This window comes from Rhamphochromis sp. 'chilingali', assembly GCF_963969265.1.
Source record: "Rhamphochromis sp. 'chilingali' genome assembly, chromosome: 17".
Taxonomy (NCBI): Eukaryota; Metazoa; Chordata; class Actinopteri; order Cichliformes; family Cichlidae; genus Rhamphochromis; species Rhamphochromis sp. 'chilingali'.
Genome location: NC_137944.1, coordinates 36,216,595 through 36,284,222, shown reverse-complemented (window position 1 = coordinate 36,284,222; position 67,628 = coordinate 36,216,595). Strand labels below are relative to the sequence as shown.

Here is a 67,628-nt window from a genome sequence, read left to right as displayed (position 1 = left end):
GGCCTGTTTAGGACGAGTGGATGATGTCGGCCATGTTGGAGGTCTGTGAGCTGATCCTGGCTATGATCCTTCCAGACTTTCACCAGCTCAGACGGCTCTGACTCACTGATTACACGATGACGATGACGAGGGTGGGTGTAGTGTTTAGCTGCTCAACACAGACGTTGCCAGGAGATTTGTTTTCTTCTTCTGCTGTTTGCTCGGCAGCGTCTCAGGGTTACGTAATGAAGCTGTGAAGCCACTGAGCGTGCTCAGTTTGTAAACCTTACATCAGCTCAGATTCAAATTCAAATTCAAATTTTATTTGTCACACACACACAACCATACACAGTATGACATGGGGGTGAAATGCTTGTAGCTGTACAATGCCCGACCATTAAATGACAGAAGAAAAGTTTTACAATATTTACAATTTACTACAAAAATTTACAATTTTCTGCACTTTGATTGGATCTCTGACGTTTCAGAAACATAAAGAAAAAGCTTTGATTACAAGTTTTTAGAGTCATGGAAATAACCTGAGGCAGAGAGGAAGGGTGTGTGCAGGAGAGCCCTCCACACAAGGGAAAGACCACAACACTGTCACAGAGACACACACTGGTGTCTGGGACTGAAGTGAGCGTGTCTGCACTGCTGTTTGAAGGTCAGGTCATGTGACAGGAGTTAAAACAGGCAAACTCACATCTCTGTCACAGACTTTGGATCTTATTAAAAACATGTGTGACCCTGTAAACAAATGCAACGTACCTACAACCCTGCAGAAGGAGCACAGACACACAACACAGACGTGTGTTTAAGTCTGTGGGAGACGCCAAAGACACCACTGCAAACATGGCTGGTCGCTGCTCACGCACAGAAGGCCCACGTAACAAACACATGAAAAGACAAAGGAAAAAACTGAATTGCACAAACTGCTGTGTGTAATTTATTTTATTTTATAAACCAAAAGGAAACCTGAACAACGGAGACACAAGAATCCTGTAAAACGGACAATTTAATAAAGGGCTGTTCTGTTCTAATGGCAGCAGCACGTACTGGAGTGAATGTGGGTCCCCTGGTGTGGAGCAGGATGTAGGAGGGACCCCGGTGCGCCTCGCACTGATTGGATGATTGACGGGTGTTATTTTAACCTCCCGCTGAGTCAAGCGTGACTCGTCCAGTTTGTCAACCGAGCAGTTGTTTTATTCCTGACGTTGCCATGACGACCGCCACCCCCGCGGAGGAGGCGGCGCGCAAGCCGAGCGGCGACGATTCACGTTCAGAGGGGGCAGCGTGGCCGAGCGGGACCCGCGTCTGTTTACACCTGTGTGTGTGTGTGCACACGTGTGTGTGTGTGTGCGTGTGTGTGTGTGTGCGTGCGTGTGTGTGTGTGTGTGTGCACACCTGTGTGTGTGTGTGTGTGTGTGTGTGTGTGCGTGCGTGCGTGTGTGTGTGTGTGCCTGCACACCTGTGTGTGTGTGTGTGTGCGTGCGTGTGTGTGCCTGCACACCTGTGTGTGTGTGTGTGTGCGTGCGTGTGTGTGCCTGCACACCTGTGTGTGTGTGCGTGCGTGCGTGCGTGCGTGTGTGTGTGTGTATGCACACGTGTGTGTGTGTGTGTGTGTGCGTGCACGTGTGCGTGCACACCTGTGTGTGCGTGTGTGTGCGTGCACACCTGTGTGTGTGCACACCTGTGTGTGTGTGTGTGTGTGTGCGTGCGTGTGTGTGCGTGCGTGCGTGTGTGTGTGTGTGTGCCTGCACACCTGTGTGTGTGTGTGTGTGTGTGTGTGTGTGTGTGTGTGTGTGCGTGCGTGTGTGTGTGCACGCGTGTGTGTGTGTGTGTGTGTGTGCGTGCACACCTGTGTGTGTGTGCGTGCGTGTGTGTGCGTGTGCGTGCGTGCACACCTGTGTGTGTGTGTGTGTGCGTGTGCGTGCGTGCACACCTGTGTGTGTGTGTGTGTGTGTGCGTGCGTGCACACCTGTGTGCGTGCGCGTGTGTGTGTGCGTGTGCGTGCGTGCACACCTGTGTGTGTGTGTGTGTGTGTGTGTGTGTGTGTGTGCGCGCGTGCACACCTGTGTGTGTGTGCGTGCGTGTGTGTGTGTGTGTGTGTGTGCCTGCACACCTGTGTGTGTGTGTGTGCCTGCACACCTGTGTGTGTGTGCGTGCGTGCGTGTGTGTGTGTGTGTGTGTGTGTGTGTGTGTGTGCACACGTGTGTGTGTGTGTGTGTGTGTGCGTGCGTGCGTGCGTGCACACCTGTGTGTGTGTGTGTGTGTGTGCGCGTGTGTGTGCGTGCGTGCACACCTGTGTGCGTGCGCGTGTGTGTGTGCGTGTGCGTGTGCGTGCGTGCACACCTGTGTGTGTGTGTGCGTGTGTGTGTGCGTGTGTGTGCGCGCGTGCACACCTGTGTGTGTGTGTGTGTGTGCGCGTGTACACCTGTGTGTGTGTGTGTGTGTGTGTGTGTGCGCGTGTGTGTGCGTGCGTGCACACCTGTGTGCGTGCGCGTGTGTGTGCGTGTGCGTGCGTGCACACCTGTGTGTGTGTGCGTGTGTGTGTGCGTGTGTGTGTGCGCGTGCACACCTGTGTGTGTGTGTGTGCGCGTGTACACCTGTGTGTGTGTGTGTGTGTGTGTGTGCGCGTGTGTGTGCGTGCGTGCACACCTGTGTGCGTGTGTGTGTGTGTGCGTGTGTGTGTGTGTGTGTGCGCGCGTGCACACCTGCGTGTGCGTGTGTGTGTGTGTGTGTGTGTGTGTGTGTGTGTGTGTGTGTGTGTGCAAATAATCAGTTTATCAAATCATCTGAATCTCTAATTCTGGTGTTTCTTTCTTGGATTTCAAATCGATTCAGTGATTCGATTCGGGGCACGGTTATTCCGGGTTTATTTCAGTGTTTTATTTGTTCCTGAGTAAACCGGTTTGGCTGTGATTAAAGTTAAGCTTCATAACATATTACTCACAGTGAAATTAAGAGGCTCCAGAGCTGTGACATCAAGTACGCTGGTGTTCCAATTGTACAAATCGCGAGTCCGTGCTCGCCAAGTACACGAGTAAGGGTGTCATCTGCATAGCAGTGAAAATGTTTCCTGTGGAGCTCCATGATCAGCTGTTTATGAAGGACAAACACACATCAGAGACTCTAATGTGTGTCTATATGATCATAGAAGAAGAAGAGGAGGAAGATTGATCGCAGCATGATCGGAGAACCGACTAACTTCATCCACCTCACACACATCGGCTCTGGAGAGATGGCAGAAGGCCTGCAGCCGGTCAGTAACAATCCTGTCTACCTGTTTACTCACCATGCAGCCGTGTGTGTGTGTGTGTGTGTGTGTGTGTGTGTGTGTGTGTGTGTGCACATCACAAATCAGCGCATAAAAAATGGGTAAGTAACAACAGGGACGTTTGAGAACAAAGTAAAATACTGAGCAGAACAATGACGTGTGTGAAACCATCACTCTGAACAGAAACCAGTTACAGGTATGATGGAAGCTGTCGCACTTCAGTCGTAACTTGAACCGTAGCGTGTTCGAGTTTTACCGCGGGTCGCCCGTCGACCCCAGACTGGGATTGTGCCTCTACTGGAACTGAACCAGCAGCCTCTACTGGTGTAAACCCCTACAGTTTGGAGCAACAGCATTTTAATATATACTCTGTGTTATAGATGAGAACACCCACATACAGTTCAGTGTTACACCTGTTTAAACCTTTGACGGATTTATTGGTTATAAAGAAGGTGTGACTGTGTCATTTTAGTTCATCATGATTGTTGTCTTCTGTGTTTGATGCATGTGAGTGTGCTATGTAAAGAAGTGTTGTTGTGTTTTACAGTCTGGGTCGGTCCAGGAGCAGATGAGGTCCAAAGGCCCAAACATGAACGGCAGGAACAGCCTGTTATAGCCGGTAAACCAGCTCAGCTTCTCTTTTCATTTCAGCTCATTTAGCATCACAGGCGAAGATGTTCCAGCAGCCGCTGTTAAAAATCACTTTTTAGAAAAGATGAGTAAAGGACTGATTATTTAGTCGGGTCCAGGACTGTATGGTTTCCTGTACCGTGGTATGCAGATCTTCTGTACCTATAACGAAACAGGAAGTAACCCTGAGTAGGTTAAAAACAGAATAGACAGCTGGCAGCCTTAGCTCAGTGTGGTTGAGCCCGAGCTTCCTGTTAGCGATCGAAGCAGCGATGAACCCTGCCTTCCCGTTAAACCTGAGTGTGCACCTTGCACCTGTTTGATCTCCATGGGTCACTTTATCGCAGAACACAACCTGATGAAACAGAACTACAGTTTTTTGTATTGTCGGTAATGTCCTTAGAAAAACAAAAACCAGCTGTGGTGCTGAGCCGGTCCGACGGATTCCGTCCACCCACCCTGACACCCCTCCTGCACACTCTGACCCTGTCACCACCCCCCCGCACTTTGTCACCATTCATTTGACCAGTAGAGGGCACTTGCCCATAAACTGTAACTATTACATAATTGTTTATGCTGCAGCACACCTCCAGCATCGGTCAGTTCACTGTTCCTCCACGTGTTTAGAGTTTGTGGAAGTGTACAGATGTTTATCCTGATCCCCAGAGGATGAACCCTTTGGATTGAAGGATGTTCTGCCTGTAGGGGGCGCTGACTGCCACATTTTTACACTAGTCAGCACCGTTTGACGTTTCCTGTCTTTCATCTTCTAGGAGTGTATGACATCGACCCAGACCAGCTGACCGAACTCTTTCTTCTCCACACTGAGCCTCGCCTCTAGCACTTGACTGCCAGCCAGGTGCTTTGACTCCCTCCTCCACCCTACTGAAGTGCCCTTGTGCAAAGCGCTGAACCCCTAACACCTACAGGAGGCACTAGCCTGACCAGATATAACTGTGGATTTTTTTTACTCACAAAGACTGATAATCAGTTCCCACCTTTGAAGAAACCAGAATAAAACTAATATTTTTGGTCACTACAGGTTTCCCTGTCAGTATTAACGTCATTAGACTCCATTTCCCAGCATCCATTTCAATTTTTTCAGTATCAAACAAATGACAGGATGTCTGTATTTATGAAAGAAAAAGTTTTCTGGCTCCAAAGTGTTCGATTTAAGATTTCACGTGGACGTTTTTTGTGGAGTGTTTTTTACTGGACTTCATTTCGAGGATGGCCCGTTGTTTAGTATTCAGCTCCTGAAGGATCATTACACCTTCTGGGGCTTCGTCAGCAGATTCTGAACCGTGCGTATGTTCAGGGATCACGTGTCCAAAGTGATTACATCACTGGATGCCGTCTCCCAGGACGCTGCTGGTGCTGAATTTGAAAGGACTCTTGTTTTAGGAGACGGGAAAGTCCCATGAATCCCTGCTACACTGGACTGCACTGTGTGTGCTTGTGCTCTTACATGTCTATCTTTGTGGAGACCTGTGTGATTGTTGGATCATGTGAGGACATGCCTGCAGATTGAGATTTGTTGTTCAGGTTGTGTCATGGAGGGTCCTCACAACGATAGAAATCCAGACATGCAGGACTGGACCCACAGTCCTAAACCTCCACTAGAAAAACACCAAAAATTATCATCATTATTATTATTATTATTCAGAAAGTTCTTTGTTTTTATTTTTAACGCTTTTTAAATTCTTCATCCAATTACTGTGTTACTCAAACTGTGGTTCAGGGACCCCAAACGGGGCTTCAGATGAGATATTTTAGCTCCCTGTTTTTAGCGCACTGCTTGAAAGGCCTGTTGTAAGCTAAGGTGTCACAGTTATTACTGCTTTAAACGTGTGTAATCTTCTGCTGTTCCTGATTGGCTGTCTCACATCTGCTCAGCTGTTATCCAGATGTTCAGGTTGATCTCAGCTCACAAACCAAATGTGTTTAATGTTGTCTTGAAAAAGATCATTTTGTAGTTTTTGAAACATCTGCTGATAAAAACTGCTTCGTGTAAGTTTCACTGCAGCTCTTCTGTCACAGCTGAAGATTCGTCCACGTTGTATTTATTTTTGCAAATCACACTAACGTACAGGTTGGTCCAGCTGTTCCCAGCTCTGTGTGCACCAGCCAATCCTGTTTCACATCCAGTTATTAAATGTGTTTGCCAGTAAGAGCCAGCACTGATTGTTTCTCCAAACACGCACACAAACGCAGCACAGTCAGGACAGTGAGCCACATCTGATTGGTCTGTTTATTCGAGTCGCGCCGTTCATGAACGCCATCCTGTGCCCGGATGCTCTAACAGCAGCACTGACTCGTCAGGGAAAACTGTCTGACTGGTTACCGCGGAAACCACAGAGTGACATGGCAGCTGGGCACTTGCTCCACATCGACAATGGCGACGACGGGAACGTAAGTGCCCGAGCTTCTGGTGCATTGGTGAACTGTGCAGAGCGTGGGAGGAGTTATTGTATTTGACTCGGCTCGTTCCAGCTTCCCACTGAAAACGTTTGTGTTCACAAACTGAGACATGCGGCATTAACGCTGCCGTTAAACCAGCTTCAGGAACGCCTCTGACCGTGTCAACACTCGACTTGAAACCTGAACGTGTTGTACTTTGGTTCAAAGACACGGGGACTGTTTTAATGGACACAAAGGAAGGATAGGTCTCTGATTCCAACACTTTCACCCGGGACAAACTGTTTTCCTGTGGAGCATCGTTGTTTTGGATCATTTTAGCTCCAGAAACTGTTACTCTCATTCTAGACTCATGCTGGGAACCTGAACGTCTCCTCCACCGAGGCCTGAAGAAGATCAGGATGTTTTCTTAAGATCAAGATGTTCAGCCTGAGATTTTTTCCCAGACTAGTTGAAACTCGCATCTTCTTCCTTTTTTGTGTCATATCAGACGTATTTAATCCTCCTGAGAGAAAATGTTCAGGCTGCTCTGAACGCTCAGCTTCCAACAGCTCGTTCTACTTTTATAACGCATCTCTGCCCACCGACTAACTGCAGGTTTCCAGACACTGACCAATGAGAAAACAGTGGGATTTAGGGAGGGCTGTCTTAAAGAGACGGGAGCATACGAGGGATTGTTTGGATGTGGGAGTCGTGCACAGATAATGATTTGATTACAAAAATCTGACCACGTCAGAAACCGTCCCGACTGCGGTGACTTTACAAAGCGTGTAGGTGGAGACGAGGACGTCCAGGCTGGAGTCGACGTTGTGGCTCATTCTCGCTCTTGGATTCTGGGAAATGAAGCCTCTTCCTGTCGACAGTCCTTTCCCTTCAGGTGGAAACAGAGTGCTTTTGTGTCACACTATGCTTTTATTTTGTGATAGACGCTGATTCTATTGGTGCATATGATTGTTGCACTGAGAGTGCTGATCACAGAGCTTCTCTGGAAGAGCCTCGGTGGGAACGCTGTCCAAAACCACACAGTCTTCATCAGATTAACTTTTCCTTTTGCAGCTGTTTGTCATCTGACACTGATAAACTCTGATGTCAGCCAATCAGCAGCCCCCCCGCAGCTGCGCTGGGATTAAAGTGAATGCAAATGATTGGGCAGAAGGGTTTTAATGGATTTCTTCTGAGCTGTGTTCACGTTTGATTGGCTGAGGAAACTGTCAGTCAGCGAGCTGTGGGGGTTTTGGTTTTAAAGCTGTGAGCGTGAAACATGACACTTCCTGCTGGTCCAATGATGGTCTGCCCACCCGGCGAGATCTGAGGAACGAGCTGAAGTCGGCAGCGAAGCTGCTTCCTGCATCCGTTACTGTGCAGATGACTGATGTGAAACGTTGAACTCTTCTGTGCACTGAGTAATAAACTGGATCACACATTAGACACACACGCACACACAGGTGTGTGGATATTTGTTCAAAGATCTGGAAGGTTTTAACTTTGCATGCAGGAAAAGTCACGTTAATGAAACCTGCAGCAGCTGCATCCTTGTGTTTACAAAACCTGAGTTTGTCACATCATCATCATCAGGTTTGTGTGGCGTCTTGTGTTGTGTAAGCGGCTCCTCCTGCAGAGGCACAAAAACACCTTTATTCTTCTTATGTAATGCGTGTCTCATGATGGCTGAATAAATCTGTCTCACCAAACCTGTGTTTGTGGCTTAGTGTGACAAGAGTGGAAGTTTATTCTAAGAGTAGTACAAACATAACACTTTGATCAGTCCTAAAGTACTGAAACGTGGATGGGAACGCCTTTGAGGGTCGATGGTTCAGTTTCGTTTTGTTCCCAGTAAATCACAGCAAACATGTTCAGCTGTCGTCATGGAGACGGGGTTTCATCTCGTAGGCCTGGATGTCTTACAAATGTTTGAATTCAGGTCAGGGGTTGGTCAGTCCACATCACCGCTGCAGACAGGACGGGGCTCCACCCACCTGTCACTCACACCTCACCACTGTCTCTCTGCCATTCCTGACTTCCTCTCTGGCAGCCAATCGTCTGCTTTCTCTGATCCACGAAGACACCGAAGCTGCTTTTGTCCTTCTCCGTCAGCACTCTCAGAGCAACCATCACATGTGTGGTTGTCTTTCTCCGCAGCACCATCCTGCAGAGTAGCCACATTCTCTGCTAGCAGCACCTTACAGTGTCCATACATACAGACTGCAGTGGCTGTAGTGCACCTGTGTATGTCTCACTCGTGTACATGACCCTGTGTTTCTCCCTCTCACCTGTCCTTCTGCAGTCCTCTCCTCAGCACCACCCAGCACCCTCTCCCACTGGGACACTCCTTCTCTCTCCTCTAACTGACCTCTGAGCTGTGGGGCAAACACTTTGACAACATCACCGATTTAATGTCCACTTTCAAATGCATGATCCTGTCTGACGCTCTCTTCACCCACAACACTGTTCACATCAGGATGCCCCACAGCTTGAACCCACCTCCACTGCTCCTGGCCCTGCTTCCTTTCCAACTGCTCTCCATCATCGCAGCAGCGCTCCCGGTGGCAGTGCCTACATTTAGATTACTGATGTTGTTCCTCTCTTCAAGCACAGTCTCCACCAGCACGCTGTTGGCCAACAGCACTGAGGTCTTAAATGCACTACATGGACAAAAGCATTGGACCAAACCACTTAATCTTTAAATGCAGGTGTTTTCAGGCACAGGTGTATAAACTCACTCGCGCAGGCTGGGCCGTTCCTCCGAGCTCACCGAATCAGACTCAGCCTGGCTAGTGTTAGCACAGGAACAGCTCCTGTAGCTTAATGTGCAGGACTGACGGGGACCAGAGGTGCTCTGACAGAAACTATGAATGAGCTCAAACAGGTCTAATGAAGGCCGCAGCATCGCTTTCTCGTGAAGCGTGAGTCTGTGCACAGGCTAATGAGAAACACTGAGAGTCAGGGCAGACGTGTGTTTCTACACGTATGACCCCGTTCACAGGCTGCGTTCACATTTTATTACATGCAGCTGTGCACAGACCGCAGAGCTATAATGATGATGGTTAAACTAGGTGTTTCTATGGAAACGCCAGCCGAGCACTGAGGAGGAAGCAGGACGAGTGGAAACACGGAGGCGGTCAGAGCTGGTTTGTTACAGGCTGAGCGTGTGTGGGAAGCGCGTGTGTGATGTCATAAATGTTCCACGCTTTCAAAGAGAAACAGCGCAGAAAAGCTCCGGCTCCACGTTCCTGCCCCGAGCCGCAGAAACGCTTTTATTATGTTTGTGTGTTTTATATCTGAACTCTGGTATACAGCAGCAAACGTCCACAGCAGGGTGTTTGTGGCTTTGAAGGAAAACGGTGTCCATCTGCAGTCACGAGCAGCACATGTTTATACAGACAGATTGAGACTACAGAGGCTTTTATTTTGTAGGATCACAGAAATGCTTCTGGCAATAATTTTACCTTTATGTTGAAAATCAGTTCTTGACATGTTCTTCTTCAATTATAGTGATAATAAACCCCCCTCATTCAGCCATGGGTGAAAAACCTGAAGTCAAAAATGTGTTTTTATTATTTATGAGGCTCAGTAAGAGTTCTTAGCCTTGGAAAAGCTCCCCGAGCTTTTTCCAGACGGTCGATGCCCTTCATGGACAAACCCCTCGCCTCATGGAAACGCTGCATCGAGAGTGCTGAAGCGAATATCTGATCAACAATAAGCTGGAGCTGCTCTTTCTTGAGCTAATGTTCGGAACTTTGATTTCTGTTTTGGGGTTTGTGGGTCCTTTTTTGATCAGCTGTAAAACAGCCTGTTTGTTGTTTCCAAGAAAAGCTGTTTTGTCTCACTTTTGATCGGGACTGTGTGTCCTCGCAGTTCATTGTTCATTTAGAAGACACTCTCTTGAAGAGCTCTCGCGATCTTAAGATAAGATAACCTTTATTAGTCCCACACGTGGGAAATTATTGTTAAAGCAGTGGACAGTTGCATAGACAAATTAGAGAAAAACACTGGAATAAGATGTCAATAAGACTGTACACAATAGAATAGAATAAAATACTATAGACAATCAAATAAAATAGAATACAAATGCTATATATAATATGAGTATAATACAACGATGCCAGAAAAGAGTATTGCACTTAGTGTTATTGCACATGTGTGGATGTGTTTGATCAGCTGAAGTCTTTGTTGTGGAGTCTGACAGCCGTGGGGAGACCTGTGAAATCTCTCCGTCCCACACCGTGGGTGCAGCAGCCACTGAAGCAGCTGCTCAGTGCTGTCAGAGTCTCCTGCATGGGCTGGGAGATGTTGTCCAACAGGGGTGACAGCTTAGCCACCGTTCTCCTGTCAAAGCTTGGCTGAATTGTGTTAAATCGTTAGAGATGTATCTAAACAGAGACATGTCTGTCATATCTGTGCTCCGTCACCCTCAGCAGCTCGGTGATTATCTGATAATCATTCGATTATCAGCACCTGGCTGCTAGCGTTGACTTTGTCAGCTCACCCAGTGTGGACATATGTGTCTGTATGTGTGGCTCCCCTGAAGTCACTGAGGGCGGTGAAAAGATCGATTTGAATTCTGATTAATTTGTAAAATGCAGCCAATTATCTTCTGTCTTTGTGTTAAATATTGCACTAAGCTGTGAAGTGTAATGGGTCGTACGCTGCATGCGCTGCTGCGTCGCCGCTGTTCAGGGCTGGATGGTCTCATTTATGTGCAGTGACAAGCACAACATACAGCAAGTATAAGGTGTTAAAACTGTGTTTGAATAAATCTGTTGTTACTGTCCTCCCAGCTGACAGTCTTTTTGAGTGTTCAGTCTTTGACAGATGGAGAAAAAGCAGAAAAACACATTTCGGTTGGCTTGAGACTCGCACACAGTCGGCTCTGTGTTCCTGTTTATGGAGTTTCCTCAGCAGTGACCTCACTTCCTTCCTGTCAGCCTTCATTTCCTGACCAGCGGCTGGTTTCATACAGACCACTTACACACACAGCAATGTTTCCATCACTTCAGAGCAAATCTCAGTGAAGTACTAACTGTAACTGTCATGATTTACGTTACAGGGACCTAAAGGTTCTGGGCCCAGGCAGACCAGAACCCACAAGGTGACTGTGTGTCCCCATAAAGCAGTGAAACAGGAACAGTCACACACCCACAGACATGTTTTCCTTTTCTTTATAAATGCTCTCTGTGTTCAAGTGTCCACACAAACTCTGCCGTTTCAGTGATGCGAGTCACCGAGACAAACCAGCGCGGCTCTCAGGTTTTCTTTTTTCCTGGGTGGGGAGTCGGGATCAGGCGTGGGGTGGTGACACACTACAAAAGACATTTACTTCAGCAGCAAACATACCTTACATCAGGCTCTGCTAACAGATGGGTTGCAGTTGTAGATTATCCCTCGTGTCATACACATTCAGGTAACTAACATGTGATGAACACACAGAAAGTGAGCCAGTTATATCCAGTTGTTTATCATTATAATTATATCGGTGTTCCACTTATCCTCGATAAAGAGGATGTGACAGATGTTACAAAGCAGAAGAGGATTCTGGGATATCGAGCCGTTTGCATCACCAGCAGTGAGTCAGACTCGTTCTCAGTGACTGTGCACACTATTCGCTGTTTTCAGGATCACAGCCCAGCAGCTGAGAATCAGCACCATGTCTATAATAACATTATTTATAATAGCATCATTTTGAAGTGTGAATCTTGCAAAGTAGGAAGCGGGAGGTTCAAACACAAAGCCCAGATTGTGGAACTATTGGGAGTTTATTTAGCAGCACAGAACATTTCACTGTAAGGCGAACCCTGACTGCAGACAGGGTTGAAGGTTCAACTCTGACAGAAAACACTGAAAGTTGGAGGAAATGTGTTACAAACCTTAAAAACGCATTTCTAAAATAAAACCCTTTGATTCAAAATATCCACCGTTGAAATCTCTGACAGTTCTGGCTCACAAACACTTTTTTGTATCAAACTTGAATGTTTGCGTGTCGTTCTGAGGACGCACAGAACCTGCTGTTCATTTTACATCATTGTGCTTTTGTCCTAATACTCTTAATTTTAAGTTCTACAAACCAGGTTGTAACTGTGGGAAATGTTTCAGTTAAAATCACAAATGAAGTCATGTATCTGAGGGGACACTTGTTCTTTCCTGGCTCATACTGCAACAGCCCTCAGTTTAAACTGAAAGCATAAAGATGTTGGACCCATTAACACTGTTCACCACACAAACTGTCAATAAAGTTAGAAGTCTTGAAGTGCCGGCGATTCACTCAGGAAGCCCAAATGCTGACACAGTGCATAAGATCCTGCTGGATGTCAGAGAAACACGTACGTGACTCTGCAGCGCCACCTGGAGTCTCACCTGGACAGGCTGTCATCATACCTGCGGGGAAATCAATATGTCTCAATATTTCTTGTGTTCAGCTGAGGTTGTTCCTGTTTTTAATTCATTTATAAGGAAATGTGTTTTAAAACATACGTCTAATCTGTCAGCTTTGAACAAATAAGTAATGATGTCACTCACTGCTTGACACAGTCTGGGATCTGAACATGCTCAGTGGGGATGACGTTAGAAAGTTCCTTTAAGCTGCTGATGAACTGAAGTTTCCTGCTGAACTTGGTGCTGAGGATGAAATAAAAAGACAGTTTGAGTTTTAGTCATTCAGATATGACCACTTCCTGTCCAAGAAAACAGCATGATGGGGTTTATAAGCTTTTACTAGCAAAACAATGATCTGTGTCTGTATCAGACGGGTGGTGATGAAGAAAAGATTGTGCACCTGATGAAGGGCTTGATGATGGTGATGAGAGCTTTAATGTACCAGGTGGGATGAACCACATAGAAACCCTTCAAGTTCTTCCTCAACCTGCAGGCAGAAAATCACCAAAATCATAAAGAAACACCGAATTAGGGACTTGGAATAAACCAGCGGTCTCCAACCTTTTTTGCGCCACGGACCGGTTTATGCCCGACAATATTTTCACGGACCGGCCTTTAAGATGTCGCGGATAAATACAACAAAATAAAACTAGTACCGGTACCGAAAAAAACGAAGATTTATTCATAACACACGTGAAAAGACCCAGGAAAACCGAGTTAACGATCAAAACGATAACAAAATAACGCTGAAAACCGATAAAACCCCTGAAAACCACACATTTCACACCTGAGCCTCAACTCTCGAGGTCCGGTACCGGTCCGAGGCCCGGGGGTTGGGGACCGCTGGAATAAACCAACCATCCAACCAACATCCAATCATCCATCCAGCCATGGTCTCCCATTTATCCATTTCTGGGTCATGGATGTTAGGGCCTATGTCAGGGTTAAGGGTCAAACAATGAAATACAATTTGTGAAGTAAAAGACAAAAAAAAAGTTAAAAGACTGAAAACAGGTGAATGAAGGAGGAAATAGATTAAAAATTATGCCTGGCACACCTGAAAATCACCTGAAAATCAGTTCATGACATGAAGACGATGTCCTCCAGATATTCATAATAATAATAAACCCCTCTCCTTCAGCCACGAGTGAAAAAACTGGATCTAAAACTGTGTTTTTATTATTTATTAGGCTGAGTAAGCATTCTTAGCAATGAAAAAGATCCCTGAGCTTTGGACACATCAGTGAAATAAAGCTTGAATATGTGCCCATTGATAAAGTCCTGATCAAAAGTTTAAGACCACGTGAAAAATGGCAAAAACTCCTATTTTGCATCGTTGGATCTTAACAAGGTTCCAAGTAGAGCTTCAACATGCAACAAGAAGAAATGGGAGTGAGACAAAACACGCAACAGAAACTGGGAAGTGTAAAGGATGAATAGCAGCTCGCCCTGCCACCACCACGACCCGGCTTTGGATAAGCAGACGATAACAGATGGACGGATGGATGTTCGGACCTGCTTTTTCTTACCTGCGGTCGATGGTGGTGTAGCATTCTCTGAGCCAACTGATTCCTGGCAGTTTGTCCTTCTGACCTCCAGCACAGAGATACACGATCACATAGTTTTCCGCCACCATCAGCTCCAGAGTGCCCACTACGAACCTGATACATACAGAGAGGCAGTGGTGAGGCGGTCGATCGCAAAAGCTCTGAACTGATCTGCCGCATTGCCACTGGTCAATTATCTGACAGCTGAACCAGAGCCAGTTCCCCTTCAGCACCATCACATCCACATAGACTCTTACTGGTTTTACACTGGAACCCGTAGTGGGTCTGTGCACTAAGACAAATTCAGCCTTTTGATCCGTCTTTTTCTTCGCCACGACTTTGAGTCTGATTCTCACTGTGGGGTAGGTAAGAGCAGTGACTCAGAGGTGAAGGTCAGGGGTCAGAGGCCAATGTGTGTTCATTACCTGAACAGATTATCCATCACATACTGGTAGTTCTCCAGACAGTTTTCTGGCAGGTAACAGGAGGAAAACACGATGATGTCATTCATACCATCTCCATAGTAACCTGGATTGCCAACAGGTGTTAAAAGTGTGAGGGGGCATAAGATACAACAACAACAACAACAATCTTTATTTATAGAGCACATTTAAAAGCCTTGGGCATACCAAAGTGCTTTACATAAAACAATAAAAAATAAAACAGTTCACACATTAACATCAAATACATAAAGGTAACGAATTATGTTCACAGATAAAAGCCACCAATAAGAGTAAACTGCAGCACATAGGTTATAGCAAGGTAAGACTGTACCACCATGATAAAAGACACCAGTAATGGAAAGATAGCAGAGAATTTAATACAATAGGTCAATAGGTCACTGCAAGCAAGCCAGCATTTAACTGGTAGAAAAGGCAAGTTTAAAAAGATATGTTTTTAGCCGTGATCTAAAAGAATGAATAGAATCAGATGCCCGGATGCCAATCGGGAGATTGTTCCACAGCTCTGGTGCAACTAGAGCAAACGATCGATCACCTCTAGATTTCAGTCGAGATCTGGGCTGAACCAGCAGTAACTGTGAGGATGACCTTAAAGCCCTAGCAGGAGCATATGGGTTTAAAAGTTCCTTAAGATAGCTTGGTGCAGTGTTATTGGTAATTTTAAAAGTAAACAACAAAATTTTAAATTGAATACGATATTTGACAGGCAACCAGTGCAGATCAGCAAGGACAGGAGTAATGTGGGCAAACTTCTTGGTTTTAGTTAGAATGCGTGCTGCAGCATTCTGAACTGTCTGTAATCTATGTAAAAGGGAAGAGTGGAGACCACAGTAAAGTGAATTACAGTAATCTAGCCTTGACGTTACAAAGGCGTGGATGAGCTTTTCTAGGTCTTTATACGGGATATAGTGCCTGGCCTGCCTGTGGTGTGCTGTGGTGTGCTGGGGGAGCAGCACAGCAAAGAGGGACTCATCCAGGCTGGAGAAACTGATCAGGAAGGCTAGCTCTGTGGTCGGCATGAAGCTGGACACTCTGGTGACAGTGGCAGAGAAAAGGACATTAAAGAAACTGATGGACATTATGGACAATGCTGGGCATCCTCTGCACACGGCCATTAACAACCAGAAGAGTCTGTTCAGTGACAGGTTGCTTCTCCCCAAGACAAGAACTAACAGACTTAAAAACTCCTTTGTCCCACACGCCATCAAACTGTTTAACTCCTCTCTGGAGGGGAGAGGGAGGGGAGACAGGAGGACAAAGGAGGGGGGAACAACTAAGCTGTAGTGCCTCTTCACCTCACTGTGCAATACCTTGCGCAATACTTTTGTAAATAGTCAACAGTGCAATAGACTCAATATTTGAAATGTGCAATTCACTTGTATTTTTATTTTTATTCCTATTTATCCCCTTCGTATATTTTATTTATATTGTCTCTGTATTTATATATGTGTGTGTGTGTGTGTGTGTGTGTGTGTGTGTGTGTGTGTGTGTGTGTGTGTGTGTGTGTGTGTGTGTGTGTGTGTGTGTGTGTGTATATATATAATATTCTGTAACTCTGTAACTTCTGTCGTTGCTGTGCTTTTTTGGAAATCGAATTTCCCAGAGGAACCCACCCGAGGGATTAATAAAGTTCTATCTTATCTTATCTTATCTTAAATAAGGCGAAGCTGGTAAAAACTAGATCTGACAACAGCAGACACTTGTTTATCAAGTTTAAATGAGCTGTCAAATAAGACACCCAGATTCCTAACAGTGTCAGAGAAAGAACTAGTGAGAAAACCAAAGGCATCCCGAAGTTTGGCACGAAGGGCATTACTACCAAAAATCATAATTTCGGTTTTCTTATCATTAAGGATAAGAGTATTTGCCAAAAGCCATTTCTTGACCTCACACATGCATTCTCGGAAGCTATTCAAAGACAGATAAAACAGGTAAATCAGTGCACAGGTAGCTAGCAGTACCTCCATGAGACAGCACCCTGAGGAACGGCTCCAGGACGCTCATATTGACCCGGCTCTCCTGCGGAGGGTCACCTGTAGTGAAACAACGCCACCTGGTGCCATGGCTGTCCACCACATCCTCCCTTTCCAGAAAACCCAGTCCGCTCTGGTCTGTTTCCATCAGGCAACCAGTTTGTGGGTCAGACCTGGAGCTGTGACCTCTGTGGTGGCTGGAGGCAACACCAAGACGCCGCAGGTCATCTGAGAAACAATCAGGTAAGAAGATAAACAGCTGTTCGCAAACCTTGGCCTGTATGACCTCTCTATGACCGCTCACCTTCCAGGTCCAGGTCGTACATTGGGAAGGGCAGCGATTCGCTGTCTGAGGGTGTCTCTATAGCATCTAGATCAAAGTCAAGTGCTTGGTCGTCTTCATCTTCAGGGGAGGGGGAAAGGAAGACAGAAGGCAGGTCATCAGAGACCATGGACCCGCTGCGACCTGCAACCCAACACCAAAGAGCTGAAACGAAATGAAACGAAAACTGTGGAGTTTTAAAGAGAATTCCCAGCTATTGTTTCGTTACCTAATGACAGGCTGAGAGTCGGAGCCACCAGGACTTTTTTCTTTGCTTGCGGCGGGCTGGTCAAAGCTAGAGTGCTGGGAGGAGCTGCAGAAAGAGAGAACACGGTATGTCAACAGTGACATACCTGCTGAATGTTTCTGTTTACCAATGACAGCCACCCGACAATGAGGGCCTGTTTGGATTTTTATTTTCATTTTTTTAAAGCAAGTAAGCGCAAACATTAGTTTTTGAAGGAAAAAAAGCCTAAAAGCTGCAGATTCTGCCTGCCTCGACTCAGCCACATGAGATCACAGAGCAGCACATGCTGAGGTACATAGTGTACAGTGATTCCCAACTTTTTGCAGAGTCAAGCCCAACAGACCTCCAAAGTTCACGTGGCCTTCGGATTAGCTCAAGAACAGCACGTAGAGAGCTTCATCAAAAAGGGTTTCCAAGGATGAACAGCTGCATCCGAGTCTTACATCAGCAAGCACCATCTAAAGCCTCGGATGCAGGGGTGTAAAGGATGCTACCACTGGACTGTAAAGGAGTGGAGGCGTGCTCTCTGGAGTGACCAATCACGTTTCTCCATCTGGGACTGTGATGCATGAATCTGACTGCACTGTGCCAAGTGTAAAGTTTGGTGGGGGCGGGGGGAATCAGACAGCATCACTGTCTGAGCTCACAAATCCGCTTCTGAAAGATGTGGTCAAAGGCTACGTTCACACTGCAGGCGAAAGCTCATCAAATCCGACTTTTCTGACCATGTGCGACCCATCTATCCGATCATGGTGTGACAGTGTGAACGGCGCAAATCCGATCTGGGTCACTTTCATATGTGGTCCTGAATCCGATACATATCCGATGTTTCAGAAAGCGACTGCTGTTTGATGGTCAGGTCGCATTAAATACGTCTCTTAAGTCTGACACAAGAAGACGCCAATTATCAGCGCCGGAGAAGACATCACGAACGCTTCCTGTCCATCCAGTGAAACTGTTGGGAACAACGTTGGAGAAACGTGAACATTTTATTTGTACTGCAGCTATCCTTTGAAGCACCGCTCCTCTAAAACAGCAATAAGTTTGCTCTGGGTCTAAACGGAGCGCGTTGTGTGTGACGTCTTCTTTTGCGCATGCGGCCGCTTTGAGGGTTCACAAAAGAGTGCGTTTGCTGTCGCATTTTGTTTGTAGTGTGAACACGCAGACAAAAAAATCGGATGTGATCAAAAATCGGAGTTGAGCATTAAGACCTGCAGAGTGAACGTAGCCTGAAACTTCCAGAAACACTCTGAAGCTGTTACAGCTGCAAAGGGGGCCGACGTTGTATTACAGCCCATGGACTGCGAGTTTCACTCAGGTTCACACGCATCTGTGAATATATACATAGATAACAAAATAATGTCTTTATTATTAATTATTATTATTTTGTATATAATTTAATATGTATTTTAAATTTTCATTCGTCTTTTTAAAGGATTACTTTACAAATATAAATTGATCTTAATTTGCCTTTCTTTTTTTCGAGGCAGCGATTGAGCAGGAACAGGACCCGTCCTTCGGTAGTAACTGTTGCTCGTACTCAGCCACAGTAGTTTTTTCACCCCGCGGGGTGATAAGCTACTGTAAATGTCTGCCACAAAAGCTGCTTGGCCATGACTGTTTGCACAGCTCAGCATAGCTCAAAGTCAAACCATGAGCTGTAGCTGGCTACGTTTCACTGCCTTGAGCCTCATGTTTGCTTCCTTCTCCTATTTTTGCTCCTTGCTCTCTTCCTTGCATCCCTTATCTACTTATTGCTCTTTCCTGTCATGCTTAGTAGGACTACCTAAGGGAGGATGAGTCCCGGTGACAGCTTGATGGGTGATATGGGCAGCCTTTCTTTGTTCTGTGGTTAGAGGATGGTGTTTAAGGAGGGAGAGAATAGGAGCTCCAAACAGAGGAACCAGGTACCAGGCAGCAACAAGGCCAAAGTGTCGGGGCCTGGGTCTAGGCGCCCAGGGCTCATGTATCTTTGTATACATGTATATTTTTCTGTGTGTGGTGTTTTGTTTTCTCTGATTTTTCCCTTCGTCTCTCCGTGTGTGCTCCCGGATGATTTGGGTCGCCTGAGGGATCGCATCCCCGGAAGTGTTTGTGCGCTAGAGGCAGCCACAGCAGCTGCAGCAGATCGTCAAGGGAGCTGTATTTAAGAGTGTGGCTGAGCTCTGGTCGGCGCTGGATCCTTGAGTCAAAACTCATTAGTCCAGCCGTGGACTTTTGTATGAGAAAACCGTCACGACTGTAGATATCCCGCTAACCTGAGTGTGTTTGTGTGTTACCAGGAATCGGGGTGTTTTTGGAGTCTAGGTGTGGGAACGGGAGTTTTGGGGGTTGCCCCTTTTCTCACCTTGCATGGACTTGTGCACTGTGTGGGATTCAGGGAGAATCGCCAAGTTGTGTTTTTCCTACTTTTACTGCTACTCCACAGTCTGCCATCGCAGCCCGTGACACAGAGTTCTGCAGCTTTTCTTCACACTCTGCTATCGAGTTAAATGACACGGATATAAAACACAGAATAACTGGCAGGAACTGAAAAGTTATTTGGAGCTGTGCATGGTTAAGAGAAAAAGGCTGAAAGCTGTGTTAAACCAGCATTGTTACCAAAACATGTACATGCTTAACATTCAAAGACCAGTGAAAACGCTTGTTATACTGGGAGGAAGTGATTGGCCCGTAAGTCTTAGAGCTGTATGGTTTGTAGACTTTGAACTTGGGTTTCTATTAATCAGTGGAATTCATTGTATGGAGGTTTGCCTTCAGTGTATAGAAAAACGAAACGACTGCAAAGCATTTGCTCATTTTCTGTGTAGTTAGATATTTTATTCCTATTCCAAAAAAAAAAAAAAAAAGATATTTTATTCCTGCCAACTGTTGAACAGGCGCGACAGGCAGCTACGCGAGTCAGCGGCGTCCTCTCCACACTCCAGGCCAGCTGGGGGCAGTAATGCACTAGTGATGGTAAATTTGATTCTTTTTACTGAATCGATTTTAATGAGTCACTCACCAAAGTGAATCGCATTTTTTGAGTCATTTGATTCACTGAGTCAGTTGGGCTTGTGAATCATGATTCATGAGTCAGTAAAGTGATTCTCGAGTACTGAACGATTCGTTCATGATTCGCGCATCACTATAATGCACCACCAAAAAACACAAAGAAGAAGTTATGCGGTCCTGCAGCGGCTAAGTTACCGTCTTTGGAGCTCGCTCTTGCTAACAGTGATGACTTGGTGGTGCACAGGGGAGCAGATTCCAGTCCAGCTCTGGTCTGGTTCTGATCTTTTTACTGGGCACGTCGGGGCATTGCTTTGGTTTATGAACAATATCGTATCCTGTGTGATTGTTGTTGGTTGCCCGCTCCCTCCACCCATGTGGTGGAGTAGATGGGCGCAGCTCTGTCCAGCACAGCTGTCGTTGGTGTCTCTGGTTGTTTTGATATTTTGTCTCTGCTCTAGATTTCAGTCTGTGGACGGCTAACCTGGCCATAGGTGTGAACGGTTGTTGGTGGCACAGTGTGTGGGTGCACGCCGCCTCCGGTCGCTGGGAAGTGGAATTATTTGCAGATTTGTATTTGAATCACAAAATTATTGTAAAGGTTTGAGATGAAAATGTTTATTTTAATTTAATTACAGCTGAAAATGTATGAAGCCATTTCAAAATATTATTGTTTTAAAGGCTTTGTTATTTTTTATTTTATTATATTGTTTTATTTTTCATTTCCTGTATGTATTTACAGTAACATACTGCTATTTATGGTTTATTTTAGATTTCAATATTTTTGATGGCTTCCTTAATGAGTTTGATGTTTTTTTCATTATTAATATTTTATTATTGCTTTCCTCCTGTGCGCAGCTTTAAGCTATGACTTTGTAATACACATGTATTTATTTTGAATCACCGTATTTGCTTTCGTATATTTTTCTTTCTTGTGGCATCAAAAGAGCAGAGAAAAGTTCATCGTCTCAGAAACAACAAACTGTCTGCGTACCCGGTCTCTGTCTCGTGGCTGTCAGTGATTTATCCTCCGAGTCGCCACCGCCTGACAGAACACAGGAAACAATCAGAGAGGAACCTCCGAAGAAGAAGAAAATAAAGGAATAAAGGAGCAGCTGTCAGAGTTACCTGGCTGGACATCAGACACCTGCTGCAGTTCATCTGCTGGAAAATTGTGAATATGTTGAGAAGAGAAAATGTCATCTGAAGGAAAAACAACTGGATGAGTCTTCCTTACCCTCCTTGTCTTCCTCATCCTCCTTACACGCATTGCCTTGTTCAGCCTCCTCATTTCCAACAGATATTTGCCCCCCACATTCTTCCTCCTCCTCATCTTTAAAACCAAAAACACCACAGAGTTCATGACAGGGACTGGCCTGAGACCAGGACGTACCGTTTGTTCTCCATACCCTCTGACCGCTCTGTGCGTGGCGTGGAGATGAGTGGTTTGTCACCCGTTTCCTCGTCGTCTGCAGAGAAATGCAGATTCAGGTTTGAGTTTTCCTAAAGCGATAGTGCTCCTTCAGTAATAGACACAGCAGTGTGATTTGGTGATATGATTAATTTCACTGATGATGTTCATTTGTTTGAATGAACTCTACATATTGGATCTCAGTGGGTCAGCATGAATGAACGTGAGTGTATTTGAATACATGAATAGTGTCTGACATGCCTGACGGCTCTGTCAGTACCTGATCGACCGTCTGCAGCAGACGTTGCGCTCACAGCTGTCGCAGTGCTAGTAGAGGTCGTATCATCTGTTAAGCTGTTGGCTGCTTGGATGCTCTCGGTAGCTTTGGCTTTCAGAAATGATCTGCACACAGAAGCACACTGAGCGATACTTTACTTCTGTTTATTCTTTTTTCTCTCGTCCAGTAATGCTGCCTAAATTTCACTCTTACCCACTGTGGCATGACCCGGCCACAGAGTTACACACTGACACACTTTCCTGTTTCTCTAACACTGCAGCTTTACAGCAGCACACAGCAACAACAACAGCAACCAGCTCAGGCCCAGAGTGTGCTGTCTGTGATCAATAGCAGTCTTCAGTCTGCTCCAAAACTGTGGAACAAAGTGCCCTTCACATCTCCACCTCCCTGACATCACACATGTTTCAAACCTGTCTGAAACACACTGTTACTCTCTGCGTTTTACATCAGGATGACCTCTGACTGCTTCGATTGTCTGATTTCTCACTAGGCTTTTCTTATTTTCTTAAATTGTTGTTATGTGTTTGATTATTTTATATGTACGTCCCAGCTGTTGTTTTTAAAGGTGACTCAGACTGTGACTGAAGCTAGCTCTATCGTCTCTTTAGGGCCCCTCCCCTCGCTAAAAGCCCTTGTTCTTCTGATTGGCTGCAGAGGAGCAGGAGCCCTGGCCATAACGACGCTACAGCTGGACGTATCTGTTTGTTAAATGATTTTGTTTGATTACATTTCAAACTGAAGGAAATCAAAAGGCTGAAATGAACTCTGACCTCTGTGTTTCCTCATCAGGCTCCTCCTCTCGTGACTCCATGTTGTTACTGCTGCTGAGGATCAGTGAGACCGCGTTAGTCCAGAGCCTGCTGCCAGATCAAGACTAAACGAGCTAACATTTCTGGTGTTTAGCATGGAATTCATGAAAACATTATTCTGTAACATTATAACCGTCAGCACACTGTGAATCAGCTGAAACGTTGCTGCATTAAGATCTGAGAAAACACTCTGGGCTCAGGTCAATAATCTTTATTGACACAACTGTTATCTAACAAAAACAGTGCAAAGGAAAGACAAAGAACACATTACAAAATAAAAGTCTAAGCAGAAAAAGACTTCCTGTGATAAAGAAAAGTTTGAGAGTCAGAAAAGACTTACAGCGAGTCCTCAGAAAGACGACGGCCAGGTGAAGTCAGACAGGTGAGACGGGTTCAAGGTAAATAGCCGAGATCACCTGAGAGTCAGTGTGTGTGTCTGAAGGCTCACCTGATGACATCACACCTGCCTTTAGTGAGTTTATGAGTGAACTCTGATACCTGAGCCCCTCCCTCACCCGTCTCTCGCTGTACTTTTAGCCAACAGGACAACAGAGGTGTGGCGGGTTTGATTTGTTGGTGCAACAAGAGGCCCGCCCCGTTACCACAGCAACTATGACTGTACAAGTAGACATGCAGGTGTGGAAACTGCAGCATGCAGGTCGCTACCTGCTGCATGTGTGTCACTGTGGTTCAGGTATTACTGTTTCATGAGAACATTAAAAGATCCCAGGGAAGGAGGAGCATGTGTGAGTCTGTTGCACCAGTGCTTTGGTTAGGACTGCTGGCAGGGGCTCAGAATGAAAAGCTTCAAATATTTACAGGATACTTTGGTGGCTTATCATTAATGAATAATTCTGAGAATTTTGGAGTTGCTTTATAAATGAGCAGAACATATAAATGCTGTAGTTATATACACTGTAACCCTGCCCTCCAGGATCAGGGACTTCCTGTCCAGGTGGTTAACATTGGCACCGCCTGCTCCTCCACCCTGACCCGAGGCTAAGTCTTCGTGTCTACGCCCTGCACACTCATGATCGCACACCTCCCTTCCCCTCTAACACCATCAGTAAACTTGGTGACGACAGAACGGCCATTGACGAGATTGCGTACGGGGAAGAGGTTAAACACTGTCGAGATGTCGTGCTGACTACAACCTTCTGCTCAACACCATCAAAACGGAGGAGACTGTAACTGACGTCATAGGGAAACACATTCCCCTAACTGTGTTCGGCGAGCGTCCTCCTTGAGACTCCTGGGGGATCTTAGAGAACGTGCTCACCTTCTGCATCGTGGCCTGATATGCCAGTTGCTCAGTGTCAGACACTAAAAACCTGCAGAGGGTCATTAACACAGCACAAAAGATCTTCGGCTGTCTCTGGAGGACGTGGTCAGCGCTTGGTGTCTCGTTGCCCCTGCGTGACCTCGTGCCCTCTGGGATCAGGTGCAGGTGTCTGAAAGGCAGGACGGCGAGGCCATCGGAGCGCTGAGCCCGCTGAATGGACCTAGTGATGAATGCACGAGTGAATGTTTGTATGGTGGTGTGCTGAGATGAAAGCCTAGCAACAACACAGTAATAGTTATGTTGTCTCTATCCTGTAGTGCATTTTGTGCATCAGACGATAGTTTCAATAATATACAAGTGGAACATTTCTAAATAACAACTTGATGTACTTCAGTATTTCCAGTACTTTGATCATTTCTTTCTTTATTTAGTGCCACTCGAACATTTTCACTGCACTGTCTCCCTCAGGAAGATTTCTTTGCAGATTTTTCCATAAGAATCATGGAACAAGCTGATTGGTTATAAATGCAAACAGTCATTAAAACTCAGAGCTGAACTGAAATGAATGTATTGCATCTGATAACTGAAAATGAATCTTATAAATGTAAAATATGAATAAACAAGAGAAGATTTTTCTTCCTCCCTTTGAGCTCATCATCCAGGCTCGTCTCATCCTGTGCAGCTGCAACACCGCCCAGTTCAGCCTCTTCATTCCTCCGTCTCAGCTCCCTGTCTCTTTACAACAATATTTCATTGCAGTAATTTATGCGTCCTTCACTGATCCATCACAAACAACAAAAGCACTTTGTGGACGGGGCGCTCCGATTTCTCCTCTTTGCTGCTGCAGAAAGCTGCTCGACTGGAATCTTCACATTCCCGGTGCCTCTTCTCTGGAGCTTGTTTTTCTTTCTGTTTGCTGGGGAAGCGACGAGCCACCTGTCACCATTATAGATCCACTCTGGACAAAGCCAGCCCTTAAAACGACACTTACTCAAGGAAGATGAGGAGCTTTTTGATCCTCGTGTTCGGTAAGATAGTGTGGGCAGCTGTGGGTTATCTCTGACTCTTGCTGTCTCAGCAGCAGCTTTGGATCACAGCGGTCTCAGACAGACTTTTATCAGGAATCAACGCACGGTTTGTGGTCCTAAAGCTCCTAACCTGCACTGTTCAGCTCTATTTTTGTTCAGTCTACTTTCAGTTTTTTCTCTCGCTTATTTACCCCCTAATGGGGTTATTCTCACTTCATTCCTGAGTTTTAAGTCTTAAGTGCACTTCCTGTTTTATTTTGGTAGATTCTGTCTCTCTCCCAAACAGTGACAGCAAAGTTAAAAAACACTGTTGTGCGTGTGTCCCAGTTTCCCAGCATGCCTTGGCTGCAAAAGTGGAAGTGTACGAGGGGGCGGAGTCTGTGCTTCTGCCCTGCCGGGTAGGTTTTTTACTAGAGGACACCACAGTGACATGGACCCGCCCTGACCTCGATCCCAGCGCCATCCACAGGCGGCACGAAGACCGAGACGAGCCGGATGGTCAGAACATGCGTTACCGTGGGCGCACGGCAATGAGGGCGAACGAGGCGGACCCCAGAGACCTGAGCCTCACTCTGAGCAAACCCGAGCTGTCTGACACCGGAAGTTACGACTGCATCATCAGCAAGCAGAAAGACGTGCTAAAGCTGACCGACGTAGAGCTCCAGGTCAAAGGTCAGCACCGGACTCTGCTCTCTTTGAAGTCAAAGTAGCTCAGGCACGTAAGATTTAACAGTTTAGACCACTCTGCTTTACCTCACTCAGTGCAGCAGGTCAACAGGACTAATTAAAAAGTTGATGGTTCAATTCCCTGGTTGCATCAACCCATGCATCCATCACAGTGTGAACGTTAGACAGAAAGCACTTCAACACAGAAAAGATGTCTGTGAATGACAACCTGTCCATTTAACATATGGTCACTGTAGCACACAGAAGCCCCGCCCACCAGCTTTCAGTTTTTGAGGATGACACAAATTTTTAATTATTCGGTCCTCGAGAACAAGTAAGAGTAGCATGACTTCAGATCAGGAACCACATGCTATGTTTTTCTCAGCTGCTCCGAGTCCTGGGATCAGATAAAGAAAGATGATCTTGAACTGGCTCTCAAGCAAAGCTGCTCTAGGGTCCAAGAATAACAACATGGAGCAGCTGGTTAAATCTGTGCTGAACTGACAAAACAAAACTAAATGTTGAACAAACTCATGGACATAATGATAGTTTGTGATGAAGTCGTTTGAAAAAGGCCGACATCCCCTCACACTAACCTGACCCTGACCGTCATGCACACCTTTTCTTTTACCCTCTCAGTCGGCATGTTGGAGGTGGAGGTGACAGAAGGGGAGTTCATCCAACTGCCCTGCCAAACGACATCTCCGCTGCCTGCCGACACCACCGTGGAGTGGAGCCGCTCCGAGCCCATCCCCATGATTGTCCACGTGTTCCCAAACAGCAGCGCAGAGCTGCCGAAGAAACAGGACGAATTCTTCTGCGGACGCACGCGCATGCGTGAGGACTCGCTGAAAACGGGAGACCTGAGTCTGACCCTGAAGTACCCCTCAGAGCGAGACAACGGTCACTACGTCTGCACCATCAACACGGGCACGGACACGCTGAGGCAGAAAGTAGCCCTGCAGCACGTCAAAAGTGAGTGGAAGGGGACACGGGTGAGAGGGAGGGATGCGGTTCACACGCTCACATTTGGGCCTCTTTCTCTGACCAACAGAACCGTTTCCCACCTGGGCCACGGCTTTCCTGAGCGTCATGGCCATCAGTCTGGTTGCTGGCGGAGGTTTTGTAGCATATTTCTGGTATTATTTTAAGATGGGTATGCTTTCCATTTGTTTTACGTTTTGGTTCTGTGTATCTTGTGGTTTAGGTTCAGCTTCCATATTTAATGTTTTGGTTTTGGTTCTTCTCAGTCTCCACCACGGAGGTGGATGAAGGGGGGGAGTCTGTTCACCTGCAATTTAAAACCACACCTAACCTGCCAGTCGGTGCTACGGTGGTGTGGAGGCGCTCCAGGCTTGGCTTCAAACTGATCACAGTTCATGAGTACTCAAACGGCGAAAGCAAACCAGGTGCGAAATACATGGACCGTACAGAGATGGTCGAGGACCCGCTGACATCAGGAGATCTCAGTCTGACCCTGAGGCGACCGCGAAGACGAGACAGCGGGATCTACCTCTGCACCCTCTGCAGGGGCAAAGTCGTGCTGGATGAGAAACGACTGAGGCTGGAAGTCAGAGGTAAGAACCTCGCTCCAGGGCTGAAGCTCGTACCTGCAGTCCCCTTAGACCAGTGGTTCCCAAGCTTTTTTTGCTGGGCCCCCCTTTGTTTTACAAGAAAGATGTTCGCGCCCCCCGCGTGCACGCGCACACTCATCCTCCAACCACACACGCCCATATTTTGCTCCATATTTCACACCTCAAACATTTAGTAAACAATTAAGCAAATACAAGTAAACTGCAATAAATTACAGGTAGTAATAAAATAAACTACTAACTCTTTTAGGCTACCTCCACACCTACACGGGTATTTCTGAAAACACAGCTGTTTCGTCCACGTAAACGGCGTTTGGAATCACCGAAAACTGAGACTTTTTTAAAACTCCTTTTTTTGCGTTTACGTGTGGACGAGGAATACAGAGTTGGTCACGCAGCGTCAAAGGTATGTGCCTTTATTCACGTCACGCTGTGGCCATGTTATTGTTTACATGAGATGAACTGCAGAATGGCAGATAGAGACAAAATGCTGTTAATCTGACTGTCTGCAGGTTTTACACGCTGTCCCTCCATTACAAAGGCAGAGGCGTCACGGTGTCATTATTTTACATGTAGTTGTTTTTTCCTGTGTAATAATGTTCGACATTGCATCAATACATTTTTCAAAAATTGCCTCTCTGTGCAAAATGGGTTTAAAAACATAAACAGCTGTGGGATCCTGTTTGTCCGTGATTTGAACCGAGGGAACAAATCGTGGCAGGATCAGCCTGATGTTATTTGTATCCTGCTGTAACTTTACTGTATAAAGAGCAAACATCTCCAACATGTCAGGAGCAGTTAGTCATTACAACAAGTGTTTGTGAACTAAAGATCAAGAATGTGGGATCCTGTTTATCTGTGATTTAAACAGCCCAGCGCTGCTCCCGACGCAGGGAAAACCAACCCTGCAGGGAGACCTACCTCCGCACCTGTGCAGGTGAAGCCAAAGGGCAGATTTGCTTCACCATGTTTTGTAGTCTTTGGCTTAGAATGAAGTTGGTTTGGAAACATTCAGCGATGCTTCATCTCCTGCTTTGTGTTTCTGTAGGCGCCGTGCTAGCAGTGTCCAAGCGTTTTGTTTGTTTCTCCCCCTTTCATCCCGCGCCCCCCCTGCCATGGCTCTGCGCCCCTCCTAGGGGGCGGGCCCCACACTTTGGGAAGGTCTGCCTTAGACTCCCATGTGGAAACATGTTTACAGCCTGATACAGAAACAATTTAGATAGTTTTCCCCTTTGGACCTCCTGTACATCTGTGTGTACACTTGAATATTTGACATGATGTCAGCGTCATATAAAGATAGTGCAGGTAGCCTGCAGCTTTAAGAGGAAACAGAAAAAGAGAAAGTGGAGGACGTCCCAGAGGCTGTACTCACAGTCACGGAGCTCCTCGGGGTTCTGTTATCAACACTTTGTATTTACTTATGAAACTTCTGCTCATTTTTGGCTCCAAAATTACAAAACATGGAGTCAACAAACAACTGGGTGACATCACGGTGGATATGTATATTTTTTTATATACAGTCTGTGATCAAATGTCTGGTCTGATGCTTTGATCGGCTGTCCTTTCAGTCCCTCAGGTGAAGGTGTCAGAGGGGGTCGATGTTGTGCTGCCCTGGAAAACCTGGATTCCTCCACCAGAAAAAGCCACTGTGGAGTGGAGCCGTCATGAGCCGTGGCCCATGATTGTCCATGTCTATCAAAGCGGCTCGAACTGTCTGGAGAAGCAGACCTGGTTGTACCGTGGCCGCACAAAGATGGAGGACGAAGATCCTCGTAAGAACAGAAACCTCAGTCTGGTCCTGCGCGAGCCCACGGTGCTCGACAGTGGCGAGTATACGTGCACCATCAAAGAGGAAGAACGAGTCGTGAGGGCAAAGTGTCTGAGGCTCCACGTCAGAGGTCAGAGGAGGAGCTTGTTTCCTGTTTCTGTTGTTTTCGTCTCTTCCTGCTGTCTGACCATCTGTCTGCTCCTTCTGCAGATTTCAATCACATCTCTGATGATGAAGAAAATGGAGAAAAGACTCCTTTGATCAGATATCGTGGGCCCCAGTCTGTCTGATCTCTGGCTCCCCCTCAGGTCCTCTCGGTGAACTGCGCTCAGTATCAAGCAGTAAAGAAAGATTTTAAAAGTCCAAACAAAGGAAAGGAAGAAATAAGACGGCGGGATTCAAAGGTTTTTAAACATCATCCATTTTTAAAGTATTTCAGACGACAGAACATGTACTGTTTGTTTCTCAGGATCCACATGATAAAAAGCGTTTAGCTGACATTAACACTGTGGCAGGCGTTGGTTTGTGGCACGTCTGCGGGGGAGACCGACACACCGCAGCTCCATCATTGTTAGGTTTTGTATTGTTGATTGTCATTTATGCTTAGAAATATTTAACCATTTAAGCTTAGAAGTATATAATCATTTGTAGATTGAAAGAATGTCTCATCCTAGGTCTGTAACAACTCTGTGTAAGCATGAAGAGGGGGGGAGTGCGTTCACTCCTCTACAGAGTGTTCTGGCATAGATCACACACCTCCTCCTAGGAGAGGTTGTATTTTCTCTTTCTGATATATGTACACACGTATATCTCTTTAAGTATAAGAGCCTTTTGTTCAGATGGAGCCCTAGACTCCTGGCACCAGCTATCTTGGAGACACACACACACACACACACACACACACACACACACACACACACACACACACACACACACACACACACACACACACACACACACACACACACACACACACACAGTATTCTTTGTTCACATGTATACCTATGTAAGATGTTACATGTTAATGACCCTATGCATATTCATGTAACCACAATAAAAGGAGTGCTATGGGGAGCCTGGCTGAGAGTCTGATGGGGGTCAAGTGGTGGGACGACACTTGGCTCCAGCCGGATCTCCCTCATGCATGAGTAAACCAGAGAACTTTGCCTACTTCGTGTCTTGCTTGCTGTGTAATTATATTGCCTTCAACGTTCCAGCGAATAGGTTCAAGCTACAAACCTATCAATCATGTATACGAAGAATGAAAAGGGTCCTGAGTTGTTGTTGTTCTGCACGTGTTGCTAAAAGCTGCAGCCCAGGGGTGTTGTATCAGCAACCGTGTGTCAAGTGCAAATATGTGGTTGGGTCTGTGCTTACCGCCACAAACAACTGTAGGACATCGGACCCAGTTAGGGAGATCGTCCACTTCCACAGACTGTGACAATCTCCCTAACTTCTGAATGTGGGAGTGAGAAGGAGCACCCAGGTGCAGACACGCCAGGAGACGGAGCTGAGTTTACACAAAAGGCGAAGCGTTTATGAGGCTGAAGACATGAAGACAAAAACAAAGCAGGGGGAGAGAACTACAACTAAAAGCTAAACTGTGACGACTACGACAAAGTGACACGAACATGATTCTGAACAGGTGCACGCGAGGAAACATGAACACGCCCTGAACAGAATCATGAAAGACTTTAAACCTGAGGTAACGTGGAGGGAGGAAGACTGACAGACTGAATGAAAACGCACAGGCTAAATACACACAGGAAGTGATCAGGTGAAGGGGAAACAGCTGACAGGAATAAACATAATGACACCACAGGGGAAGTAAAACTTAACCCGTTAAACATGGGCTGTATCCCAATTCAGGCTCTGCAGCCTCAACGATCCTCAAGGGCCGCGTACTGAAAGACCGCTAAGGCCGGAAGTGCGAGGCTTGTGTAATGGGACGGTCTAGCCTCCGTTGCGCTGATACTGTTGTTTGTCAATAAAGTTTAAAAAAAAAGCCTCCGTTGTGCTGCCCAGGTTGCCAAGCAACCATGATACTAACAGCTGGAAACGTGTCATACAGCTGTGTTTGACAGAGATGAAGGAGAAAATCTTTTGTTCATTTGTTTCTTTCTACATGAGCTTTGATCATTCTCTGTGAGATTAAGCTCAGCTATTGAACGGCGTATATTTTAAAGTAAAGGCTTTAAAACCAAGTTAGTACAAACGTCACTGATGTCACATAACTTTGCCGACATGTGGCCAACAGTAATGTTTTAATGTTCTTCGTTATTAAACATTTGCACATAAATAAGTGACATAATATTCAGTACTTAAAGTTTACTCTTCGGCCGCCCCTCATCCGCCGTTTTTTTCTGCAAATTTATCCACACCCACCGCCGCGCTATGCATTCTGGGATATGTTGGGCCACGAAGTCTACACTGCCACATCCTTAAAATTCAGGGAAATGAAGGACGCATTTCAGGGCCGCATTTCGAGCAGCCTTTGAATCGGGACAGCCTTCGGCGCGCCGCTGTGACGTAATCGGCCTTGAAATGCGTACTTTAAGGCTGCAGAGCCTGAATTGGGATACAGCCATGGAAACACCAGACTCTTCAAAATAAAACAGGAAACAGCAGGTCAAACTAGATCATTAGAACACACACAATTAGACACAAACACACGTACAACTGAAAGTAAAACACTGAGGACAAGACAGACCACAGGACAGGAAAAGACTCATAACTAAGGAGACGAAGAAGAACATATACTAGACTAGAACTGAAGACAAACAAATGATAATATGTTGCACACTTGGATTAAGACGAGTTGAAACTAGTGTAGCTTTGTGAGTTTGCCTTTACTGTAAATGCAAATGTATAGACATAGCACATCGTTACACCTTTGTACAGTCTCACACAGCTCTTATCAGGTGCACTGCATTATGGTTAGTGGCCAGGCTTATTTACTCCACTGCAGCGCTCTCTCTCTTAGGGCAAGGCTAGTTCAGTAGGTAGAGTGGTTGCCCCATGGTTGGAAGGTCGGGGGTTCGACTCCACTGAACGACTACCCTGAGGAACTCCTGAGCAAAGTACCGTCCCTGCACACTGCTTCACTGGGTGAATGGGAAAATGCAGAGGAGTAATTTCCCTACGGTGACTAACACATACACACACATAATTTTATTAATATAAAGAGACACCTGCAACCTTATTCACAGCTCTGCTGCAGGTTAAAGCATTAGGCCATATAAAGCCATCAGCACTTCTGAGGTGTGTCCTCCATCCTGTGACCAGAATCAGCCTCAGAGCTCCATGTGGAAGGAGGTCTCAGCAGGAGCTCCAGTGGAGGATCCACAAACGACACAGAGAACAAAGGATTTTTGTTGAGCTCATTGACTTATTCTCAGTCGGACTCGTGTTTGAGATGTTCATGATTCCTTGAAGTCATCACAGGACTAAACATGAGCACAAAAACCTCAACAATCCTACATCAACTTTTTATCATGTGATCAGGTTTCATCAGCTTTAAGACATAAAAGCAGTCAGAATGAGCAGCCTGTGTCACTCTGGCCGCACCTGTGAAACCAAGTGGGCACAAAGTGAGAGATTCTGTGCAGGAGTTCTGTGTACTGAGAAAAAATGGAAATGAATAAAAGCATCCTGTCAGTGTGTGCCTGAACTCTCTCTTTGATTTCTTTAAACGACAGTTTCATTACACAAACAAAAGCAGATAAATCAGCAGCATCACGTAGGCTGAGATCCAGAGCCGGCTCACTATGGTATCCACTTTGGTCCTTTGATGGATTTCAAAGTGAGATCATGGATATCAGAACATCCGTGGGGAAGAAATGTCAAGGGAAAAAGTCCTGTGAAGGTTCGAGGTGTTTCAGTGTGGTCTATAAATTGGAATAAAAGCATTTATCCATGCAACATTCATCCATCCACCCACCGATCATCCATCTGTCCATCCTTCCATCCATCCATTCGACTGTTCACCCATCCATCATCCATCCTTCTAAATGTCCTTCTGTCCAACGGTCCATCCATCGACGTCGATGTCGTGGGCATGCTTAGCAACAGTGTTTTGCTTAAACCACGAGTTGGGATGTTGTGGGGGATTCTTATCACAATGTTCCCCAGCCTTAAGCTGCTTGTCACACTCTTTCCCTGATAACGCCACTAAGCTTTCTTAAGGTGGGAGATTACTGAGGGGAAGAGCGCTTTTGTGGGCCAAAGCATTTTTCACTTTTCATCCTATTGCTTCCTCCCGATATGATGCTTTCTTCAATGACCTGAAAAAGACTTTTGCTTATCCAGTATCTGAGAGCAGTTCTTCCAAGAAATGATTGACATTTGCATTAGAGCGTTACCGCAGAGACCAGTGATGGAGTGTTTGTGCTGAGTTTGGACATGTGCCAGTAAAGCTGTGTTGAATCTGTGTGCAGCCTCTGATGAGGGAGGTGGTGGAGAACAAGGTGGAGATCACCAAACAGGAGGCACGGGAGCTGGTGGAGCGGTGCCTCAAGGTGTTGTACTACAGAGATGCTCGCTCCTACAACAGAGTAAGTCGCACCGCCGCGCACACTCAGGTGTACTGGACGCCATCCGGAGAAAGTAACAATTTTATTTCTGTTTCATTTCAGCACGAGATCGCTATCGTCACCGAAGAGGGCGTGGAGATCCTCGGACCCCTGTCTTCTGAAACCAACTGGGACATAGCCCACATGGTCAGGTAGGGTCAAAGGTCAGAAGACGAGGAAGAGTTAGGGATTTTTCCTCCAAGTTTAAAAACTGTTTCTGAGAGTAACCACCACCAATATGTCGATAGCATAACCAAGCAGAACACCTGACTTCACTGTAATGAAAATGTTGATCAGATACAAACAAAGCTTTATTTACAATCTGTAGATGTGACTGACATTTTTCTTCATGTTTCTCTGCAGCGGGTTTGAATGAAGAGAAGTGGCAGCGGTCTCAGCATCACTAACAAACCCTTCTCCTCCTGTTTGCTCCAGTTTACTCTGTACTTTCTCTTTTGTATGATGGAAAATAAATGTAAGAAATAAAGAGAGCTGTTTTCCTTGGTTTATTTGTCATCTGCAGATTATTGAAGATTATCTTCAGATGAAACAGTTAAATTTGTCCTCAGTAAAAGTAGAATCACTGATTTATATCAACTGTTCCACAGATTTTTACTACTGCACGTTGGTTTAAAGAGTTTAATTTATTTTAACCTCCTAAGACCCGAACTCTTCCACAGCAGCATTTTTAATTTCTCTTTGAAATTTGGGCTGATTGGGACCCGATGAATGTAAATACAAAGAATTACCAGATTTTTTTAAAACCTAATTTTTGTTTCTAAGAAAAATGAGAGCCACATATGAGGATATTTGTTTAAAATGTTGATACACTGTTAACCTTTGCTGTATTTTTCACAGTAAAATACCACAAAATGCCCAGTAACTTACCTGAAAACATTTCTACAGTTAATTACTGTAATTTGCTTTGCATTATGGGTATATTAAGGTTTTTTACATTTACTTACTGTATTTTTTAAAATTGCGGTAGTAGTTATACCTACCGTTAACACATTAGCAGTAGTGCTACTGTATTATGTGATTTGAATGGTTCATCATACTGTTTGTGTATTTTTTCTCTTTCAGTGGTTGGTTGCAATAGTGCATTACATTTTAACTCTTTCACTGCCAACCATTTCCAGATTTTCCTCCAACCTATGCCATTTGTCAGTATGATACCAGTGAAAGTATTATGGTTTTGACTTTTTAGGGGACTTGCCTGTGTGTAAGGTTCAAGAATTCTGATCATCTAATCTGCTGCATGCAGTTGTATGCACATGCACAGCTGCTGCAAATGTGTGCTTGCCACTGCGTTGCCAAAGGCGAACTTCAGTCAGTGGAGAATATTGTAATAATTTGGCGGAGGCTTCTCAGTCGAGCAGTAACTGAATTGCTCATTTACTGAACGTGCAACATGTACAGAACTCTTCTGGGAACTAGTCAACCCAACTTAGTGAAACACACACTGAATGCATGCTGGCCCCGCCCACCCACCTACCTACCTACCTCCCTACCTACCTACCTCTACCAACCACCTACCTACCTCTACCAACCACCACTCCATATCCTGACTGACATGACCTGTGATCCAGTGATTGACAGGAGAGGAAAGACAGTCCAACTTTGTTAACTCTTCATTATGATATGCTCGAGAGGACAAAAGATTTTGCACCTCGTTATTGTTGGACCTCTGTGTGGAAACTGCAAACGGGACGTCATAAGGTAATGCAAAGGACTCTCCTACCTAACATACTCGTTTATTAATTTTTAAGAGCATATATATTTTTTGTGTGTGTGTGGGGGGAGGGGGGGCTTAAATTCGGTGTTAGCTTGGTCGAAATAGCACATTAGCTGAATTATTCTGGAAAAAATAGGTTGTTTGTGTTTTTTTCTTTTCTTATTTAAATATATATTTAGATATATATTTTCCACGGGGAGGGGCGAAGAACACAGGCGCAACCACAGTCTTTGTCTTTTTCCCGCCGAGTATGGTGCATTGTCCTCCTGCGCTTCTGTTCTATTACTATTGAGAAGCTGGCCATGCTAACAGTGGGACATTTAGCTTCAGCTAAAGCAGCAGGTAAAAATACACATTTAATGAGAATAAAGTAAGACAACTTTTTTTTTTGGAAATTTAGAGACTGCTAAAACAATCTTATCCAGTTTTGAGCTTGCTCATGTAGGTTAGCCTGCTTTATTTAATTTTGTGTGAGCTGCAGTACACAACAACAAAAAGTTAATATAACGTTAGGTTGGTGGCGCGAGGAACTCCAACCTAAGTTTAATATTTATTATTTTTTTAAGTGGGAAGGGGAGCATGTTTTTTTTCCTTTAATACAACGTCATCCAGGGTCTTTTTCATATGAAAACCATGTAACGTCTGTGTTAGGTTGGTCAAAAGGGAATTAGTTGAATTATTCTGGAAAAGATGGGTTGTGTGTTTTTTTTCTTTTATTTACTTATGTAAATATATTTTTCAAGGGTTAAATAAATGCAACGTTAAATTAACAGTTTTCTCTCTGTCTTTTCCCGCCCAGTGTGGTGCATTGCTGTCCTCCTGCCCTTGCTGGCCGCGCTGACAGTGGGATGTAGCCTCAGTTCTTTGACAGACAAGACAAAACAGCAGGTAAAAAGACATATTTAGTGAGAATAAAGGTAGACAACATTTTTTTGGAAATTCAAATTCAGACACATGCAGCCATGTACAGGTGTAAATTTTGTGGTGTTTTTTGTTCAGAATTAAGACAATTTTGTTATCATACGAAGAAACATCAGCACACAGCTAATTATCGATTCACATGTGGAATAGAGCAATGTCCTTCTTCCTATCGAACATTTTCTGCATTCAGATCCCATATGCACAGGAACCACCGCTATCGCAGGGCTCAGACTAAACACACCCATTTTAAAGGAAATCTTGCTTGTGGAGTTGAGGCATGTTTCTATGTGGCAGAGAATTTTTCAGCATTATGCACTCATTTGAGATTTCATATTAAAGATGGCAAGAAAGTTGTCTGTCCTTATGATGACTGCCACAAACATTTCAGAGTGCGCTCATCTTTTGCCACACATTTATCCAGGAAACATAAGCCGGTGATAACAACTCAGGTGTCAACTCTCCCCGAAAATATAGACTGTACTCAGCCTTCTGAGGAGAATCTGACTCCAACTCCATGTGATCATCTAGAGGAGTGTGATAATCAACAAGAGACATTTTTACATAATTTGGCTCTTTTCTACCTGAAAATGCAAGTCAAGATGCTGTTGCCAGCGAGCACAATACAATGTATTCTTGATGGATTTCTGCATGTCCATAGCACTTCTATGGCAGATGTTTTTGACAAGTTGAAGGGCAAGCTTTCTGAGCTAGACATACCACAAACTGAGATAGAAATGACTATTCAAAATCTCTCTAAAGAGGATGTCTTCACAATATACAACAAAGGAATACTCAGATCTGACAAAACAATGGGAAAATTTTACAAGCAGTATTTTGACTATGTTGAACCCACCCAGATTTATCTGGGAAGTGATGCTGCTGGAAAGGAATGCTTTTGCCAGTACATTTCCATCAAAGAGACATTAAAATCACTCCTTAGACAGTCAAGTGTTAAAGAGCAATATCACCAATCCAAAAATCATACCTCTTCCAACATGGTTGTAGAGGATGTGGCAGATGGAAGAAATGTAAAAGAAAATGCTCTGTTAAAAGACAATCCTTCTTCATTGTCCATCATCCTTTACCAGGATGGATTTGAGGTTGTGAATCCTCTTGGGTCAGGGAAGAAAAAACATAAAGTTTTGGGGGTTTACATGAGTCTAGGTGAGGTCCAGCCACACAATCGCTCTTCAGTTGATCCCATGCAGTTGGTGATGCTGTGCAGAGAAAGGGACTTCAAGACATTTGGTCAGGAGAAAGTTTTCTCAAGTATTATCACAGACCTTAAAGATCTAGAAGATACAGGGATTGAGACAGATGATGGAAATACCCTCAAAGCGGCCTTGATTTCCATTTGTAGAGATAATCTTGGTTCACACTGCTTAGGTGGTTTCACTGAAAACTTCAGTTGTAGTACGCATTTTTGTAGATACTGCTTGATTGAAAGGACAGACTTTGAAAAGACACCACTAAAGCTTGGTCCAAAAAGAACCATCACTGGTCACAAGGAGAGTGTACAACAGCTATCCACCACTGACCAAGACATGGTACAGGGGGTAAAGTTTGACTCACCTTTCAATTCTCTGAAATGTTTTCATGTCTGTACTGGGCTTCCCCCATGTTTGGGTCATGATTTATTTGAAGGTGTAGTCTCTAATGACATTTCAGCACAGGCCAAAATGCAAAGACATAAGGCAGTTTTTTCCTGTAATTGATCATAATTTTCATTAGATAATAAATAATAAGAGAAATAGCAGCAAACCGTGTGGATTCTATTTTTGTACAGTGTGAGGCCTGCTATCCAGCATTCTTGTGGAAACCTTATTTGTAAGGGTGAGCACATTGTCTTATTGGACTCTTGTCTGTTTTTAGGGAATAATTTCATGTCTGCAAGCCGCTGGATGATCAGTTTGGGGGGCAAGGTATTTTATGAGCCTGAGCAGATGCATGACTTTGCCAGCACCCTTGCTGTCTTCTTTGCGTCATACTACGTTTTCAACCTTGAGTATCAGGAGTCAGCGTCCATCACACTGGAGATGATACAGAGGTAAATACTTTACACCATTTAAGAATGAAATATATGTGATAGCTTGACTACAGTTGCAGAAACATATAGGTGATTGCTGTAACGTATGTTTTAATTTTGAAATTAAAGCAGCCTTTTTTCCGTTAAAAGGTTCTTTGTGAGGATCAATCCAGACATGGGAACAAAATGCCCTGCAAAACTTGGTACAAGCCGCAAGACAGGTCGTGTCGTAAAGAGGAAGGTTACAAGCATCAGCCCTCGGATCACCACCTTCCTCCAGCGGCTCTCTGAGTTTGAATGGAGGACTTCCAACTAGGTAAGAACAGAGATGATAATATCTTTTACATAGCTGATAATTATATACATACTGTACACACATCCATACAACAGTATGAATGATCTCAGACAGATGTGAACAAGTGAATAACCTGAGCAAACATGAATATTGATGATGTGTCTTTGACAGGTGGTGATGAAGACTACGCTGAACCCGACCATCCTGGTAACGGAAATCTAAATCCCATGTCACATTCTATTTCCTGGGACCCACTGATAATTATTACATTTTGTAAATGATTTTTGTTTTACAATTGTAATAGTTTATTTAATGTTCATGCTGGTGGGTTTGTCCTGTTTTTAGTGGAATGAAAAACTGTTTTCCTTAAAAAAAATCAGACACAGAAAGGTGAAGGACTGTGTAGTTTTCATGTACGCTTCTATTTATTTTGGTTATTGGCATTGTTTTTATTCAGTTGAAAAATGTTTTTCTTGTTAAAAAAATATCAACAATAAATGTTGGTTTAATTCACTATTCTGAGACTACTTTATTGAATTATATTGTTTTTTGTAAATGTTCTAATATTGAATATGAATGTTAATATTATTTTATATGCTGTAAAACACAATTACAGTCTAAACAAATTATACTGTACACAATTACAGTGTTATACCATAAACCACATTTGCAGTACAGTGATACTATAAAACTTAATCACGGTAAGTCTTTCTAACTGTAAACCACGTTTACAGTAAAGCTGTTATACTGTAATATATGTTTACAGTAAAGTGGTTGAACCGTAAAACATCACAACAGTAAAGATACTGTAGATCAGTAATTACAGTAACTTACTGGCAATAGTGTTGCCAGTAAGTTAATGTAAAAATACAATAAAATGTCTAACAGTGTAGAACACAAGCAGTATAATGTCCTTGTAAGTGGATATGTGGAGGAAAATTGAGTATTTTGGTCTAAATAACCCAAAATGTGATGTCCACATATGTGGACGCCAGGTTCTAAAGAGGTTAATGGGGGTTTTGTTTTTTTACTTTTTGGAATTAGTCTTTTATCCACATTAAAAGTCTTGGGGTTTGTAGGGAAAAAGCATTATTTACTCTAAGAAATTTGAGATCGTGTAAATATTTTAACCACATCCTTTATGTGGTTAATGAGAATTCAGTTATTATAAAATGCTCAGACTGGAGAACCTGAGCTCCCTGAGTTCGTCTTGCATCTGGAGGTGTATATGTCTGTGATGGTTGGGACACTGCCTCCTTCACCACCCTGTGTAGAGCTTTCCTCTCTGCCTCAGTGCAGTTTCTGTGCCACACGTTGATGCCAGAGCACAGAACACTCTCCACCGCACATCTGTAAAAGGAGATTCCCACACATCTCATCTGCCTCAGGAAGTAGAGCCTCTGGTGAGCCTTCCTGATCAGGCTGGAAGTGTTTTTCCAGGTAAGGTTGCTATCTAGGTACATACCCAGGTACTTGTAGCTGGGTACTACTTAGACTGCAAATCCTCCAACGTGCAGGGGTGTGTGTGTGTGTGTGTGTGTGTGTGTGTGTGTGTGTGTGTCTTCTCCTCCTCAAGTCCACAATCTTCTCCTTCGTCTTCTTGTCATTTAAGCAGAGATTTTTCCTGCACCAGTCCTCCAAGTGTTCCACCTCCTTCCTGTAGCCGGTCTCATCGTTTCTGAAGCAACCAACCACAGCTGTGTCGTCTGCAAACTTTACAACATGACGGCCTGGATGGTTGGGTGAGCAGTCATATGTAAGCAGCGTGAACAAAGCTTTATTTGCAATCTGTAGATGTGACTAATGTTTGTGTTCATGTTTCTCTGCAGCGCGTTTGAATGAAGACGAGAGGCAGGGGTTTCAGCATCACTAACAAACCTTTCTCTTCCTGTCTGTTCCTGTTTACTCTGTGTACTTTCTCTTTTGTATGATGGAAAATTCATGTGACAAAATAAAGAGAGCTGTTTTCCTTGATTTCTTGAAGATTAAACAGCTAAATATGTCCTCAGTAAAAGTAGAATCACTGATTTGCATCAGCTGTTCAACATAGTTTTACCATAGCATGGCATTTGAATGGTTGACTTTATTCTAATGTGTTTTTTTTTTTAATTAATCTTTTATCCACAATAAAATTCTTGGGTTTGTAGGCAAAAAAACAGATTTTTTACCCTAAGAAATTTGAGATAATATTTAACCATATCCTTTATGTGGTTAATGAGAATTCCGTTAATTAATATTAGATGATCATTTCAGACTGGAGAACCTGAGCTCCCTGCTTCTTCCTAACATTTCTACATGCATGTCAATTTTACGTTTTGTCTGAGCCGGTTTCGCTTTCGCTGTTGCTATGCAGAATTCGACAGAAGAATTCGTCTATTTTGTAACTGGGCAGACCAGGAAAAGGCGTCCAATCAAATTAATTCCTGTTCTAAAAACATTTCTACTCGACGAATAGGATTAAACCCGCTTTTGGTGTCTGGGTAGATTTTTGAGAACTGACCAATGGGAATAGACGCTGGGTTTGTAGTCAGGCAGACATAACAAACTCGTCCAATCACAAAAAAATCTGAAAAGGGGAATTTTGCTGTATCTTGGCTCAGGTACTTTCTTTTTTAAAATAAATAGTGAAGCGGGCTTCGCTTTTCGGATCATCCAGTAATAACAGAATTTATGTATCATTATCAAGAATTATTTGGAAATGAAAAAGATCGCGCTGAAACGATTTAACGGGCTGTTTCAGCGCTTACTAGCTAATGCTTATCAGTTAGCTACTAGCTTAGCTTGTGAGCCACCCTATGATGATTAGCATGCAGGTAGCCCGTATATGTCTGTTATCCGGAACATCACCGGCATCCTAACCGGGAGCCGATTCACGCACGCGTGACAGTCGTGAAACGGTTCTAACATCTGTTCAGAACAACTCAGCCACCGAGTCTGGGCCGCCTCCGGTAGCTAACGCGGAGGACGGCATTAGCCCACTAGCTTCGGAGTAATATGTTCTAGTGATGGGTCGTTCGCGAACGAAATGGCTCTTAGAGCCGACTCTTTGACGTGGACGACGCGAGCCGGCTCCTTATCGCGAGCCGTCACGTGGGTTTTTTTTTCTTTTTCTTTCTCTCACCCTCTCTCTCTCGCCTGCACGTGAGCCTTGTGCTTTACGCTGGGCAGAGGGGGGAGGGGCGGTAGTTACACTCAGTAGCAGGAACAGAGCCAGAGGGAGAGAGAGAGAGAGAGAAAGAGAGCCAGGGACAAAAACGTGACATTAGAAAGGTATAGTAATCATCCACAACTATTTTCGGTTGCAGATGATAAAGGATTCAGAAAGTTTATTCATCCAGGCCCATATGACAGAGAATATGCATGTTCTTTTTGTTTTGATATTTTAATTTATATTTAATTGGGTTGTGGTTTGCAGTGTTTTGTGTTGTTTTCACTTTAAATTTGTAAAAGGAAAAAGCTGAAAATTTAAATAGTTAAAAGTTGAAATGTGAATAGTTGATTTTTGTATTATATGATTTATTTATTACATTTTATGTGGAGTGAATAAATAAAAGTATATTTACGGTGGCCCCTACAGACAAAGCACATACAAACTTCAAATCACGTACGAACTCTGATGCATGTGCAAACTCCAAAACACGTACAAACTCCGAAGCATGTAAAAACTCAGAAGCACATAAAAACTCAAAACACGTACAAAAGACAACAGAAGTGCTCCAGGATGCTGGGCGCAGTGTGGAGCTTTTGGTATCTTGTGGCTACACAAGCCAGCAAGTACCAACAACCGGATTTGGTGTGTGGTAGTAACAGGTAAATGAACTTTTTTTTTAATTATTTGAATATATATGAGTGCCTGTGTATAAATACACAAACAATACACACATGCTTTCAATTGTGTAATTTAAGTGATCTAGTAGCTCTGCTTTGGAAGTTCAGTTCATGCTAGAAATGTTTTTCGGAGTTTGTACGTGTTTTGTCTCTAGGGGCCACCGCATATATTTATATATAAACATACCGGTATATAAATAAAACCACTTTGTTTTACGTTAGTAATTCCTTTTGTGCATAATTTTATATTATTGTTAATAATAAATTAATTAAAGCAACAAAACAACCTGAAGAGCCGGTTCGGAGCCGAAAGAGCCGGCTCTTTTTAGTGAGCCGAACCGAAAGAGCCGGATCTCTAAAAAGAGCCGGAAATCCCATCACTAATATGTTCAGCTGGGCTCTGCGTGTGTGTATGTGCCTGGGCAGCAGTGATACCTCAGGGCCCGCTGGACCCCAACACTGGACTGCAGCAGGACTGTGAACTGCATTGAGAGCCACAGCTGCCTGATGTCCTAGTAACTAATTGTTGATTTTTAGGCCAAAGCTGATCAAATTAGTTCTTAAACTGTTTCCTGAACACAGTTAGTGTGTCATCATATTTTATTAAACATGGTTAGTTCTGCTGGAAAGCTATGGGAGTCTGTGGGGACTGACCCTATGCTGGCCCCTCTGCTGAACTTCAGAGGAACTGCAGGTGGGCAGGCTGGTTTTAAATGTGTCTGTCCATGTACATTATTGGTGGGGGGGTCTGCGTGCAGTCTTCCAAGATCCTGACTGCACATTGTTGAGCGTGGATGACACAATTTGATCGGTTGACAAGTGGGCTGCAATACGCACAGCAGAGTTTGTTGAGAAGGGAACTGCAGACAAACCCTGCAAAGATTTAAAAAAAAAAAAATGAATAAAGAGCTCGCTGCAGGCAGACGGCAGGCCCCAGACTGGACAGCATCCACAAAGCTGGCTTCAGTTGCTGCTTTTGTCCTTACAGTGTGCGTTTTCCTGTGTGTCTCTCTCAGATGGTGTTTCACAGCATTGGTTAGTTGGTCCTGATGTCCGAGGACCAGTGTCACCAACGGGCCGAGGCCTCCCGGAGGGGCTGGGGCGGTCTGGAGACAGGGGAGGGTGACACTGAGCCCAGCATGCTGCTGCAGAAACTGAAGAGCAACATCTCGTAAGTCTGAGTGAGGGCAATGAAGCAGGAAGTGTTTGTGTATGAAAATGGGGATTAGAATTTCTGAAGCTCTGACGTCCCTGTGTGGTGTTCGTGATGGATCTGATCAGCATGTCCTCTGTCCTCTTACAGGAAACACGTTCAGACCAAAGTAGAGCAGATCCTGGTAAGAAACTTGATGTGAGGTTAAAGTCTGGTTTGGTGCTCACCTCAGGTCTGGTTCATTCACTGTGGGGTTTTTTTCAACAGCAAGATGTTCAGCGTTTCTCTGACAATGACAAGTTGTACCTGTACCTGCAGCTGCCCTCTGGACCGAGTTCTGGAGACAAAAGGTGACGTTGTGTCTCCATTTTGCTCCTTTGTTTTTTATCCTGATAGTTTGTGATTCGTCGTTTTTCTGTCAGAAACGGTGAACCTCTGTAAATCTTGAATTTGTGTTCTCAGCGGCAGCGATTCGAGTTCATTTAACACGGCCGACCAGCTTCACACCTGTAACTGGATCCGCAGTCACCTGGAGGAGCATTCAGACACCTGCCTGCCCAAACAGGACGTCTACGAGACCTACAAGTCAGAAATCACACACACGCACAGTGACCCTGTAACAAGGGTGGTTTGACATAGATCTGGTTGCCATGGCGCTCCGATGCTTTCCTGACTGTGCGTCTGTCTGTCCTGCAGGAGGTACTGTGAGAACCTGCAGCAGCGTCCTCTGAGCGCCGCCAACTTTGGGAAGATCATCAGAGACATTTTTCCCAACATCAAAGCGAGACGGCTCGGAGGCCGAGGACAGTCCAAATATCCTTTCAGATTAAAAGTGCAGAAAACCCGAACCCAGTCTAAGGTCAGGAATGCCAGGAGTAACCTTTAGCCTTCCTTAACCCGCTGAAACGTACTGTTACAGCGGCATCAGGAGGAAGACGGTCCTCAACATGCCTCTGCTGCCCAACCTCGACCTGAAGAATGACCCCATGTAAGTGTTGCTGCAGAGCTGCTTCAGTCACCGACTGCTGCATCCTCGATGCATGAAGGAGCGTTTCCTTCCTCCCTGCAGCTGTCAGACTGTACAATCAGAACTGCTCCCAACAAGCATAGATGTTTACATCAGCGCTGTAACTGCACTAATCAACCGAACAACTGCTACTGTTATAGGTGCATATTACTTTTCTCAGCTTATATACGCTAACTTTTTGGAAGTTACACGTTTACTTTTTAATGCACAGGTACAATCACACAATCTGCACTTTTCTAATTATTCTAAATATTCTTAAATCTTTAAACATCTTTCAGTATCCTGCTCTGTTTGCCACTTATCTGTACTTTAGTTTTAATAACTGTACAGGACTCTGCTTTGGTAACTATTGTCCATGATGTAAATATGTTAAAGTTGTGTTTCTCACCTGTGTCCTGTTCTTTTTGTATATGTGTGTTTTTGCTACTGTTACAACCAAATTTCCCCTTGTGGGACAATTAAAGGATTATTCTATGCAAACTGCCATGATCATTGATCAATGATCATTGAATGGTTATGAGTACCATCACAGTGGGCTGTATTTTTGCAGGCACTAAATGACCAGATGAAAGACCAGTGAACCTGCTTCTTTTGAGGAATTAACCTCCCTTACTTTCACGATTGACAACTGCCTGAGGCAAAGGGAAGCTGAAAAGAACTACAAGGCCCATAAGGCACCTAGTTCACCTCTGTTGTCCGTCCCTACACCGCCCACTCTTCTCTTCAGCCACCAGTGGAGCCCATGCAGAGTCGGTGCTTGCGGTTGACCCTGAAGGAGAGGAAAAGGCGTTTGAGCCCATTGTTTTACTGCACCGCTCAGGGCATTTTCTCGCTTGTCCTACTGGTCATTCTTTTTCCACAACATGGCAAAACTTGTTTCAGATCACTTGAACAGTACAGATAAATACCTTCTGAAAGTTATGTCAGCAGCCAACAAAAAAGCCATCACAAAGTGCTGGCTTCAGAAATGCCCCTTAACAGGCATTTTATTTATTTTTGTTATGAAACAGTTACATGCATTAGAGCAAATGACATGTGCTATAAGGCTCCAAAGGACCCAGGAAGAAAATGTGGGAGAAATGGTGTTATCGTTTGGCTCTTGAAGCAGACTAGGTGAGATTGTACAGTTGGATCATACAATTTTGCTTCTAACTTTTACTGCAAAAGTAACTATTGTACTTGATTTTGTTAATAATCATCCCATGACCTCTTGTTCCTTCCTTTTCGGCGTGTATGTTCGTGTTTGTATGTTTACAGTTTTAAAAAAAAGGTCAGATATCTCACCTCCTTCAGCTTACCAACCTGGCAAACCTCCCTCTCTGGAACCTTGGCTCGTCACCGTCTCCTATACTCAGTAAGGTTTTGCGCTTCAGAAATAGCATTCTCTTGAGTCTGTATTTGTTGCAGTTTAGTATTTCTAAATTATTCTGAATTTCATCTCAAAAGTTGGCTGCGTCCACAATTATTTTCCTTTTCACATTTAGAATCTGAATCTACTTCACATTTTTTCAGACTTGGGAAAGACAGATGTTGAAGTATTTATCTCTGCCACTGTGTGTTATTAAATCAGAGCAGAGATAAGCTATTTAAAGATATTCTTTTTCATTATCTTCAAATTAAAGGTAAATCAGCAACAGCACAATCAGAATGAGGCAGCAACACAGGAAACACCAGTAAACTGCTGGTTTTTAAATTGTTTTTTCTTTTATTATAATTTTAAGAAATTATTCCAGTTAAAATTTATGGTTTTAGAATATTTTAAGACTTTAGTTCAGGTTCACTACTGACGCGCTGTATTGTTTCCTCCCGTTAGTAGGCGGCGGTAAAACGCCATCCTGTGACATCAAACCGGCTAATCGCCTAAAAGAAGGGCCGTTGTCGTCACTTCCGGCAGTATCTAACATGGAGTCTGGTAGAGTGAAGTTGAGTCTGTGGGAGGACGGTCCGAAGCCGGGACACTTTTACTCCTTCCCCGGGAGCAGCAGTAGCGGGGCAGGCACAGCTTGTGGACCGGTCCGACACACACTGTGAGTGAGCCGCGGTCCTGCTCCGGGGCCGGTCCCGGTGCCGGGGTTTCGGTTTGAGTGCTGCATCATCATGGAGGAGGCTAGCTAATGCTAAGCTAACTGCCTGGTTACACTGATTTAAACGCTGGGTATTCTCCGTCCTTTCCGCTGAGTAACGTCAGCGCCGACGGGAGACCCGCGGGTCACACCTGAGTCCGCCTGAACTCTCGTGCAGTGTTTCAACAACAGGTTTGGTTGAGTTGGGTGGACCCGTTCCTCGAGCAGCTTCACTGCTGTTTGCTGGCACTAGCGCCATCTTGGGACGTGCACTCAGAGTTAACAGGGTTAAAATTGTGACCCAGGCAGCAATACTCGAGGACAGGCGTCAGTGATCTGTCACTGCAGTGTGGAGGTTTACGGGAAATACAGCCAGGCTTGTCCATGCAGAGCTTTCAGCATCCTGAGGGTGCGTCTGCTTACGTCACCATGGTAACGGGTGGGTGACTGAGAGCAGACGCGTTATCCACAGGGCGCAATTTACTGTTTATCAACAGAGTGATGCTTTAGAAACTAACCAATCAGAGTGGCTACAGGCGAATGAACTACTGCTCCCATGAGAATGACCTCTGACCTCCTTTAGCCAAGTCCTTTCTGTTCAGATCATACTGTGTGTGTGTATTATCACTTCCAAGGTAACTGTGCCCTCCACCAATCAGACGTTTAAGCAGAGGATTGTGGGTAGCATAGTTATTTTCTGTTACATGTAGGCGTGTTCCTGGCAACTAGTTTCTTAGCTGAGTAAAAGAGGAGAAAGATTAGGCTAGTCTAAAAGTAAGAATCACTTCGATAGCAAGTTAAAATTAACGACCATTAACTGGACAAAGGCAGAATCATGCTGCTTAACTGTGTGACACCTTTCATCGTGCATTGTGAAATATATAAGTTCACAATGTATGTGTGTTAGAATATATATATCTATACACACACACAGTCCAGACAACGAAGAAACATGCGTGTTGTTTGTGTGTTGTGCCGTGCATTAGTAACGATGGACACTGTTCAAAAATTCATGACAACCACTTCAATAAAAGTTCTACATCTAAAATATCGAGACAGTAAAGCATCTAGGTATTTTCTTCTGCTTAGTTGAAGTCGAGCCACGGGGCAATGGCCCCAGCTTATCTGGGGGAACATCGAGGCATGCCAGGGCCAGCTGAGATGTCCTCTCAGTAGGACATGATCTCTGCCCTCTGGGTTTTCACATGTTCCATCGCACAGGCTAATTACACCACCATTGGACTTGTTTAAAGTAACCGTGCCCCGTCCTCCTTCCACAGGAACCCGATGGTTACAGGAACGTCGGTACTTGGTGTGAAATTCACTGGCGGGGTGGTGATCGCCGCAGACATGCTGGGCTCGTATGGCTCTCTGGCTCGCTTCAGGAACATCTCCCGCCTCATGAAGGTGATGCCACCACCAGCAGAGGTCAGCTGACCGACTGCTTGTTTCAGCAACTTTAATATTGGTGTTTCCTCCACAGGTGAACAACAGCACCATCCTGGGAGCCTCGGGCGACTACGCCGACTACCAACACCTGAAACAGGTCATCGAGCAGATGGTGTAAGCGCGTGCACACACACACACGTATGTGCACACTCACATACACACACTTGTACATCCCCCTTCCCATCTCACTGGTGTCGTTTTCCGTCAGTATCGATGAGGAGTTGCTAGGTGACGGGCACAGCTACAGCCCAAAGGCCGTGCACTCGTGGCTCACCCGCGTCATGTACAACCGCCGCAGCCGCATGAACCCACTGTGGAATACCGTAGTCATCGGCGGCTTCTACAACGGGGAGAGGTGAGACTCGGGATGGGGGGGTGGTTGGGGTCAGACCAGTCAAGCTGCATTCGTATTTGTTACCGCCTGTTTTTTAGTTCTAGGTCAGTTTTGTTTCTTTAATGTTTTATGTTTTTGGTGCTCATGGATATGGCGGTTTTTAAAAAAAAAAGAAAGAAGTATATAACTCCCAGGATGCATTTCAGCATGTTTACCTGTTAGAGGTGAACCTGAAATGGGAAGTAGCTCTTCTCTCACCAGGTTGCCGCCTTCCTTCTCTCCAGTTTCCTAGGTTACGTGGATAAACTGGGCGTGGCTTATGAGGCTCCCACAGTGGCTACAGGCTTTGGTGCATACTTGGCTCAGGTGAGTTTCAGCTGTAACGCTCTGCTGGCTTTAGAAGGTTAATCATGTCTAAAGGTTTTTAAGGTGTGGTCATACAGCTGACTAACAGTTGAGGCATTAGAGCGTTACCGCAGAGACCAGTGATGGAGTGTTTGTGCTGAGTTTGGACATGTGCCAGTAAAGCTGTGTTGAATCTGTGTGCAGCCTCTGATGAGGGAGGTGGTGGAGAACAAGGTGGAGATCACCAAACAGGAGGCACGGGAGCTGGTGGAGCGGTGCCTCAAGGTGTTGTACTACAGAGATGCTCGCTCCTACAACAGAGTAAGTCGCACCGCCGCGCACACTCAGGTGTACTGGACGCCATCCGGAGAAAGTAACAATTTTATTTCTGTTTCATTTCAGCACGAGATCGCTATCGTCACCGAAGAGGGCGTGGAGATCCTCGGACCCCTGTCTTCTGAAACCAACTGGGACATAGCCCACATGGTCAGGTAGGGTCAAAGGTCAGAAGACGAGGAAGAGTTAGGGATTTTTCCTCCAAGTTTAAAAACTGTTTCTGAGAGTAACCACCACCAATATGTCGATAGCATAACCAAGCAGAACACCTGACTTCACTGTAATGAAAATGTTGATCAGATACAAACAAAGCTTTATTTACAATCTGTAGATGTGACTGACATTTTTCTTCATGTTTCTCTGCAGCGGGTTTGAATGAAGAGAAGTGGCAGCGGTCTCAGCATCACTAACAAACCCTTCTCCTCCTGTTTGCTCCAGTTTACTCTGTACTTTCTCTTTTGTATGATGGAAAATAAATGTAAGAAATAAAGAGAGCTGTTTTCCTTGGTTTATTTGTCATCTGCAGATTATTGAAGATTATCTTCAGATGAAACAGTTAAATTTGTCCTCAGTAAAAGTAGAATCACTGATTTATATCAACTGTTCCACAGATTTTTACTACTGCACGTTGGTTTAAAGAGTTTAATTTATTTTAACCTCCTAAGACCCGAACTCTTCCACAGCAGCATTTTTAATTTCTCTTTGAAATTTGGGCTGATTGGGACCCGATGAATGTAAATACAAAGAATTACCAGATTTTTTTAAAACCTAATTTTTGTTTCTAAGAAAAATGAGAGCCACATATGAGGATATTTGTTTAAAATGTTGATAGAACACAAGCAGTATAATGTCCTTGTAAGTGGATATGTGGAGGAAAATTGAGTATTTTGGTCTAAATAACCCAAAATGTGATGTCCACATATGTGGACGCCAGGTCCTAGGAAGTTAATGGGGAAGGGCAAAAGACAAAAACCAACAGAACGGGCAGAGAAAAAAAAAAATGCATATATCAATCACCTGGATCACCTGCTGAGAAAGAAAAAAGAAAGCAAGCAGAAGAGAACAAGAGTAATAGAATAAACAACATCACAATGATATATGGGAATATGACAGTAAATACTAAATATTAAACATTATTGTGCAGCACATAAGATCAACAGAACACAGTGTGCTTTGAGGTAGGAGCCAAAAAGGGTGTAGTTTGTGGGTGTGATCACCCGTGTGTACACCTGTGAGCATGGACGCGCTTGTTTTTTGTTTTTTTAAAAGGTTCCTTCATGTAATAATCTGCTAGAGGGTGTGGGGGGGCCACAGCCCCGTCCCCCAGGGCGTCAAGCAGGTGTGGAGGAGATCAAAACTTCAGACATCCAGAGGCCCCCAGAACACAAGAGACCAAGGAAGACCAACAGAGGGGCAGCTGCGCCACTGTCCCAGAAAGAGCTGAGGAGAGTCCCAGATGAGGACTCACTCAGCAGCCGCGGAGCAGAAGCCAGGGGGAGTTGCAGTGACGCACCCGTGAGCTCCGCCGGCAGCCAGCTGCGCCTGAGTGACCGAGCCCCAGGCCGAGAGGCCGGGGGCACCCCACCTCCGAAGTGGCCCGAGCGAGCCCCAGGCTCCAGGCCCCGATAAGCGGCCGCCAAGGAGTGAGCCGGTGTGTACCTGGACGCCCATCCCCGGACACAAAGAACCACCAACGCACCGATGTCTGAGGGGGTCCGCCACTGGCAGGGGAAGTGGTGGTAGGGGGAGATAGGCCTCCAAACCTTGGAGGGCCTGAGATGTCCCCAGAGAGGTGGCGCCTGACACCCAACCTGACATATAGACACAGACATACAGGCACACACAGATACAAACATCCATTCCCACCCTCATGCTCTCATATGCACTTACTCCACACTCAACCAACGTGGAGACAGACATAAAGAGACGCTGTACACACAATCACACTCCCCAAGCGTACTCTACAAACTGGGTCTAGGTACCCTTGCCCCTGGAGGGGGGAACTGCACCCAGACCCAGGTGGTGTTTCCCTTTTCCCTGCGGTGGGGGGAGGCAGACCGCCCCGACTCCGCAGCAGCAGGAAGGCTCCACACTCCAGACCGCAGTCGGACGGCCAACTCCTCCTCCTAGTCCTAGCCCCCCTGCTCCAGCAGGTCGCAGAGAACGGGGGTGAGAGAAGACTCCGAACCTCCCTCCACCCGCTCATTGTAATGTTGATGCATGTGTGTTCTAAGGTGCATTTAAAACCCAGGAGGTTTTGTCTTTTGCCCTTCTCCCCCGTCCCTCTTCTCAGCTGTTTCTCTTTCCCTCTTTCTTTCTCCCCTTCTTTCCTCCAGTCAAGTCTGTCCCGTATTCAGTAAGTGAAAATAAAATAAACAATAAAAGGTGAATCAAATGGACCATTACGGCAAGGCTGGGATGGTCAGTTTGGTAAAGTAAATCCGTTGGGCATCTTTCTTTGCCTTTAGACAATAATTCTGATGCAAAAGAGCCAAACGGGACAGGCCAAAAAAAAAAAAAGAAAAAAAAAAAGGAGGTTAATGGGGGTTTTGTTTTTTTTACTTTTTGGAATTAGTCTTTTATCCACATTAAAAGTCTTGGGGTTTGTAGGGAAAAAGCATTATTTACTCTAAGAAATTTGAGATCGTGTAAATATTTTAACCACATCCTTTGTGGTTAATGGGAATTCAGTTATTATAAAATGCTCAGACTGGAGAACCTGAGCTCCCTGCTTCTTCCTAACACTTCTACATGCATGTCAACTTTGTTTTGTTTGAGTTGGTTTCGCTTTTGCTGCTGCTACGCAGAATTTGACAGAAAAATTTGTCTATTTTGTAACTGGGCAAACCAGGAAAAGGCTTCCAATCAAATTAATTTCTGTTCTAAAAACATTTAAGATAAGAGATAAGATAGAACTTTATTAATCCCTCGGGTGGGTCCTCTGGGAAATTCGACTTCCAAAAAGCACAGCAACGACCGAAGTTACAGTTACAGAATTGTTATATATATATATACACACACACACACACACACACACACACACACACACACACACACATACACACACACACATATATATAAATACAGAGACAATATAAATAAAATATACAAAGGGGATAAATAGAATAAATAGGAATAAAAAAATAAAAATACAAGTGAATTGCACATTTCAAGTATTGAGTCTATTGCACCGTTGACTATTTACAAAAAGTATTGCACAAGGTATTGTACAGTGAGGTGAAGAGGCACTACAGCTTAGTTGTTCCCCCCTCCTTTGTCCTCCTGTCTCCCCTCCCTCTCCCCTCCAGAGAGGAGTTAAACAGTCTGATGGCGTGTGGGACAAAGGAGTTTTTAAGTCTGTTAGTTCTTGTCTTGGGGAGAAGCAACCTGTCACTGAACAGACTCTTCTGGTTGTTTATGGCCGTGTGCAGAGGATGCCCAGCATTGTCCATAATGTCCATCAGTTTCTTTAATGTCCTTTTCTCTGCCACTGTCACCAGAGTGTCCAGCTTCATGCCGACCACAGAGCTAGCCTTCCTGATCAGTTTCTCCAGCCTGGATGAGTCCCTCTTTGCTGTGCTGCTCCCCCAGCACACCACAGCATAGAAAAGTACTCCAGCAACCACCGACTGGTAAAACATCCTCAGGAGCTTCCTGCAGATGTTAAAAGACCTCAGCCTCCTTTCTACTCAACGAATAGGATTAAACCTGCTTTTGGTGACTGGGTAGATTTTTGAGAACTGACCAATGGGAATAGACGCTGGGTCTATGTATCATTATCAAGAATTATTTGGAAATGAGAAAGAGCGGGCTGTTTCAGCGCTTGCTAGCTAGTCTGAGCTGACTGCAGGTTTCCCCAATATTATGAAAATGTACTGTTTATAAGGTTGGGGAAACCTGCAGTCAGCTGAGACCGAAGAAGTCACCAGGATGATGACGAAACGTTTCTCCCACTGAAAACGCTACGTCCAGATGAACAGAATTCAAGGATTCTTTATTGTCATTCGCATCACATGTTTACATGAGGTGGAATGAAATGATGTGCACACGGTCCCGGAGCGAAAGAAACAGAATAACAAATAAATAGTGCAAAAACCTGAGTACCAGTATGGAGTATAGATACAGCAGCAAACGACCATGATGTCCAGCACTGATAAAGTGACGGTGTCAGTAGTGGTTAAGGTACTACAATATCAGTTCTTGTCCATTTATGTATCGAGAAAGTCTCACAGCTTCTGGAATGAAGCTGTTTCTCAGTCTGGTGGTTTTGCATTTAATGGTCCTCAGCCTCCTGCTTGAGGGGAGCGGGACAAGAAGTGAGTGTGCTGGGTGAGTGGGGTCCTTCACTATACAGGTGGCCCTCGTCTTGCATCCGGAGGTGTATATGTCTGTGATGGTTGGGACACTGCCTCTTTCACCACCCTGTGTAGAGCTTTCCTCTCTGCCTCAGTGCAGTTTCTGTGCCACACATTGATGCCAGAGCACAGAACACTCTCCACCGCACATCTGTAAAAGGAGTTGAGGACTGAGCTCTCCATTCCCACGCATCTCATCTGCCTCAGGAAGTAGAGCCTCTGGTGAGCCTTCCTGATCAGGCTGGAAGTGTTTTTCCAGGTAAGGTTGCTATCTAGGTACGCACCCAGGTACTTGTAGCTGGGTACTACTTAGAGTGCAGATCCTCCAACGTGCAGGGGTGTGTGTGTGTGTGTGTCTTCCCCTCCTCAAGTCCACAATCTTCTCCTTCGTCTTCTTGTCATTTAAGCAGAGATTTTTCCTGCACCAGTCCTCCAAGTGTTCCACCTCCTTCCTGTAGCCGGTCTCATCGTTTCTGAAGCAACCAACCACAGCTGTGTCGTCTGCAAACTTTACAACATGACAGCCTGGATGGTTGGGTGAGCAGTCATATGTAAGCAGCGTGAACAAAGCTTTATTTGCAATCTGTAAATGTGACTAATGTTTGTGTTCATGTTTCTCTGCAGCGCGTTTGAATGAAGACGAGAGGCAGGGGTTTCAGCATCACTAACAAACCTTTCTCTTCCTGTCTGTTCCTGTTTACTCTGTGTACTTTCTCTTTTGTATGATGGAAAATTCATGTGACAAAATAAAGAGCTGTTTTCCTTGAAGATTAAACAGCTAAATATGTCCTCAGTAAAAGTAGAATCACTGATTTGCATCAGCTGTTCAACATAGTTTTACCATAGCATGGCATTTGAATGGTTGACTTTATTCTAATGTGTTTTTTTTTAATTAATCTTTTATCCACAATAAAATTCTTGGGGTTTGTAGGCAAAAAAACAGATCAAGTCAAAGTCAAAGTCAACTTTATTGTCAATTCTGCCACATGTACAGGACATACAGAGAATAGAAACTACGTTACTCTCGATCCCTAGATAAAATAGCAAATGAACATTTAAATATAAGAGTGATTAAAAAATGCAGGTAAAATAATTAAAAAGTAAAAATTTAAATAAATACAATACAATTTTACATATAACAAGAAAGCTATACAATATACAATATAATGGGTAAATGACATTGGGTGTAAACCAGGCAGAGTAGTGTAGATTTTATACCCTAAGCAATTAGAGATAATATTTAACCATATCCTTTATGTGGTTAATGAGAATTCAGTTTATTAATATTAAATGATCATTTCAGACTTGAGAACCTGAGCTCCCTGCTTCTTCCTAACATTTCTACATGCATGTCAATTTTACGTTTTGTATTAGCTGGTTTCGCTTTCGCTGTTGCTATGCAGAATTCGACAGAAGAATTCGTCTATTTTGTAACTGGGCAGACCAGGAAAAGGCGTCCAATCAAATTAATTCCTGTTCTAAAAACATTTCTACTCGACGAATAGGATTAAACCCGCTTTTGGTGTCTGGGTAGATTTTTGAGAACTGACCAATGGGAATAGACGCTGGGTTTGTAGTCAGGCAGACATAACAAACTCGTCCAATCACAAAAAAATCTGAAAAGGGGAATTTTGCTGTATCTTGGCTCAGGTACTTTCTTTTTCTTTTTTAAAATAAATAGTGAAGCGGGCTTCGCTTGTTGGATCATACAGTAATAACAGAATTTATGTATCATTATCAAGAATTATTTGGAAATGAAAAAGATCGCGCTGAAACGATTTAACGGGCTGTTTCAGCGCTTACTAGCTAATGCTTATCAGTTAGCTACTAGCTTAGCTTGTGAGCCACCCTATGATGATTAGCATGCAGGTAGCCCGTATATGTCTGTTATCCGGAACATCACCGGCATCCTAACCGGGAGCCGATTCACGCACGCGTGACAGTCGTGAAACGGTTCTAACATCTGTTCAGAACAACTCAGCCACCGAGTCTGGGCCGCCTCCGGTAGCTACGCGGAGGACGGGATTAGCCCACTAGCTTCGGAGTAATATGTTCAGCTGGGCTCGTGTGTGTGTATGTGCGTGCGCGCGCGCGCGCTGTAAATGGCAGCACATGACCACCGGCGCTGTAAACACTGCGGCCACACAGACGACTCCCGATAACGGTAGCGGGCTCCGTGCTGCTCCTCCCCCGCTCCGGGGATTGCCGTAACACAGCCGGCGTTGGTCTCTCCGTTACCGCCCGCGGTCGGGCTGCCAGCCGCGCAGCCGCCGCAGAGCTGTGACCCGGAACGTGGGTTGATTGCATCTGTTTACATCCAGATTTTTTAACCTGGACGGTAAAATTAAACCGTTCTAACTGGATCAGCATCGAGGGCCTGCATGGACGAGACGTGAAACCTGAATCCCCAGTGGGGTCCGAGTAGGGAAGTGTTTGGCGGTTTCTGAGGTTTCTGGACCCCGCAGGCCTGTATAGTAAAGCTGGGCAGCAGTGATACCTCAGGGCCCGCTGGATCCCAACACTGGACTGCAGCAGGACTGTGAACTGCATTGAGAGCCACAGCTGCCTGATGTCCTAGTAACTAATTGTTGATTTTTAGGCCAAAGCTGATCAAATTAGTTCTTAAACTGTTTCCTGAACACAGTTAGTGTCTCATCATATTTTATTAAACATGGTTAGTTCTGCTGGAAAGCTATGGGAGTCTGTGGGGACTGACCCTATGCTGGCCCCTCTGCTGAACTTCAGAGGAACTGCAGGTGGGCAGGCTGGTTTTAAATGTGTCTGTCCATGTACATTATTGGTGGGGGGGGGGGTCCGCGTGGAGTCTTCCAAGATCCTGACTGCACATTGTTGAGCGTGGATGACACAATTTGATCGGTTGACAAGTGGGCTGCAATACGCACAGCAGAGTTTGTTGAGAAGAGAACTGCAGACAAACCCTGCAAAGATTTAAAAAAAAAAAATGAATAAAGAGCTCGCTGCAGGCAGACGGCAGGCCCCAGACTGGACAGCATCCACAAAGCTGGCTTCAGTTGCTGCTTTTGTCCTTACAGTGTGCGTTTTCCTGTGTGTCTCTCTCAGATGGTGTTTCACAGCATTGGTTAGTTGGTCCTGATGTCCGAGGACCAGTGTCACCAACGGGCCGAGGCCTCCCGGAGGGGCCAGGGCGGTCTGGAGACAGGGGAGGGTGACACTGAGCCCAGCATGCTGCTGCAGAAACTGAAGAGCAACATCTCGTAAGTCTGAGTGAGGGCAATGAAGCAGGAAGTGTTTGTGTGTGAAAATGGGGATTAGAATTTCTGAAGCTCTGACGTCCCTGTGTGGTGTTCGTGATGGATCTGATCAGCATGTCCTCTGTCCTCTTACAGGAAACACGTTCAGACCAAAGTAGAGCAGATCCTGGTAAGAAACTTGATGTGAGGTTAAAGTCTGGTTTGGTGCTCACCTCAGGTCTGGTTCATTCACTGTGGGGTTTTTTTCAACAGCAAGATGTTCAGCGTTTCTCTGACAATGACAAGTTGTACCTGTACCTGCAGCTGCCCTCTGGACCGAGTTCTGGAGACAAAAGGTGACGTTGTGTCTCCATTTTGCTCCTTTGTTTTTTATCCTGATAGTTTGTGATTCGTCGTTTTTCTGTCAGAAACGGTGAACCTCTGTAAATCTTGAATTTGTGTTCTCAGCGGCAGCGATTCGAGTTCATTTAACACGGCCGACCAGCTTCACACCTGTAACTGGATCCGCAGTCACCTGGAGGAGCATTCAGACACCTGCCTGCCCAAACAGGACGTCTACGAGACCTACAAGTCAGAAATCACACACACGCACAGTGACCCTGTAACAAGGGTGGTTTGACATAGATCTAGTTGCCATGGCGCTCCGATGCTTTCCTGACTGTGCGTCTGTCTGTCCTGCAGGAGGTACTGTGAGAACCTGCAGCAGCGTCCTCTGAGCGCCGCCAACTTTGGGAAGATCATCAGAGACATTTTTCCCAACATCAAAGCGAGACGGCTCGGAGGCCGAGGACAGTCCAAATATCCTTTCAGATTAAAAGTGCAGAAAACCCGAACCCAGTCTAAGGTCAGGAATGCCAGGAGTAACCTTTAGCCTTCCTTAACCCGCTGAAACGTACTGTTACAGCGGCATCAGGAGGAAGACGGTCCTCAACATGCCTCTGCTGCCCAACCTCGACCTGAAGAATGACCCGGTACTCACAGTGCAGTACTCCTGTGTCCTGCAGTACCAGTCATATTTATTTGCAATTTGTTGGTGATGAATACTGTTTGTTCCTCTTCGTCTCCAGGCGGAGCTCACCGAGCTGGTCCAGACCTACAAACAGGAAGTGACAGAGGCAGCGTGCGAGCTGATTTGTGACTGGGCGCAAAAGATCCTGAAGCGCTCGTTCGACACGGTGGTGGAGATCGCTCGCTACCTGATCCAGGAGCACATCGTCAACCCTCGCTGTAGTCAGGCCGAGCTCGTGTCCTCCGCCGCGCTCGCAGGTCTGTGTGTTTCTGTGTGTGTGTCTGTGTGTGTGTGTGTGTTTCTGTGTGTGTGTCTGTGTGTGTGTTTCTGTGTGTGTGTGTGTCTGTGTGTGTGTTTCTGTGTGTGTGTGTGTCTGTGTGTGTGTGTGTGTGTCTGTGTGTGTGTCTGTGTGTGTGTCTGTGTGTGTGTGTCTGTGTGTGTGTGTGTCTGTGTGTGTGTTTCTGTGTGTGTGTGTGTCTGTGTGTGTGTCTGTGTGTGTGTGTGTCTGTGTGTGTGTTTCTGTGTGTGTGTGTGTGTCTGTGTGTGTGTGTGTGTGTGTGTGTGTGTGTGTGTGTCTGTGTTTCTGTGTGTGTGTGTGTGTGTGTGTTTCTGTGTGTTTCTTTGTGTGTGTTTCTGTGTGTGTGTCTGTGTGTGTGTTTCTGTGTGTTTCTTTGTGTGTGTTTCTGTGTGTGTGTGTGTGTGTGTGTTTCTGTGTGTTTCTTTGTGTGTGTTTCTGTGTGTGTGTCTGTGTGTGTGTGTCTGTGTGTTTCTTTGTGTGTGTTTCTGTGTGTGTTTCTGTGTGTTTCTTTGTGTGTGTTTCTGTGTGTTTCTTTGTGTGTGTTTCTGTGTGTGTGTCTGTGTGTTTCTTTGTGTGTGTTTCTGTGTGTGTGTCTGTGTGTGTGTGTCTGTGTGTTTCTTTGTGTGTGTTTCTTTGTGTGTGTTTCTGTGTGTGTTTCTGTGTGTGTTTCTGTGTGTTTCTTTGTGTGTGTTTCTGTGTGTGTGTCTGTGTTACCCCCCCCTTACTGCCAGAGTCCCTCAGCTTACCTGTCCACTCCCCCACCAACACTCTCTGACATACAGAGAAACCTTCACATGGTGATGATGGCGATGAACGCGATGATGATGGTGTTTGTCAGCACGTCACTGACTGCGCTGTTTTCTGTGCAGGCGGTCCAGCTAAAACCCACAAAGTCATCAAGAAGACTCCTTTGGCGTCCAGAGCTGATGGTGATGGCGCTCCTGATCAGAAGGTTAATTTCACAGCAGGTAGTGATGTCACCGATCCATGTATCACACTGCTAATTTCTTCCTGTCTGTCTCTCCTTCCACAGAAGGATCTCGGAGACTCTTTCTCCTCTTCCTCGCTGAAATCGCAATCAGGAGACAAATCGGCTTCGTCTGGAAAACCTTCCTCCCTAGATGCTTCGCCTCCCTCCAGCTCTTCCTCATCTCTACGTCCTGCGGTAAGTGAGGTGAACGAAAGCTGCTGGTGTTCATAGACTCAGCAAAACACAGAAATCACAGGTACAGTCAGGATGGCGTGTTTATGTTTGTTTGTTTCAGTCAGACCAATCGGTGACCTCCGTCCATCTCTCATTGTCCGCAGGTTGAATCAATCATAATGCAGTTACCCAGAATCCTCCCTCGCAGCTCCATCCCAGATAAGACACTCACCGTCCGCTCCTCTCCACCCTCACTAGCTCCCAAAGACGCCTCTGGTGTAGGGGAGGTGTCTGGACATGGAGGCCCCACTGCCACCACCGCCACGAGTGGTGGCGGGGTGAAGGTGATCGCGATGGCGACGCTGCCGCAGCAGCAGGGCGGCCCCTTTCCTGTGATGATTCTGCCTCAGAGCTGTCTGTCCTACGAAAGGGAGAAGGTTGCCCCGCCTCCTCCCCCTCAGCAGCAGCATGCCCCCTCAGCCCCCACCTCTGTGGTCCAGAAGGTTCGAGGTGGAGCAGCCAAGCGTCCCCTGGAGGTGGTGGTGTCCAGTGGCAGCGCCATCGGTAGTAGCACCCCCACCAACACGACGCCCGTGAAACGGAAACGAGGACGACCGAGAAAACCTCGCCCCGAGGACTCCCTGCCAGCCCCGCCCACTACTCTTCCTCCTCCACCCCTACCACCTGCGCCACCCCCTCCTCCTTCCATCATCAGCTCTGTGACGGGTGGCGTCATCCAGAAAGCCTCCTCGTCGTCGGCCTCCTCACAGCCCGTGCTGGAGCTGGTGATCCAGGAACCGCCCGGCATGGTTCTGGGTGCAGTGGAGCACCGTGGCGTGGTGGTGCAGTGCCCTCCAGAGGTGGACCGCCACAGTAAGCCGCTGCTGTTGCTCCAGAGCCCGGGAAACCAGAGCTGGGAGCTGGCGGCGTCAGGGCGCACCCAGATGGTGGAAGTCATCCAGAAAGCTCCAAGACCGAGCAACAACAACAGCGCCACCACGCCGCCCACCGCACACCTGCCAGCGCCTCCCCTCCCACTGCCCACGCTGCACGAGGAGCAAGGCGAGGTGGAGATCACGCTGACGCCGGTGCAGCCGCACGTCAGCCTGCCGCCACCACCTCCTCCTTCCACCTCCTCTGCTGGCTCCGCCTCTCCCGCCACAGTGATGAAGAATGTGAAAGAGGAAGCAGAGAGCAGCACATCCTCACAGAGGGAGGGGCACTAACCCTGTTACCTCACTCGCTACAAAGCCTCGCCCGTCTGACGTCTTCTTCCTCATTGGTGGAGATCCCAGATTGGCTGCGTCAGACAGCCAGTCAGGGGCATACATGAAACCAGAACACTCACATCTCGCGGCCACACTTCCTCCGAACATTTGTTGGTCTGCTGCTTCGCTTCACCTTAAAACGTGCAGAGGAGGAGGCGGGGTTTGGTACTTACGGGTCAGAGCCTTGTAAAGGTTCTGTGTGTTAAACCTGAGAAACCACCTCTGTAATGAGCTCAGCCTCTGCTCCCCTGTAGGCCGTCGCCTCCAGGAGGTGCCGTTTGGGGAGCAGAGGCTCCGCCCCCTGTTCTGAACAGCCTTGTGTTTTTATCGTGTTGGTTTGTGATTTTTTTAAATGTGCCCCCCAAAAAGAAGCCGTTTGATCTAAACGTTTGAACGCGACTTTCTTTATTAGTTCAGCTTCTTTGATTGCATTTAAATGATTAATAGTCAGTCACAGACTCTAAAGTGCTCGTGTCTGTTTCCGTCAGGGCCAGATGACCTCACAGCAGACCTGCTTCCATGTGTTCTTTGACAAGTAGCACCACATTTGTTTAACTAGAAAGTACTTTGTGTGAACTGTGCTGGAAACCTTCACCACCCGGCGACGATTTACTGAAAGTGATTTTTTACTTCAGCAGGTTATTTATGGTGAAAAATTGCCCCTCCTCCGGCAGCCACGTTGTTGTTTTCATGTTAATGACGTGGATGTAGACCCCCCCGCTAGAGAGCACAGCAGCGACACGATATCTGGCCCTTACGGATCGAACGGCTGGTTTGAAGCTTGAGCTCAGGCACAAGGAGCAAAGCACAAGTCGCCCTCCACCAACGCTCGCATGCAGTACGAAGAATTTACCCACTCAGAGCCCGTTAGACGCCATGCACCCTTTGCACTAACCAGCTCCCTGCGAGCGCCACCACAGCTCTGTCCCGATCAGCAGTGTGACACGACCACGTCGAGATGCTGATGTTAATAAAAATAAAATAATAAATAACCCAAAACAAAGGTTTCGGCCACAGGAAGTGCCCTAAACTTGTAACAGGAAGTGGTTCCTGCTCTTCTTCTGTGGTTCCTTCGGGAGGACTCTGGAAGTGTCACATTGCTGAGCGATTGTTCTTCACTTCTGTCAGACAGCTTCTCGCTCCCCGCGGGCGTCGTCTTCATCATTGCTACAAACTGCAAGGCGCGGCACTGCCGCCGTCCTCGCCATCTTCATCCTGTGATCTCAGACTTGTAAAAACCCTGTTTGTCAGTACTCGCGTCTGGAGGTGTGAATGTGGCGTGTTCAAGTGTGTGTCCTCACTTCCCTCTGTCCTCTGACAATGAGAGCTGCGGGTCAGTTAACGGGACGTCGAAAATCATGACTGTTAATTCACACGTGTTGCATGATGGGAAGGTGCACACGGCAGCACTGCACTAAGCGCCAGCATGTAAATATGACTGCATGGTGTAAACTCAGCCGACTGGCACGTCTCGGCGTCCTGTTAACTGCCGCGCCTCGGCCCTGACTGACTCCAGCGTTGCACTGTGTAAAGAGTCCGTGTGTGTTACCAGTTTGTTGTTATATGCATTGAGAGACTACGTCACAGGTATTTATGAGTTATGTTTTGCTTTGTGGTTGCACCTGACGAGAGGCCGGCCGCACTATGGCCGTTTCAGTTTTAAGTGTTGAACAGTATGAATAAAGAGGAAAACACGAGTGTTTTATGAGAGCTGAAGTAATCGCACAGAGTAGTTACATTTCACGGTTTGTAGAAGTAAAGACGTCTCTCTAAAGGCCTCAGTTTACTTCAGACAAAGTTTGTACGATAAACTGCGTCTGACGGCAGCCGCAGGCGAGTCACCTGACCTGGACTGTGGTTACAGCAGTCCACCCGCTTCCAATCGCATCACGTTTGTCAGAGAGCTGTAGGACTGATGCTGAGTTACTCCGGGAGCGTCTGACTCTGGAGGGTTTTCTGACGAAACGTTGGACCTCTTGGGACCTGTTTGTGCTGATCTGGGACCTCAATGGGAATTTTATCCAGGACTGAGAAGGCTTGCTGGTCCTGAACTGGTCCCTGTTGCTTTAAGGCTTCCTTTGAGGTGGACTGAGGCCTAGATGCTTCCAGAAAGAAAAACAAAAAACCCTCGGTGGGCAAAGTTGCTGCTGAGTTGACCGACGAGTCGCTCTGCTGCCAGGCACCGTTGACTCTGTCCTCATCACTTTATTGCAGACCTGATGTTAAAGTCAAATGTTGCTTTTGGAAATCAAAAAGTTCTGACTGAAACCCAAAGAGATTGTTCCCTGTGCAGGAGCTACTGGGCAAACTGGGAAACCTGACAAAGATGCAAAAAGAGCTGAAGTTGGGACTAACAGCGCAAGTAACTGAGCAGAGCTGACATGTGGTTCAGAACGCGAGTCTAAGAGTCGGTTTCCAAAGGCGTTCAGATAAACGGTCGTGATTGTGAGAGAGCCAATCAGGGGGAGAGAAAGTCGAGGGGTAAAGAGGTGGACCTGAGCTGCTTCACACCTGCTCTACCAAGCGAGCAGGTGTGAAGCAGCATGACGAAGCCCGAGACACAAACCCCAGAAACTGTGGTTCATCTGAATAAGTGAACCTGCTTCATCTTTGATGATCCCTGAAGGGCAGAAGGACTCCAGGATAACCCAGTTAAAAGCAGCTCTGGCCCAGTCTGCCCCTGCACTGGGAGCCTGGGTTTGCAGCTGTCTGTGGGAGGTGTTCACTGTGGAGCCGCAGTGCTCGAACAAACTAAACCAGAAACGGGTCAGATAATCAAAGATTAAACGATCGGGATCCGGGTAGCAGGGCGTCAACTCCAAGGGGCCAGACTGACGACACGGCGCCTTCTGATGTCACTTCCTGTCTTGTTTATATGTGCTGTACATGTGTAGAGCGGCTCCCCTGCGAGCCCTCTGAGATGTGAACAGCTGATTGTTACTGACCCTCACCGGGTCAGAGACCTTCACTGACGAAACGTGACGAGATGACGAGGCACTGTTGGGAGCGAGCCCTGGCGGTCCCGTGGGGGCCAGGTTTTTGTCTGTAGCTGTGACCAGCGGCGTTGACGTTTCCTGTTGTTTTCCTTCTGCCTCGTGCTTTGTCGGTTGTTGAGCTTGTTGATGTGCAGATTTTCTTCTTCCTGGTGTTGCCGTGAGAAACGCCATCGGTTTTCTGCATGTGTTCCCGTGGCTGCTGGTCTCTCTTTTGGATGTTTGTTTCTCCGTAACTCCACCCTCTCTCCTTTCTGTTGCTTTTTTGTTTTGCACTTTACTTCGGGAGCGGTGGAGGATGAACCTCCCGTTCAGCAGTGTGACGCAGCTTCGCTTGTGTTTGTTTGTTGTGAAGAGAAAGTGAAGCGTGATGAGGACAGAAGCCAGAACTTTAATGTGAATCTATTTTCCTACGTGACGCAATAAAGACGTGACGTTAACTTACTCTCTGGTCTCCGCCTTTCATTTCAGCGGGTGTTAAATCACTTCCTGATGACTAATCGGATCTTTGGAAAATGCCGTCAGCATTCCCGAGGGTCCCTCACTGCTCACGGGATCTGAGGGTCACAAGAGGACTTGGGGGTCACAAAAACTGAATCCTCTGGGACAAACCTTGATACGCTGAATGATCCTCTGAGTTTGATTTGTTTCTAGTTTGAGTCTGAAATCAGATTCTTTTTTGTTAAAATGTTATAATTTAGTTTAAAACAGACCTGAAGTATTTCAAATGGAGCAATGGGTTTAAAAGATGGTTTCTTTAAATGTCTTCTTTCTCTTCTCACTTATTTCATGTTCTTTGTAAAGCTGCTGATGGAGATCGAAAACAATCAGTGAAAACACAAAAGAAGAGCTTATTTTCTGCCTGTGTGACAATCGCAGACATAAGAATAAAAAGCTTTAATTGCCGTTGTTCACAGTGAAATTGTGGGTGGTCCACACCAACTGTGCAGGAATAGAATATAAATAGTAAAACAGTCGGGAGGGGCTCAGAGTTGAACTGCTGCTCCTCCACATCGAAAGGAGCCAGTTTAGGCGGTTCAGGCATCTGACAAGGATGCCTCCTGGGTGAGGTGTTCCAGGCATGTCCCACCGGGAGGAGGCCCCGGGGCAGACCCAGGACACGCTGGAGAGATTATATCTCTCAGCTGGCCTGGGAACGCCTTGGTGTTCCCCTGGACAAGCTGGAGGAGGTGGCTGGGGAGAGGGAGGTCTGGGCTTCTCTGCTTGGGCTGCTGCCCCCACGACCCGGCCCCGGATAATCGGAAGAAGATGCATGGATGGATGGTAAGACAGTCATTCTTCTGTCAACGAGGAGTGCGGATCGGCAGCACAAACAGTGTTTTCATCTGATCTAATTTATCTTTCTAAATAGTGGGTGTTTGTGGGTGTATGGAGCAGGGGACGTCGTCTGTCCTCGCCTTTCTGTGACAGTCACCGCACACAACTGTTGAAACATACAGACTTCAGTTGTTTCAATGAGAGCCAATCAAGAAGCTGACCTGTTAAAGTGGACATGAAACACTACAGGATAAACATGACAGTACAAAATACAAAAGTAATATAAATTTACACAAGAATGATAATATTTCTGAGGCAGTGAGAGGTTATTATTGCACATTGCTCAGTGGTTTGCCATCAGTCTGACTGTCAGGGGAAAGAAGTTATTGAAAAGATTGTTCTGTGAGGGTAGATGTGGGACACTGCCGGTCAAAAGTTTGGACACATCTTGTTTTTCCTGTTTTTATTACTTTCTGCACTGTAGATTCAAACTGAAGAAGTTAAATACATATGACACAAGGATACGTGGAATTATGTAACAAAGAAAAAGATGATAACTCCAGATATGTTGTATTTTAGACTCCTGTAAGTATCCACCCTTTGCCTTGATGACACACTGTAAACCCTCGGCCTTGTCTCAGTGAGCTTCATGATGTAGTCACCTGAGATGGTTTCACTTCACAGGTGTGCCTGTCAGGGTTTGTATGTGGAGTTTCTTGCAGCAGTCCGGTTGGTGCACAGCTGACAGCCCTATTTGACAACAGTTAGACTTCATGTTATGGCAAGAACCAATCAACTAAGAGAAACAACAGTCCATCATTACTTTAAGAACTGAAGGTCAGTCTGTAAAAATGCTAAAAATGGCTTGTATTTGTACAGCGCTTTACTAGTCCCTAAGGACCCCAAAGCGCTTTACATATCCAGTCATCCACACATTCACACACTGGTGATGGCAGCTACATTGTAGCCACAGCCACCCTGGGGCGCACTGACAGACGCGAGGCCGGCAACCTTCCGATTACAAGGCGACCTCCCAACTCTTGAGCCACGATCGCCCCTTTGAATGTGTCCCAAAAGTGCAGTTGCACAAAACATCAAGCACTACGAAGAAACTGTCTCACATGAGGACGCCCCAGGAAAGGAAGACCAAGAGTCCCTCTGCTGCTGAGGATACGTTCATCTGAGTTACCAGCCTCAGAAATCACAAATTAACAGCAGCTCAGTTTAGAGCCCAGATTAACCCCACCCAGAGCTCCTTTATTTCTCGCTAGTACACGGGGTTCTGCCCGGCCTGAGAGCCGTCGCCAGTCCCCTTCAAGGCCTTCCCCAAACCGCAGCACTATCACACTTCCTCATCCATCCTTACCAAGGAAGTGGTCCCTGCTAGTGAAATACAATTTATTAATCAAAGGTGAGCGGCGATAACTGACTACATGTGTATACTGTCATGATTGGACAGACATGGATGTAAACCACACTGAGGTGAAGTAACCACAAGGCACTGATTCTAACGTAAAGGTACTCTGGATATTATCAAATGTGCAAAGATTGTTAAATGTTACATTTTTTGTTTGTCAGGTGTCCTGTTTGAAGGAAACACTGGACTGCATGTGTGCACATGAACACAAGGAAGGAGAAATCCTCAGACTTGAAAGATTGTTCGTTTATTGGCTGTTTAGTCATTTTATGACAAGATGGATGCTGTTGTTATATTTCAATATAGTTTCTGAGTTGAGGAGGATAAAAGAACATTTAACATTAAATGTACGGATGCTGTGCACTAAGCAAAGCTTCATTTACAAAGTTTTCTCCTACCAAATTTTGAGAAAATGGTTGTAATCGTATAGAAATGTAAGATTATAAAGAAGTACACAGTTACAGTGAAAAGAAGTGGCTGTAAATGGTCACATAAACAGAACTTTCAGTTTTTCTCTTAACGGAAAAATAAACAGTGAATAAACGGAACTTTCCGTGTCATAACTGAAGGAAATGTCCGTAAATAGTACAGAGTGGACTGAAACTCGACACAATGTTCCTTTTTCTGTCAGCGTCCATTAAAAAAACAGAAAACGGAATTTTTTATGCAGTGCAAAAAACACTTGTTGTGAGAGGAATGTTGTTTGTGGCTCAAGGTGAAGTGACATCGTTCACGAGGGACACACCTGACATATATCTCACATATTACAGGCCAACAGATTCTTTTAGCGGTTTAAATACGGACAGTCGCTTTTTGGCAGAACACCGGGGTCCCGAGCCACGCAGTGAACGATTGGAAAGCTGACATCACGTCCACAGGAAACAAGTCTCCACGTCCTTCACTTACACGGGGGCTTCACTTTTCCTCACTGCTAAATGAAGTAATGTAGTCAGTCAGGTGATGTGAGAAGGCTGTTTTCCCTGCAGACGTGCTGATGGTCGTGTCTGTGCTGGGCTGTGAACTGTCTGGATGTCTTTGGGAGCGCGTCATTAAAAAGCGCATCCGCTGATTGCGCGCTCGGTAAATCAGTTCGTGTCGGTCCGGTGACCACCTGCTCCGTTACCGCTAACAGCTGAACTTTCCCGTTTGAGTGCAGCTCGCTGAACCACAGTGACATCCGTTAATTCATCTCACGGAGGTGGATAAACCGATCAATGTGGTCTCATATTAATACATAGTTAATGCTATAATATTAATATTATAATGATTATAATTCACTGATGGACTCTCATAATCAAGCAGCTGCGACAGATGTTTAGGGTCTGCAGATGTTCCATCAAGTTCACCCGCAGACCCACTTTCTGCTCCGTGCTGTTCCGCTGCCAGCCTGCTGGGGGCGCTCTGAGCGCGCATTCAGTGCGTGTGTTTACAATCTAAGTACCTGAGGCTTTTACTATGAAAGGGCTTTTGTGTGGGAGGACA

General features: G+C 45.6%; 6 protein-coding genes and 2 long non-coding RNA genes across 21 annotated transcripts in view; 7 read left to right on the top strand and 1 right to left on the bottom strand.

Moving 5' to 3' along the window:
- The window catches only part of cdc42se1 (CDC42 small effector 1), an 18,412-nt gene extending 10,417 nt beyond the window's left edge, over positions 1-7,995 (top strand). For all 3 annotated transcript variants that reach the window (XM_080863723.1, XM_080863722.1, XM_080863724.1), the window contains exons 3-5: positions 3,137-3,241; positions 3,804-3,875; positions 4,660-7,995. In XM_080863723.1, the coding sequence (XP_080719849.1) occupies positions 3,137-3,241; positions 3,804-3,872 (174 nt within the window). In that variant the 3' untranslated portion in view covers positions 3,873-3,875; positions 4,660-7,995. The remainder of the gene's footprint in view (positions 1-3,136; positions 3,242-3,803; positions 3,876-4,659) is intronic.
- A 4,049-nt stretch (positions 7,996-12,044) lies between these two features.
- On the bottom strand, positions 12,045-24,634 carry LOC308384513 (BCL2/adenovirus E1B 19 kDa protein-interacting protein 2-like). 4 transcript variants are annotated; one of them, XM_080863038.1, is made up of 15 exons: positions 23,073-24,634; positions 22,694-22,747; positions 21,906-22,027; positions 21,624-21,683; positions 21,452-21,547; positions 21,343-21,378; positions 21,209-21,259; positions 17,206-17,289; positions 16,959-17,120; positions 16,643-16,882; positions 14,646-14,691; positions 14,203-14,334; positions 13,074-13,160; positions 12,818-12,916; positions 12,045-12,676 (listed from the first exon to the last, which is right to left on the bottom strand). In XM_080863038.1, exons 2-15 carry the CDS (start codon positions 22,732-22,734, stop codon positions 12,652-12,654), a joined length of 1,281 nt encoding a protein of 426 aa, XP_080719164.1. In that variant the 5' UTR covers positions 22,735-22,747; positions 23,073-24,634; the 3' UTR covers positions 12,045-12,651. The 4 variants fall into 4 exon arrangements, with proteins under 4 accessions (XP_080719164.1, XP_080719162.1, XP_080719161.1 ...); XM_080863036.1 differs by having other exon boundaries at positions 14,646-14,748; positions 22,694-22,744; positions 23,073-24,632; XM_080863035.1 differs by having other exon boundaries at positions 14,646-14,748; positions 23,073-24,631.
- A 296-nt stretch (positions 24,635-24,930) lies between these two features.
- On the top strand, positions 24,931-30,043 carry LOC308384852 (uncharacterized protein). 2 transcript variants are annotated; one of them, XM_080863486.1, is made up of 7 exons: positions 24,931-25,042; positions 25,370-25,714; positions 26,348-26,683; positions 26,763-26,828; positions 26,959-27,285; positions 28,869-29,198; positions 29,279-30,043. In XM_080863486.1, the coding sequence occupies exons 1-7, from the start codon at positions 25,015-25,017 to the stop codon at positions 29,356-29,358; spliced, it is 1,512 nt and encodes a 503-aa protein (XP_080719612.1). In that variant the 5' UTR covers positions 24,931-25,014; the 3' UTR covers positions 29,359-30,043. The 2 variants fall into 2 exon arrangements, with proteins under 2 accessions (XP_080719612.1, XP_080719611.1); XM_080863485.1 differs by having other exon boundaries at positions 26,763-26,864.
- Positions 30,044-33,468: 3,425 nt separating this feature from the next.
- LOC308384643 lies at positions 33,469-34,143 on the top strand. Its single transcript, XR_013969366.1, has 3 exons — positions 33,469-33,621; positions 33,703-33,791; positions 34,003-34,143. It is a non-coding gene; the product is annotated as an uncharacterized lncRNA (long non-coding RNA).
- A 1,103-nt stretch (positions 34,144-35,246) lies between these two features.
- LOC308384622 lies at positions 35,247-39,109 on the top strand. Of its 2 annotated transcripts, XR_013969362.1 has the most exons (5): positions 35,247-35,358; positions 36,174-36,262; positions 38,168-38,342; positions 38,472-38,637; positions 38,788-39,109. It is a non-coding gene; the product is annotated as an uncharacterized lncRNA (long non-coding RNA). The 2 variants fall into 2 exon arrangements; XR_013969363.1 differs by lacking the exon at positions 36,174-36,262 and having other exon boundaries at positions 35,280-35,358.
- A 1,967-nt stretch (positions 39,110-41,076) lies between these two features.
- LOC308385004 (DNA-binding protein RFX5-like) lies at positions 41,077-46,345 on the top strand. Of its 6 annotated transcripts, XR_013969435.1 has the most exons (9): positions 41,077-41,216; positions 43,461-43,615; positions 43,748-43,781; positions 43,865-43,947; positions 44,060-44,182; positions 44,294-44,410; positions 44,505-44,585; positions 45,635-45,737; positions 45,882-46,345. XR_013969435.1 is itself a non-coding variant. In XM_080863717.1 (8 exons), exons 2-8 carry the CDS (start codon positions 43,494-43,496, stop codon positions 45,645-45,647), a joined length of 573 nt encoding a protein of 190 aa, XP_080719843.1. In that variant the 5' UTR covers positions 41,077-41,216; positions 43,461-43,493; the 3' UTR covers positions 45,648-46,345. The 6 variants fall into 6 exon arrangements, 5 of the variants coding, with proteins under 5 accessions (XP_080719843.1, XP_080719846.1, XP_080719847.1 ...); XM_080863717.1 differs by having other exon boundaries at positions 45,635-46,345; XM_080863720.1 differs by lacking the exons at positions 45,635-45,737; positions 45,882-46,345 and adding an exon at positions 45,175-45,604.
- A 146-nt stretch (positions 46,346-46,491) lies between these two features.
- psmb4 (proteasome 20S subunit beta 4) lies at positions 46,492-49,658 on the top strand. Its single transcript, XM_080863716.1, has 8 exons — positions 46,492-46,651; positions 47,968-48,094; positions 48,171-48,250; positions 48,345-48,491; positions 48,755-48,836; positions 49,020-49,136; positions 49,218-49,306; positions 49,518-49,658. Exons 1-8 carry the CDS (start codon positions 46,527-46,529, stop codon positions 49,528-49,530), a joined length of 780 nt encoding a protein of 259 aa, XP_080719842.1. The 5' UTR covers positions 46,492-46,526; the 3' UTR covers positions 49,531-49,658.
- A 5,388-nt stretch (positions 49,659-55,046) lies between these two features.
- On the top strand, positions 55,047-63,895 carry rfx5 (regulatory factor X, 5). Of its 2 annotated transcripts, none has more exons than XM_080863137.1 (11): positions 55,047-55,156; positions 56,588-56,742; positions 56,875-56,908; positions 56,992-57,074; positions 57,187-57,309; positions 57,421-57,537; positions 57,632-57,710; positions 57,807-58,005; positions 58,916-58,998; positions 59,080-59,211; positions 59,355-63,895. In XM_080863137.1, exons 2-11 carry the CDS (start codon positions 56,621-56,623, stop codon positions 60,414-60,416), a joined length of 2,034 nt encoding a protein of 677 aa, XP_080719263.1. In that variant the 5' UTR covers positions 55,047-55,156; positions 56,588-56,620; the 3' UTR covers positions 60,417-63,895. The 2 variants fall into 2 exon arrangements, with proteins under 2 accessions (XP_080719263.1, XP_080719264.1); XM_080863138.1 differs by lacking the exon at positions 55,047-55,156 and adding an exon at positions 55,175-56,262.
- Positions 63,896-67,628: the final 3,733 nt, after the last annotated feature.

Bases quoted from the DNA above. Each gene is read 5' to 3' on its own strand.
- LOC308384852 (XM_080863485.1), top strand. From the start codon at position 25,015: ATGAGGAGCTTTTTGATCCTCGTGTTCG. The intron at 27,286-28,868 runs GTAAGAACCTCG...CTGTCCTTTCAG, and splicing joins ACTGAGGCTGGAAGTCAGAG to TCCCTCAGGTGAAGGTGTCA. The intron at 29,199-29,278 runs GTCAGAGGAGGA...CTCCTTCTGCAG, and splicing joins TCTGAGGCTCCACGTCAGAG to ATTTCAATCACATCTCTGAT.
- psmb4 (XM_080863716.1), top strand. From the start codon at position 46,527: ATGGAGTCTGGTAGAGTGAAGTTGAGTCTGTGGGAGGACGGTCCGAAG. The intron at 46,652-47,967 runs GTGAGTGAGCCG...CTCCTTCCACAG, and splicing joins GGACCGGTCCGACACACACT to GAACCCGATGGTTACAGGAA. The intron at 48,251-48,344 runs GTAAGCGCGTGC...GTTTTCCGTCAG, and splicing joins CAGGTCATCGAGCAGATGGT to TATCGATGAGGAGTTGCTAG.
- LOC308385004 (XM_080863717.1), top strand. From the start codon at position 43,494: ATGTCCGAGGACCAGTGTCACCAACGGGCCGAGGCCTCCCGGAGGGGC. The intron at 43,782-43,864 runs GTAAGAAACTTG...TTTTTTCAACAG, and splicing joins CCAAAGTAGAGCAGATCCTG to CAAGATGTTCAGCGTTTCTC. The intron at 43,948-44,059 runs GTGACGTTGTGT...TTGTGTTCTCAG, and splicing joins CCGAGTTCTGGAGACAAAAG to CGGCAGCGATTCGAGTTCAT.
- LOC308384513 (XM_080863036.1), bottom strand. From the start codon at position 22,734: ATGGAGTCACGAGAGGAGGAGCCTGATGAGGAAACACAGAG. The intron at 21,260-21,342 runs GTAACTCTGACA...GTGTTCTGTCAG, and splicing joins GGTGTCTGATGTCCAGCCAG to GCGGTGGCGACTCGGAGGAT. The intron at 12,917-13,073 runs GTGCACAATCTT...TTTCATCCTCAG, and splicing joins ATCATCAAGCCCTTCATCAG to CACCAAGTTCAGCAGGAAAC.
- rfx5 (XM_080863137.1), top strand. From the start codon at position 56,621: ATGTCCGAGGACCAGTGTCACCAACGGGCCGAGGCCTCCCGGAGGGGC. The intron at 57,075-57,186 runs GTGACGTTGTGT...TTGTGTTCTCAG, and splicing joins CCGAGTTCTGGAGACAAAAG to CGGCAGCGATTCGAGTTCAT. The intron at 59,212-59,354 runs GTAAGTGAGGTG...CATTGTCCGCAG, and splicing joins CCTCATCTCTACGTCCTGCG to GTTGAATCAATCATAATGCA.